Consider the following 72,089-nt stretch of genomic DNA (forward strand, 5'->3'; position numbering starts at 1 on the left):
CATGCACTCGACACGCACCGAACAAAGCTCCTTGGTTAAAGTCGATTGACCCAACCTTCTTCACAAAAGAAACAGCATGCAGACGCTGTTTCGTCAGTTCTGAGTAGTGGGGCCCACTCTTCACTCCATTGCGTGATCCAGTCCGTCCATTCACTTCAACGGGTGGGTATTACCCTTGCCTAGGTGTCCTTTTTCCACCATGCAAGCTGTTGCAAAATCCCAGCAGTTAAATATAAGATGGACGGCGGAGTAGACAAACTCGTGGGTCACACTGATTCCACTCAAAAAACAGTCCTTCCTAGATGGTTTTTTGCCCTGAATCCGATGTACGGAGTTGATTTTCCACTTAGCTTCCACAAACGACTCATCACACTTCACAGAGTCGATATATGTCGACTCTGTTTCCCAACAGAGGTTGCGTTCATTCATTGTGGACCACCATCATGAAGCGAAAGATTGATCTGAATTGTCCATCAGTTAGTGGGAGAAAAACCAATCGAAGTCATGTTGATCTTTGGCGGCCATGTACATTCACATGATCGTTACAACGATCGCAGAGAGACCATCTTGTTGTCATTGCAGCCTGATTATCTCAGTGGGCCACATCAACGGATGACCAAAACTAGCCATTCACGGCCGAAATTCGAAGAGGAATCCGACGGACGGTGTGGATCTGTCAAGTGACAGCTATAATGGGCCTCACCAGCAGCACAGTGGAAGAAAAATGGCTTTCTTCCTCTATTTATGCACGACTGAAGATCCAACCTTTCGTTAGAGGGTTGCGCAGAACCTCTCTTTGGAGAGTGCTGTGCGGATGAACTTCTTAGAAGAGTGGTGTTGTGTAGAACCTCTTCGAAGGATGGCGTTGTGTGGGACTCCTTTGAAGGATGGCATTGTGCGGAACTCCTTTGAACGATGGCGTTGTGTGGAAACTTCATTGTGCACCGCACACTCCCTCCAGCGCACAAAGTTCTCTCTTTCTCCCTTTCTCTCCCTATGTTTCTCCCTCTCTTGTCTCCCTCTTGTTTCCTGGCCCACCAACTGATTCCCCCTCGAATAAAGCAGAGGTGGGGTATTTATAGAACCTTGCTTTCTTACAAAGTGGTGATCACCACCACTTTTCCCTTCACATATTGCACGTCTTCTTCTCTTAAATAACAGTGTCCACCAAGCTCTCCCTTAAATGGTGGTGTACAACCTCTCTCCATTAAAATGACACCTCTGCACCCTTTATTACCAAAACACCCTATATAATGCCTTTTACTGAAATACCTAAACTCCTATGGACATGGATTTTTACCAAAATACCTAAAATACCCCTGGACATGGATTTTTAACAAAATACCTAAAATACCCATGGACATAGATTTTTACCAAAATACCTAAAATACTCCGGACATAGATTTTTATCAAAATACCTAAAATACCCCCGGCCATAGATTTTTACCAAAATACCCTCGGACAAGGATTTTTACCAAAATAAGGAGTGAATGACCCTGGGAAAGATCTGCACCTAGAATTCTCTGACCAATGTAATGGAATATTTTTTATACCTCAACAGATGCCCCCTTGATCCTTCTTTGATTGATTCCTGAAATTAAATGGAGGATCGATCTTTCTCCGCTTGAAGAATCTTGAATGAACTGTAATTGAAGGATGACTGAATGATCATGCTTGCATGGAAGACTAGATAGTCATACTTGACCAGAAGATCGAATGATCGCGTTCGATCGGAAGACTGGAATGGTCACGTTTAAACAGAAGACTTGAATGATTGTGCTCGAACGAAAAATTTAAACAATCGCGCTTGAATGGAAGACTTGAACGCCCCCTGCTAGAAGTGTCGAGCGGATGCTTTACTAGAGAAGATGAAATTCTCTTTTCATCGAAACTTGCCACTGTAACAGCTGTGACGACTTTGTCTTTGAACAACTTGATCAGAGAACTATCTTTCAACACCGTTGTTGCTGCAACAGTCTCTTTGATCAACTCCAGTGACTTTTTCCTTCAATTCTGTGTCTAGAGAGTTGTTCTTTAATGTTGCTCTTGCCGCAACAACTTTTTCGATTGTTTCCTTTATTCATGATCTTCATAACACAACTTTTCAAATGATGATCTTTCTTGCCAAATTAATCAGAATTAGTATCTCAAGACATTATAATTTTCCAATTTAGCTTCATGAAGCATTGATAATTTTGAAATATATATTTGAAACTTCTCTTCTTTTTAGGCTAATTGTGATACTCGCTCTATCATCGTGCTTCACATTGTATTCTTCGCTCATCATATCGCACTTTGGGAGATTTCATCTTCAGCTCCAAAGGTTCAATCGCTGAGTCTTTTTGCTGAATTGTTTCTAGCTTGTACTCAACATTTCTTCATAGACTTTTCCTTGGATCTTTACTGATTCTGAAAAATACACAAGACTTCTATTCAATTTCCATTTAATAACTTTCCAAAGGACATAGAAGTTACTGATGATGATTCTGTTTGTTCTTTGTCTCCATTAAATTTGGTACTTAGAGTCTTGCGATATTATTATTCATAATACTCAGCATATGAATTCCTTCGCCGCGTATAAGAAATTATCAGAAAGACCAAGGCATAGATTACTTTGAAGGCATAGATCCTGCCCCCTTTCCCAGTTAATGTCGCATAAAGATTCCTTCAGAAGATAATATTTCTGAAGCCTGCTGATACTCTCGAAGGATGGATAATCTTTACTGCTTCTTTTAAAGAATTTTGATCCTTGTTACAAGAATACATATATTGTAATTGAAGGCTAGTAATTGATCTTGAAGACTTGAACTTTTAAGTAGATAATTGCCAATATTTTTGATGGCCTTTGTTGATGCTGTAATTTGAACCTAATTCAAGAGAAACGCATTTTTTGCATGTTGTTTAATCAACATTTAAAATTTTCATCAGGCAATTGTATATTTGAGCATATCTAAATTAAAATATGTATATGCGGCATTTTGAATGCTACACATAGTTTATGCTTTGCATATTTGAGCAGCTCTAAAGTGAAATATGTATCTGCGGCATTTTAAATGCTACACATAGTTTATGCTTTTGAGCAGTGGAACTAGTGTACTTTGAATGACCATACTTTAACTGGATAAGATTGAACTGAACTTGACTTGACTCGACTAGTCTAGATTGAACTAGAATGGACTATACTGGACTGACACCACTGGACTTAACTGGATTGACACTACTAGACTGACACTCCTGGACTGACACTTACATGCACAGTTTAGGCTCTTGAGTAGTGGAGCAACATATAATTTAAGCTCTTGAGTAGTTGGGGCAAGCAGTTTCTTAGACTCATGTAGGAGTCGGGTCTTATGTGATAGTCTCTGTAACTCTTATGAGTTTGCTGGACTTCTCACTGCCTGGTGAGTTCACAAACCTTGATCCATCAAAGGGGCCAGTGAAGCTACCGGGGTCGTGAACTCGGTTGGAATTACGCACAGGGTTGGCCGCAGTAACTCTCTAGAGTTCACGGGGCTTGCAAGGTAACCTTTGGGGTACCAAATCCAGGGCTGTCAGTCCATCAATGAGTAGGTTTAAGCCCTTCCTCATGAGTTAGTACTAAAATCAAACTAAAGATCTGGGGGGTCTTACGCATGGTTGGCCTCTCTATGGACATGGCCAAAGAGCTCATACTGCGGCCCACTTTTTCCTCGCCTGCAAGGTCAAGCCCATTCACGGGAGGGCATTTTCTTCCATTCCCCATGACGCTGCCGGAAGCTATACAGGCGACATAAAGGTTACGCGTGACTAGCTGTTGAGGACTTTTTAGCCTTTTATGCTTTTAGTCGCTGGCTTCATCCGCAGCCCGCATTGGTATGCGTACGATGGCCTTCATGGGCTTTTTAAGGCCACTGGTTTCTCGTCGTTGCCCGAATGGCGATGAAGATAGGACTTATGCGTAGTTGGTCGCATAGGCTTGGCTAGGCTGTGTAACGACCTTGGAATTTTTTGTGCTAATCTTTCCTAGTAGTTGTTTTTGGGGTAATTAGCGCTATACTCAATTACTTGTGAAATTTGCATCAGTCACTTTAAATCGTATCTGCAAGGCTTAAAACTTGTAGATTAGTTAGCGCTATGTTACTCCGAAATCTAGGATCCATCGCTAAATCCAGTTGTTCTGGAGAATTTTTGGAAGATCTGGATTTGACCTGGACCGCGCGTCGAAAGTCCGATAGTGATGATCTTAGGCTATTGCGGTCACCATGTTGGGCTTGACCATCACCTCGAAAATCAAGTCCATCTGATGTTCTGGGTCGATTTGATTGAGTTCGGAGTGAAGAGTGTGAGAACGATTGGAATTTAATAAGTTTTTTATGAAATCTGAGTCGTGTCGCTTGCGCGACGATTTTAAGCATTCTGATCGTTGGATTCTGACCCAATTTCACCCTCTGATCAGGGAAGGTGGCCCAGGCATATCCTTGTGCTTGTGGACCTGATCGAGATTCAGTGACCGTTGAATTGAGTGTGGTCCGCCACGGCTGATCTGAAGAGCCGGTCGGTACGAAAACTCAGCCTGACCTAGATCCATGGTCAATGAGCTTAAGTCCGACCTTTCGTGGTTATAGGCCCACCAGAAGTGCTTCGTTGGATCGCGAGAGTCTGGTTTTGGTTATACCCTAAGTATACCTTGACCCTGGGGTTATTTTCATCAATTTGAGGCCTATTTATAGTCCTTACACCCTAGCCCTCTTTTCCATACGAATTTTCTCTAACCCTAGCTTGGAAAGAGAGTGGAAAAGAGAGAGAAAGTGAGAGAGATAAGTTGGTGAATCATCTTAGATTCTTCCTTGTTCTTCTTTATCCTTGAACCTTCACTTTGAATCGTTATTCTGACAGTTCTGAGTTCATTTTGGGGTAAGTTAACCTAACCCTAATCTGTGTTAGAGCTTAGATTAGTCTTGGTGTTGTTGTATCTCATTTCTATCCTTGTTTTAGGGTATTCTATCGCCGTTGACGAAGACGACTCGTCTAAATCAGTTCGATGTTTCTTTCCTTGCTTAAGGTGCGGACTTTAAGTGTATAGGTTATGGTTTTCAAGGCTTTCAATGCCAGTTAGTGATTTATTCTTGTTATGGATGAGATTTCACATGCCAAATGTTGTGTTTACGTTGCTTTCCTGATATGCATGTGTTATATTGAGATTTGTGTATTCTATGTGTATGTATAAAGTACCGTATATGTATAAAATATGCATTTGTGTTTGCCATGATTATTTGTCATGTAAGTGTGCTAGATGCATGTATGATGACTCCTTGGTAAAAGGAATTGTCCAAATGCTTGTTTTACAACATACGTCATATATGTTGCTCCATGTATGCTAAGTGTTTGTAGAAATGCATGAATGATCTAAAGTGTAACCTATTACACTAGTTGCGGGCGTTGAGAAGTGATTCTCAACACTCCTATTGGTGCGCATGATTTCCTGTATGTAAGTTACATTCCATGTTATTTAAATTCAAGCATTTCATATGCTTACATTTATGTTAAGTTGATATTCTTCAAATGTCTATGTACCATGATTTGAGTTGTTGTTCCTTTACTGTTTTACATTCAATATGAACATCTGTAGTAGTGTAATGTATTTAGGACTATGCATTAGTCCAGGAAATCGGTAATCTGCTTCATGTTCATGGTTGAGATTGCTTTCGCCACGTAAGACGTATTAGACGAACCCGAGCCGTATTAGAGTTGGCGGTAGTGGTTTCGCCACGCGGAGTGTTTGCGCACTCTATGTCGTTCTACTCAACGTGCGCTCGTGCTAGTCGAGTTCGTCAAGTAACCCGATTATCCATTGTATGTTCACCATGTATGGACGCTACTGCTTGAATCTAGGGTACTGATCTTACCAGTGAAATCCTAATAACCATGGTACCTTGATCCGCTAAGACTCATGAGCCGGACATGGTGGTATGGGACACTGTGGTCGAGCTGTCGGCCTACGCTGGGGTGACGAGCCTCCCCATAGTGACCAGTGAGCAACTAAACTCGTGAGCTGATTATGGTGGTATGGGACACTATATTCGTGCTGTCGGCCTACATTGATTGGTGACGAGCGCTTTGTAGTGACCTCGAGCATACCTGGATACCGCAATGAGGTGACGAGCAGAACTGTGGTAGTAAAGGTGTGAAAGGCGTGCATTGATTGGTGATGAGCCCTTTGCTACGACCACAAATATATGATCGTATGAGATGTCTAGGACTGATGACCCTACTATGGATCACTGTTTGGATGGTGATATGAGGAAGGTATCTTAGCTTCCCAAACCCGCTGTGTGAAATGGACTAATAACAACTTGGTAATTATATCCATGCACCGCATTTGCATGTGCTTTGTAGATGTGGCACACTTTGAGGCGATGTCATGCGTAACGTAAGATGAAGACGTTGAGGGTGTACGCGTGAGGGCACGCATCATTTTGCATACATCCCTGCATTAACAAGAGTACTTAGGATTTATTTAATTGTTCTGCTTTATCATTACTGTTTGATTGAACTGATAACATGTTAACCAGTGCCTTATTGTTCCACTGAGTTGATCACTCACTCTCACATTTCTAGGGCGGTGTTAAACACCCACCAGACTCTGTCTTAGGTTCTGATGTTGCAGATGTTGATGCGACTTCTGAGGCAGAGCGGGAGATGGATGATGATGAAGCTGCCTTCTCTTATATGCAGTTTTCAGACAGGTTCTAGCGGGCCTTGGTCTGATGCGGGGGATGCCGGGATCATTTTTGGGAATTTAAATGATGTAACTTGATACTTATAATTTTGTTAAATAACACTTTCATATGACCTGGCTTGTATATGTACTTCAGGGATTTACACTTGTACACATATTTTTCTATAAGTCTTCCGCTTGCTTTATTCACTTATCCCTGAATCATATCTGTGTTTTGGCTTAATCTATTCCATGTTTTATGCACTAATACAGTCAACATACATCCATCATTAAATATGTTGCTTAAGTGATGTTTTGGAACTCGGGAGCTGAGTTATGCTCGACCCCCAAATTTCAGGGCATTGCAAGTTGGTATCAGAGCATGATCTGGATTAAACCAGACCTGGGTTATGGTCACACACCGTACGTTGTCACCACTTTAGTGTATTTGGGTGCGGGTCTATCATAGATTTGGTGTTTGTGCTCCGTAGTTTCTATCAGCGAAAGTTTCTTGAAAACCTTCACCGAGATCGAGTCTGTACTCTTACCTGATCACACACAGCGACCCGAAACCTTTCCTAAACCTTCTATTAATGAGTTTAGATGGTCTATCTTCCCTTTTTAACTGTTAAAACCTTCAAGAAATCTTTCTTTTAATCAGATTTCTGTCAGAATGGGCCAAAAGGCGTCAAATCATGCAAGGGGCCGATCGGGGCATTTCCAGTGGGGCCCAGGGGAGAACCGCATCTTTCTGACCATGGGGGACCAGGAGGACCTCGCTAAAATGGCGAGGCATCGCCGAAATGTCCAGAGACCGGCGATGTCATCACCGGTTCGGAGAAGGATCGCCGGCCAGCGGGCCAGGCCGGGCGGGCCGGTGCGGGCCGACGCATTCTAGGCCTAATGTGGCCCACCCCTCCATGATTTTCACTTTAAACCCTTTTCTTTCACTTACTTCCTTCACAAACACCCCTCCCAAGCTTTCCCTTTTCTTGAAAACCCTCTCCAAATCCTTCCAAATCTCTCCCAAATCTTCTTCTTCTTCCATTTTTTATGCAAACCCATCACCCCATTTCAAAATCCTCCCTCCCATTGCTGATTTCTCTTTCTTTCCTTCTCATTTGAGCTCTTACATCCCCTTTTTGGCTCATAGTTGTGTGAAAGCTTCACCATCTTCCTATTTATCTCTTTCTCTCATTTCTTATGGCCCTCTTTGAGATTGTGACGGCCATCTTTTCCATTTCTTCCCTTCTTTCCTTGATGGGGAAGAAGAGAGCGTCCGTGAATAAAGCCGGGCCGAGCCGCCCAACCCGTGCACGGAGGCCGAGAGGTGCCGCCGCGAGCACGTCTGCCACTCGTGAATTCCAGACGAAGCGGGACCTTGATCCTCGAGCTCCCGTTAGTAGGACCTTATTGGCAGAATTGTCGCATGGAGCCTATGAAGGCCATAGAGTCCTTTTTAAGGCTCATGTTGATCTGCGGCTCTTCAGTGAGTTTATGTTGTTGGACCGCCTAGAAGGGGCTAGTTGGGGTCCCTTGTTCGAAGGTGAGTATCGCGCGAATGCTAGCACTGTTCGAGCCTTTTATGCAAATATTCTTGATCCTTCACTGGAGCCTCTGCAGTTCAAGATTCCTTGTGGTAGCGGTCGTGTGAGTATTGTCGATGTTGCTTTGATATCCCGCCTCCTGAAGGTGCCACTTGGTAAAGTGCATACCAGCGAGAAGAATGTGAACAGTGTGCGCGAGAGGGATTGTCGCACCCGATCCTTGTGTGGTCGTCTGGTTGAATGGCAGCCGAATAGGAGTCTTCTGGCTACCTACATGACGGACGACTTCCGTTTGCTTCACCACATCTTTACGTTCAATGTATATCCAAGGTGGAGCAACTGCAGCGAGTGTACGCGCCTGATGGTGGATTTTCTGTATCAGGTGGGGCAGGAAGCGAAGTTGTGTGTGCCGACGTACGTCCTGCGCCAGATTATTCTCATCGCTCGTTCGAGTAGGAGGACCAAGTCGCTTTCATTTGGTCACCTCATTTGCAAGCTTGCACATGAGTTTGGCTATAGGCTTGGAGCTGAGAAGCCGGTTCCTGTCCATCATATCAATCTGAGGACTCTTAAGTTGATGGAGGTTGGTTCTGGTCGGCATGCCTCAGAGAGTGAGGCTGAGTCTGAGAGCGGTGGTGAAGAGAGTTATGCTGAAGGTGGTGCGGAGATTGAGGAAGAATCAGAGCAAGATGAGGAAGGAGATGAGGCACAGGATTTGAGTGATAGCTCTCCTCTTGTGGTGCCAGAGCAGGGCACAAAGCAGACTGCCAGAGATGCCCGTCTTACACGGCTTGAAGAAGGGCAGGCTGTTTTACGCCAGGATATTGTTGATCTTCGAGGCCTTGTTAAACATAAGTTTAAGAAGGTGACTCGAACTCTGAAGTTTATCCTGTATTGCTTGCAGGATAAGGGTGCTCTGCCTCCATCTCCTGATTCCGACGAGTAGCTGTCGTCGTGGCCGTCTTTTGCTTTGTTTGTTGTTTTCTTTCTGTGTGTAGCCGTTGTTGGCTTGTAGTTGGAGTGTTGTAGTTGTTGTAGTTGTTGGAGTTGTTTGTGGTTGTTTGTAGTTGTTGTGGTTGTTTGAAGTGTTAGATGTTGTTGTTCTCATGCTTTCCTAGTCGTGATTCATGTAATGCTGCACTACTTGTATTGTGACGATTTTAATTAATGGAATGCGTGTTGATTTGTTAGTCGCACCGCTTTATCACTACGATGTTATTATGGGTATGGATTGGCTCATGAGGATGCGAGCTGAGATTGATTGTGAAGCTAGATCAGTGACGATCCATGGACCTGAGGGCGAGACTGTTACTTTCCCAGTTCAGGTCAGTTACCCTCTTCGTATTGATTTTTATTCTTGTCTGTTGGAGAGTTCGGCTGAATCAGCGTTGGTTAGTACGCCGGTAGTTCAGGAGTTTGAAGATGTGTTTGAGTCGATTCCTGGATTACCTCCTCGGCGTGAGATTGATTTTGTTATCGATCTTATGCCTGGTGCGGCGCCCATTTCTTTACCCACCTATCGTATGCCTCCGAGTGAAATGGAGGAGTTGAGGAAGCAAATAGATGGCTTGCTGGACTTGGGTTTTATTCGGTCTAGTGTGTCTCCTTGGGGAGCACCTGTTTTGTTTGTGAAGAAGGATGGTTCCTTGCGATTGTGTATTGATTATCGCAGGTTGAATTTGGTAACTGTGAAGAATAAGTACCCTTTGCCCAGGATTGATGATCTGTTTGATCAATTGAAGGGGGCACGGTACTTTTTGAAGGTTGATCTGCAGTCAGGGTATCATCAGTTGCGCGTCAAGGATGGGGACGTGCAGAAGACCGCTTTCAGGACCAGCTTTGGTCATTATGAGTTCCTTGTGTTGTCGTTCGGTCTGATGAACGCACCGGCCGTGTTCATGGATCTGATGAACAGGGTGTTTCGGCTATTCTTGTTCCGCTTCGTCATTGTCTTTATCGATGACATCTTGATATATTCGGTGAGTCGGGCAGAGCACGAGGAGCACTTAAGAGCGGTTTTGGATACTCTTAGGAAGCATCAGCTTTTCACACAGTTCAAGAAGTGTGATTTCTGGAAAGAGAAAGTCAAGTTCCTAGGACATGTGGTGTCCAAGGAAGGAATAGCCGTCAATCTTGCCAAGGTAGCTGCAGTGCAGGACTGGAAGCAGCCTGGTTCAGTTACTGAGGTAAGGAGTTTTCTGGGTCTGGCAGGCTATTATCGATGCTTTATTCAGGACTTCTCGAAGATTGCCAGACCATTGTCACAGCTGACATGGAAAGATTTGAAGTTTGCTTGGAATGAGTAGGCGGAGTTAGCTTTTCAGGAGCTGAAGGACAAGTTGTCGTCCGCCCCTGTGCTAGTATTGCCAGAGCAAGGGGTTAAGTATCTTATTTATACTGACGCCTCTCACGTTGGCCTGGGTTGTGTCCTTATGCAGAAGGATAGGGTGATTGCTTATGCTTCGCGTCAGTTGAGGAAACACGAAGAGAATTACCCTACGCACGACCTGGAATTGGCAGCTGTCATCTTCGCATTAAAGCTTTGGAGACATTACCTCTATGGTGAGGAGTTCGAGCTCTTTTGCGACCACAAGAGCCTTAAGTATATATTCACGCAGCGTGATTTGAATATGAGGCAGCGCAGATGGATGGAAACATTGAAGGACTTCAAGTTCGATGTTTCTTACCATTCGGGCAAGGCGAACCTTGTGGTAGATGCGTTGAGTCGCAAGAAGGCATTGGAGTTTGCGGTTCCGCTGATGACAGCAGAGTGGGATATGTTGGAGTTCGTGCGCGATTTTGAACAGAAGCTTACAGTGGTTGAGCCGCATGAGGTTATCGCACACATTCGTGTACAACCCCTTATTGACAAGAGGATCGTTGCAGCTCAGGCAGATGATGAGCTTTTGGTGAAGATGAGGCAGCGGGTTGGTACAGATGAGAACTCCGACTGGAGTGTTAGTTTTGATGGGGGCCTACGTTTTCATGGCCGGTTATGTGTTCCTGACATCCCTGACTTGAGACGGGAGGTTCTCGAGTTAGCCCATAGTTCTAAACTTGCGATGCATCCAGGTAGCACGAAGATGTATTAGGATATGAAGAGGTCTTATTGGTGGGACAATATGAAGGTCCAGATTGCTGAATTTGTTTCTCGTTGTCTCACGTGCCAGCAGGTCAAGGCAGAGCATCGCCGACCTCCTGGGTTGTTGCAGCCCATGCCCATAGCTGAATGGAAGTGGGATTTCATCTCTATGGATTTTATTTCTGGGTTGCCGAGGACGAGGAAGGGGTATGATTCTATTTGGGTGATCGTCGATCGATTAACGAAGTCGGCGCATTTCTTAACGATCAGAGTCACTTACTCTGCAGACGAGTTGGCTAGGTTGTATATCAAGGAGATAGTACGTCTGCATGGAGTTCCCCTGGAGATTGTGTCTGATAGAGACATGCGTTTTACATCTATCTTCTGGACTCGTATCCAGGAAGCGATGGGTGTGAAACTGAAGTTCAGCACCGCGTTTCATCCGCAAACAGATGGGTAGATGGAGCGCGTGAATCAAGTCCTGGAAGATATGTTGCGAGCTTGTGTTTTGGATTTCAAAGACAGTTGGGATGATTGTCTTCAGTATGCAGAGTTCGCGTATAATAATAGTTTCCAGGCGAGTATCGGCATGGCTCCCTACAAGGCATTGTATGGTCGCCCGTGCAAAGCACCACATTGCTGGGTAGAAATTGGTGAGCGTAGTTTGCTTGGCCCGGAATTGGTGCAGTGACTTCAGAGAAGGTTGACATCATTCGACGTCGACTTCTGACAGCGCAGAGCAGGTAGAAGAGTTATGCTGATACGAGGCGTCGACCGCTTGAGTTTGAGGTTGGAGACCATATTTTTCTGAAGGTCTCTCCTATGAAGGGAGTTCTGCGGTTCAGTAAGAAGGGGAAGCTGACGCTGAGATTTATTGGTCCATTTCAAGTTCTGGATCGAGTGGGAGCGGTAGCATATCTCCTTACTTTGCCCACACCTCTTGCGGGCGTGCATAACGTATTTCATGTTTCTATGCTGAAGAATATGTTCCTAATCCTTCGCATATTATCAGTTGGGAGCAAGTGTAGTTGAGTGAGGATGCCACTTATGTACTGCGACCGACGCGTATTCTCGACAGGAAGGAGCAGGTATTGCGTAGCAAGGTTATCCCTCTTATGAAGGTGCTATCGACGCATCATGGTGTGGAAGAGGCTACTTGGGAATCTGAAGCTGAGGTTATGAAGACCTACCCTCTGATCCTTGAGGATTATATGAAGGTACAAATTTCGAGGATGAAATTTTCTTTAAGGGGGGTAGATTGTAACGACCTTGGAATTTTTTTGTGCTAATCTTTCCTTAGTAGTTGTTTTTGGGGTAATTAGCGCTATACTCGATTGCTTGTGAAATTCGCATCAGTCACTTTAAATTATATCTGCATGGCTCAAAACTTGTAGATTAGTTAGCGCTATGTTACTCTGAAATCTAGGATCCATCGCTAAATCCAGTTGTTCTGGAGAATTTTTAGAAGATCTGGATCGGACCTGGACCGCGCGTCGAAAGTCCGATGGCGATGATCTTAGGCTGTTGCGGTCACCATGTTAGGCTTCACCATCACCTCGAAAATCAAGTCCATCTGATGTTCTGGGTCGATTTGATTGAGTTCGGAGTGAAGAGTGTGAGAACGGTTGGAATTTAATAAGTTTTTTATGAAATCTGAGTCGTGTCGCTTGCGCGACGATTTTAAGCATTCTGACTGTTGGATTCTGACCCAATTTCACCCTCTGATCAGGGAAGGTGGCTCAGGCATATCCTTATGCTTGTGGACCTGATCGGGATTCAGTGACCGTTAAATTGAGTGTGGTCCGCCACGGCTGATCTGAAGAGCCGGTCGGTACGAAAACTCAGCCTGACCTAGATCCATGGTCAATGAGCTTAAGTCCGACCTTTCGTGGTTATAGGCCCACCAGAAGTGCTTCGTTGAGTCGGGTTTTGTTTATACCCTAAGTATACCTTGACCCTGTGGTTATTTTCATCAATTTGAGGCCTATTTATAGTCCTTACACCCTAACCCTCTTTTCCATACGAATTTTCTCTAACCCTAGCTTGGAAAGAGAGTGGAAAAGAGAGAGAAAGTGAGAGAGATAAGTTGGTGAATCATCTTGGATTCTTCCTTGTTCTTCTTCATCCTTAAACCTTCACTTTGAATCGTTATTCTAACGGTTCTGAGTTCATTTTGGGTTAAGTTAACCTAACCCTAATCTGTGTTAGAGCTTAGATTAGTCTTGGTGTTGTTGTATCTCATTTCTATCCTTGTTTTAGGATATTCTATCGCCGTTGACGAAGACAACTCGTCTAAATCAGTTTGGTGTTTCTTTCCTTGCTTAAGGTGCGGACTTTAAGTGTATAGGTTATGGTTTTCAAGGCTTTCAATGCCAGTTAGTGATTTATTCTTGTTATGGACGAGATTTCACATGCCAAATGTTGTGTTTACATTGCTTTCCTGATATGCATGTGTATATTGAGATTTGTGTATTCTATGTGTATGTATAAAGTACCGTATATGTACAAAATATGCACTTGTGTTTGCCATGATTATTTGTCATGTAAGTGTGCTAGATGCATGTATGACGACTCCTTCGTAAAAGGAATTGTCCAAATGCTTGTTTTGCAACATACGTCATATACGTTGTTCCATGTATGCTAAGTGTTTGTAGAAATGCATGAATGATTTAAAGTGTAACCTATTACACTAGTTGCGGGCGTTGAGAAGTGATTCTCAACACTCCTATTGATGGGCATGATTTCCTTTATGTAAATTACATTCCATGTTATTTAAATTCAAGCATTTCATATGCTTACATTTATGTTAAGTTGATATTCTTCAAATGTCTATGTACCATGATTTGAGTTGTTGTTCCTTTACTGTTTTACATTCAATATGAACAACTGGAGTAGTGTAATGTGTTTGGGACTATGCATTAGTCCAGTAAATCGGTAATCTGCTTCATGTTTGTGGTTGAGATTGCTTTCGCCACGTAGGACGTATTAGACGAACCCGAGCCGTATTAGAGTTGGCGGCAGTGGTTTGGCCACGCGGAGTGTTTGCGCACTCTATGTCGTTCTACTCAACGTGCGCTCATGCTAGTTGAGTTCGTCAAGTGACCCGATTGTCCGTTGTATGTTCACCATGTATGGACGCTACTACTTGAATCTAGGGTACCGATCTTACCAGTGAAATCCTAATAACTATGGTACCTTGATCCGCTAAGATTCATGAGCCGGACATGGTGGTATGGGACACCGTGGTCGAGCTGTCGGCCTACACTGGGGTGACGAGCCTCCCCATAGTGACCAGTGAGCAACTAAACTCGTGAGCTGATTATGATGGTATGGGACACTATATTCGTGCTGTCGGCCTACATTGATTGGTGACGAGCCCTTTGTAGTGACCTCGAGCATACCTGGATACCGCAATGAGGTGACGAGCCGAACTGTGGTAGTAAAGGTGTGAAAGGCGTGCGTTGATTGGTGACGAGCCCTTTGCTACGACCACAAATATATGATCGTATGAGATGTCTAGGACTGACGACCCTAGTATGGATCACTGTTTGGATGGTGATATGAGGAAGGTATCTTAGCTTCCCAAACCTGCTGTGTGAAATGGACTAATAACAACTTGGTAATCATGTCCATGCACCGCATTTGCATGTGCTTTGTAGATGTGGCGCCCTTTGAGGCGATGTCATGCGTAACGTAAGATGAAGACGCTGAGGGTGTACGCGTGAGGGCACGCATCATTTTGCATACATCCCTGCATTAATAAGAGTACTTAGGATTTATTTAATTGTTCTGCTTTATCATTTGCTGTTTGATTGAACTGATAGCATGTTAACCAGTGCCTTATTGTTCCACTGAGTTGATCACTCACTCCCACGTTTCTAGGGTGGTGTTAAACACCCGCCAGACTCTGTCTTAGGTTCTGATGTTGCAGATGTTGCAGATGTTGATGCGACTTCTGAGGCAGAGTGGGAGATGGATGATGATGAGGCTGCCTTCTCTTATATGCAGTTTTCAGACGGGTTTTAGCTGGCCTTGGTCTGATGTGCGGGATGCCGGGATCATTTTTGGGAATTTAAATGATGTAACTTGATACTTATAATTTTGTTAAATAACACTTTCATTCGACCTGACATGTATATGTACTTCAGGGATTTACACTTGTGCACATATTTTTCTGTAAGTCTTCCGCTTGCTTTATTCTCTTATCCCTGAATCATATCTGTGTTTTGGCTTAATCTATTCCATGTTTTATGCACTAATACAGTCAACATACATCCATCATTAAATATGTTGCATAAGTGATGTTTTGGAAATCGGGAGCTGAGTTATGCTCGACCCCCAAATTTCAGGGCGTTACAGGCTGCCTTAAATGATGAGCAACCATCGCTATCATCAACTTTATATGTGGTTGGCTATATAGTTTATTCCACTGCCAAAAGATGGTGATCAATAATTGATATTTCGCTGCTGCTGATAATGCTTTGAGAATATTCATATCATATTTAAAATAGTGTATTAGCTTGGCGATGATAACAATTTTGATAAGCGATTGATGATAACAACGATGGTTGCTAATTTTAGCGATAAGCATCGGTACTTACCGATGGAAATCTTTGGCATCGGCGATAGTCGTCAATGCTTGACAGCAATCATCAATGCTTGGTAGCAATCATCAATGCTTAACAACGATCATCAACGCTTAGCAGCGATCATCAATGCTTGATAGCAATCATCAATGCTTAGCATCGATCATCAACGGTTGGCAGCAATCGTCAATGCTTGACAACAATCATCAATGATTGATAGCAATCGTCAGCACTTTACTTTACATTTGGCGATGACTTGATATACTTGAAAGCCTGCATTTTATTCATATACACAAAAGAAATACATTCTATGGTGAGAAATATGTTTCACAGTTTTTACCCACTTGTCTTGCCCTCTTTTGATCAAGAAGCATTGCTCTGGGAATCTTCATAATCAAAATCACGATGTTGCGACCTTTAACAAATATACTGACGCCACATCATCTCATACTTTTTTGCTCAAGATTAGCTTTGCCCCCAATCTTGAACTGATCAGGCCTGTGTACTCTTATTTCTTCTTTTATGTCGTACACCTTAACAATTTCGCTTTCATCAACTGTCTTCTGTAACTTGTTCTTCAAGCCATTCACTTTTCTTTCTTCTTCAATTGTATCTCCTGAATTTCTCCTAAAATTTGAAGTCAATTGAAAATTTACGCTTTTATTCATTCGCATAAGGGAGAGTACATGACTTTGTCTTTCACAATCCTTTTACTCCTCGAATTGTTGTTGACAATTGCCAGTGCTTGATAGTAATCATCAATGCTTGCTTTTGCCCCAACTTTAACCTGCAAAAATTGTTATAGACAATTATCATAAGAAATTATCATCTCAGGGAATCAACAATTACCTCATTTGGGATTCTGAGATTTTGACATTCTGAAGCTTTGCTTATCCTGCCTCTTTTTGATTTGAAAGCATCAAAATTGTAGTTTATTTTCAAAGATAACATATTTTGTATGCCCTTGTCTGCCCCCTGAATAATTGTGCAGTGAATCTTTTGAGTCAACATGTTGTCTTGCTTTCTTCTTGCCTGTTCTTCTTTTCTTCTTTGTTTTATTTCCATTAATACGTGAACCATGGTAATTCAATTTTCTCTGCAACTAGCAATCATAAGGAATATATTGTTTTCTTCAAATGTACATTTCATGTAGTTTGTGAATTGTCCGAACCCTTTCTTTACTTTCTTATTTGTAAAATCGTCGATGTTCTCTTTAGCGAAATTTCAACTATTTACCTTTGACAATCCTTTTTTTTTCTTTCTTTCTTCGGCAATATCTACTGCTACTCTTTTAAGACTTTCAAGCAGCTATTTCATATGAGAGTTGAGCAGCTTGACTTTGACCCTTCTCAAATTACAAATTGGACTTGTTCTTATACTTTGGTAAGTTGTGATGATGCCCCCAGGGTTCTCTATTAACCAATAAATTTGTTAATTCTCTAATTGACTCATCTACTTGTTGACGAGCAATGCCTGATTCAGTCGAACTAACTTCTCATCTAGAGGCTCACCTTAGGGTTCATTGTTGTTCACGGTAGTCGCTGTTGGAAAAGTAGAGTCTTCAGTAACACGTCCATTTGGTGAAGGTTGATTAACATCTTGTTGACAAATTATCTATTTTATGCATACTTCGAATGTATTGTTATCCGTACTCAACAGGATGATATTCCTTGTGAAAGAAGATTGAACTCTTCATTTTTTTAGATATCACTATGTTTTCTTTTTTCTTTTAACCTCCATATGTACGAACTCTTGATGTGCATGCCACGGGCCCATCTTTCACCAAATCTCAGATGTTGTCATTAGCTTGATCGAATCACTATTGTCCCTGTACTCGTAGTACCCTATACCTTTTGCACGATTCTACATAACCAATCATGGTTTGTGTGAGTTGGTGTAAAGGTCTCAACATACTTGTCAGTCTGATGCTGCGTAGGTGCATGCAACATCGTATACCATTTGCACGGCCCCACATAACCGATTATAGCTTGCGCAAGCCAATGCAAACACATGAATTCTTACCTTTTACTTCATTCTTCTTTACGTATCCGTTCTTTTTAATCTTCTTTCTTCTTGTGTGTTAACACACGTTAATTCTTCCTTATCTTTGATATCTTCTCATCTCTCAAAAGCAATTTATGATGGAAACTTCATATATTTTGTGCGTTAACACACTATCATCCCTTCTTCATTCTTTTGTTGCGTTACCGGTGAAACAGAAACTACTCCAGATGTTACTTGACATTGTCTATCCTTGATCACGACTGATTTGACCTTCTTTGATACTTTCTGGTGGAATTTCATTGGATGTGAAGTAGGCAACTATGTTAATTAGGAGAAAGATTGCTGCAGTATATCTCATTCAGAACAGAGTGTTAGTTAATTTATTAAATAAAATCGTACTTTATTTTCAAAGATGAAGGGGAGGATGTTCCCATTGAGAGTCGCCATTTTGGCATCTATACAGACGCCAAAAAGTAATAAATGTTCTCTAAATATTTTCTAAGTTACCATCGAATAATAGATCCCCAGTGGAGTCGCCATTTTATTTTGACAAGAAAACAAATGCATTTCGATTTGAGGGATTTATTCAATGATATCAAAGAATTTGATGAGAGAACATTGATCACATATATTCTAAGTTCATTTACATCCTCGGATTCCCTTGATCCTGAAAACAAAGTACAATTAATGCAATGTAATAATAAAAGAGAAGATAGCCCGATGGCGATTTCGGTAGCATTTTGACAGTTGCTTCAGTCATCTCTTAGGACTTATGAGGAATGTTGTCATGCCCCAAACTTGGAAACCGGGCTCACAAAATTCTTGATCGCCGAATCTAATGCCGACAGCCTCCGTAGTACCCCATTCTCGGCTCCCAGCACCCATTCACCAGGTTCCGATCCTGGGTGCTACGAGGAGGATTTTCAACATCAGTTTGATTCATAATAAGCATAACCAAAGGCATAACCCACAAACAACAACCAAAAACTCCATCACATTTTTACTATGATCAAAAACTTTACAAGTACAATGAGCATAAAGGGAAATACAATAATAATGGATAAAAAGCTCTAATATGATTTACTAAGCGCTCCTGCCTCAGCGCTGCTACGATCCAACGTCACCTGCATGCAACGGTCATGTATAAGCTTATGGAAAGCATAGAGGGTGGTGTAAGTGTGTGCGTAAGGTAGTAATACAATTATGCAGTATCAGAGTAATATGGAATATGCTGATGAATCCATGAATGCTATTAGTCGTACCAAGGCTATGCGGTGCGAAATGCGACTCAAGCATGCGAATCTTCATCTAAGTCCACATATCAATATAGCTCAACTCTGAAATATCACTGAGGTTTAGTACACTCCAACCAGATTGCCACCCCATCACGCGCAAAAAGGTGAGTGGAAGAGACCTCACTATCCGCCTGCCAATATTAGGCTCGGCTCGTCGAAAGTGGACCCATTCCTTGAGCCGGTCAAACTCAGCCTAGCTTTGCCCCCTCCACTTGGGTGGGTAAGGCTGCACCCCCTTCCAACTAACCACGACACATGGAAAGCGCAACCGTCTAGTAATCGGCACTCAGCGCTCATGCACCCACTCGGTTTAGACGTTGGAGCAACCTCTTGGTACCATAAAGGGTTTAGGAACTTCCACCTAGGGATATCTATAGCACCCCATGTAGAACAAAATTTTTGGTATCCGATCCTACCAACCACGATATCCTGTGGAGCTACGACCCTGATGTCGTTAGGGCGTACAGTAATCATGTCACACAATGCGAAATGCATGAATCACACTATCCAGTCATACAGCAATCCTGCGCGTATCGTGCGCTCAGGTACGACAATTTCGCCTATCAGGGAGCCCATAAACAATCTACCCGAAGGCATGTGCTATGATCATTCACTCATCTCATCACAAGCATGTAGATGATGCATGTGGACATGTATCATGATGCTAAAATCAGAATCGATAAATCATATATGGCGAATGGGGTCCACTTATTTAGGTTAACCCATGAAGAGAATGGGCCTACCAAAGCCTAAGGGAAGGCCGCAATGAGGACATCTAACCATCATTGCCCCTCAATGTGGATGTCTAACCAACATTGCTTCCAAGGAGTGGCCTACATAAGGAATTCATACACAAGGTAACGGCCACTCACATACATTACATTGGCCTCGTTCATGGGCCTTACATACATCGCATCGGGCCGATCAAATGGGCCGATAAATGGGTCAAATCAGTTGGGCTAAATCGGATGGGCCGAATGTATGTCAAATTGAGCCCACCCTTATGTAATTCGAGACCCGACCTATTCATAAGTTAACATAGGGATAGATGAAGTGAAAACATGCATCACTTGAGTGGGTACCACCGTGGCTCCTAAGAAGTTTTAAACGGTGGGTGTCACCGTACCCCATTATTATTGCAATTAGTGGGGTCCACTTAAACTTTGGGTCTCACTTATTCACCTCATGCCATAAAATGATCTCGTAAATGGTTGGATGGTTCGGATACAACTCATGCATAATGGTGGGTCCCATAGATAGACGACATGAATATGGAATAGGTGGGACCCACGGAACTTGCGGCTGTGTGCAGCAACAGGTTCACACGCCATAAGGCAGCTACTGCTGCTGTACATGCAGCCAATGCTGCATAGAGAACCGCAGAGGTGGGTCCCATGTAGGGCCCACTCTAATGAATATATATACAATATATTAATATATGTATTACAAATATACTGCTGTTGTGTAGCTTTTAGTCATTTAAAAGAGCGTAGGGGCGGGTGCCACATAGGGCCCACCCTCATCATATATATAAGATGTTATAATATAATTTAATATAATATGTCATATTATATATATATATAATATAATATAATATAATATAATATATTATATTACACATACATCATGGTAGCCCACACGTGGGGTGGGCCCCACCGTCCAAAGATGGTGGACAGCTGGATGAAATACGCACATTGTGGTGGGGCCCATTGGAATGGATGAACAACGTGGGTGGGTCCCATGGACCCCACCGTCGGTCCACACATGTTGGTACACACTCCGTGTTAGCCACCCCCACAGGGATCGATACCAGACCGCCAGTGTTGAAAAGAGGCATCTTTCACACAGTCTACCACATTTGTTATGGGGGCCCACTGTTGAAACGAGATACCTCCACTCAGTCTGTCAGTGAGCTATGGATTTGGGAGGAGGGCCCCACCTAGCCGTGGCCCCACCGTTAGAGGTGGTGGACGGTTTAGATGAAACACACATCAAGGTGTGGCCCACTAAATGGGTGATGGATGGTGATGGGTCCCATGGACCCACCGTCACTCACATCACTATTAGCCACCCCCTGTCAGTCCGCATTAGGGACATATGGCAAGACCTCAGCGTGAAATGAGGTATCTTTCACTCGGTCTCTTAGTGAGCTATGGATTTGGGTGTGTAAGTAGGCCCCACACGGATATGGTCCACCATCCAGAACGATGGACGGTTTGGATAAAGCAAATATATCATGGTATGGCCCATTTGGAGGGGTGGAGGACGGGGATGGGTCCCATGAAACCCATGCCAGTCACACATCACTGTTAGCCGCCCCCTGCCACCCCACACTTCACCCTTAGCACTCGTCCAGCGTCCCTGGACGCTGGACCGTGTGGGTATAACACAAGTAACATGGTGGGTCCCACAGGGACGTGGCCCACCTGACTTTTGGATCTAGCTGACATTTGTGTTTCTATTGCATCCAGGCCCACCCAATGGTGGTCAGTAAGGTGGGCCCTATGGATGAGACGGCGTGGATCATACATCATAGTGGGGTCCACAATACAAGAGAGAGAGAGAGGGTGATCAGTGAGGATGGAGGGGCCCCGCCACTATGGGCCCCTCTTTGATACAAAGCCTACATCAAGGCGGGTCCCATCATAAGTGGGCCCTTACATCATAAAAATATGAAGAAATGGAGATCCAAGATCACCGACTAGCTTCTTCTTACATCCTAGGCTTGCTTAGCTCCTTAGCTTTGATTCTAATGGAGGAGATGAAGTTTGGATGGTTGAGATGAGAGATGAAAGGGTAGGAAAGGTGGGCCACACTTGTGGCTCTCTTGGAGTGGAAGAGCTTGGAGGTATGGAGGTTTTTGGGTTGCTTGGATTGTGATTTGAAAATGAAGGAGAGAGAGGGTTGTAAAGAGAGGTGATGTGTGATGGAGTGATGGATGGGAGAGAGAGGGATGGGTGTGTAAGGCTTTTTTGACTTTTGTGGTTACTTGGTGTAAGAAAGGCATGGGTGTGTAAGAACTCTTTTTGACTTTGGGATTGCTTGGGGATGGGTGAGAGGTGATTGGTGTACTTGACATGTACTTGACATGATGGGATGGATTGATTGATTGATTGAGGTGACATCTCTTAGAGATTCTCTCAGAATTCGCACGCGTGACATTTCCCTCGCACTGAATGCTAGCCCACATCTCCTGGCCAGAGTATCGGATTGGCGCGCGAGTCGCGACATCGAAACCGCTGCGACGGCACAATCGCTAGGGTACAAGTCTTGGGTTGAGTTAACTCGGGTTGACGACCTATGAATCAGGGTCGTGCGTAAATACCGGTTAAGGGTCGAAGGTTGCCAAAATTCGACTGGAAAGATCGCGGAAACTTACTAATCAGTACGGTATAGGATACGGGTCTTACAACTCTCCCCTCCTAATAAAAATTTCATCCTTGAAATTTACACCATCATCGCAACTAGTCATAACTCATGAGGGAGAAGAAACATAACATCATTATATAAAATCAGAAATAACATACAAAATACAACACATAATCAGTCATCAAAGAGATGGGGATAACACTCTTGAATCTCAGCCTCGCGCTCCCAAGAAGCCTCCTCGACAGAATGGTGATGCCACTAAACCTTCACCAACGGAATGATCTTAGTCTGGAGGACCTGCTCCTTCCGATCAAGGATACGGACTAGCTGCTCAATATAGGAAGCGTCCTCACAAACCTCTAACGGCTGTCAGTCAATAACAGGAACGATGTCTGACCCACACTTCCTCAACATGGAGAGATGGAAAACGTTGTGGACGCCAGACAACTGAGATGGCAAGGCAAGCCAATAGGCTACAGTGCCAACGCGCCCAGTGATCTCAAAAGGTCTTATGAATCTCAGGGCAAGCTTACCCTTCGCTCCAAATCAAACTACACCCTTTATGGGCGAGACCTTGAGATACACATGGTCCCCCACATTAAACTCCAAGGGATGACGCCGACGATCAACAAAATTCTTCTGCCAGCTCTGAGCTGTGCGCATCCTCTGCCTGATGATATTAATAGCCTCTGACGTCTCCTGCACAAGCTCGGGACCTACGAGACAACTCTCTCCAACCTCGGTCCAACAATTCAGTGATCTGCATGGTTTGCCATATAGTGCCTTAAAAGAAGTCATGTCGATGGTCGCCTGATAGCTGTTATTGTATGCGAATTCAGCCAATCGCAGATGCATATCCCAGCTACCCCCGAAATCAATCACGCAGGCCCGAAGCATATCCTCAAGGATCTGGTTGACCCTATCAGTCTGGCCATCGGTTTGCGGATGGTATGCGGTGCTGAGCTGCAAATCAGTCCCCATTGCTCTCTGGAAGCTCCCCCAAAACTGAGACGTGAACCTCGAGTCTCGATCAGAAGAGATCGAGACTAGAACGCCATGCAGTCTCACAATATCCTTGATGAATAATCTCACAAGCCGGTCCAAAGGCCAAGTCGCACGAATCGGAAGAAAATACGCCGACTTCGTCACACGATCCACAACAACTTAGATGGTGTCATGACCGCGCTGAGTCCTCGGCAAGCCCATAATGAAATCTGTCGACACATGCTCCCACTTCCACATCGGGACACTCAACAGCTGTAATAGACCAGGGGGTCTCTGATGATCGGCCTTGACATGCTGGCATGTGTCACACTCAGCCATAAAACTGGCGATCTGGCACTTCATCCCTGCCCAAAAATACTGTCGCCTCATATCATGGTACATCTTCGTCGAGCCAGGATGGATAGAAAACCGCGATCGATGTGCCTCGGTCATAAGATCTCTACGTAACTCGGGAATATCCGGGATACATAATCGACCTCTGAAGCGAAGTCCACCGTCAGAACCAATCTGCCAATCAGCCTGATTCTTAGATGTTGCCTCTGCTCGGTAATCCTGTAATGACTCGTATGCCTGCTGAGCCTCGATCAGCCTTGCGATAAGAGAGAGTTGAATCGACAGGCTCGATAATTGCACAATAGAAGACTGCAAGTCAAACTCAAAGTCGTACTCTTTTATATCCTAGAGCATCCTCCACTCCTGAATCATCATATGCGCCACCAAACCTCGTGACTGACGGCTAAGGGCATCCGCCACCACATTCGCCTTACCCGGGTGGTACTGGAGATCGAAATTATAGTCCTTCAGGAGCTCCATCCAGCGCCTCTGCCTCATGTTTAACTCATACTACGAGAAGAGGTACTTCAAGCTCTTGTGGTCAGAAAACAGCTTGAACCTAATCCCATAGAGATAGTGTCTCCACACCTTCAGTGTGAAGTTAACTGCAGCCAGCTCTAAATCATGTGTGGGGTAGTTCAGCTCATGGACCTTAAGCTGACGAGACGCGAAGGCCACTGGTCTCTCGCACTACATCAGGACAGCACCCAAACTAATATGTGAGGCATCGGTGAATATAATAAATCCATCATTCCCAGAGGGAAGAGTGAGGACAGGAGCGGATGTGAGGCGGTCCTTCAACTCCATAAATGCTCGCTCGCATGCGTCGCTCCAAATAAACTCTGCGCCCTTCCGGGTCAACCTGATCAACGAGGCTGCAATACGAGAGAAGCCCTCAATAAAATGTCGATAGTAGCCTGCTAAACCAAGGAATCTGCAGATCTCGAAAGTGTTCGTGGGCTGGCCCCACTGACGCACTACCTCAACCTTCGAGGGGTCCACTGCGACACCCCCCCTCGTCACCACGTGACCGAGAAACGTCACCTCCTCCTGCCAAAACTCGCACTTCTCCAGCTTCGCATACAGCTGGTGTGCGCAGAGGGTCTGCAACGTAACCTTTAAATGCTGCTCGTGCTCCTCACGGGTCCTCGAATAGATCAGAATGTCGTCGATGAAGACTACAATAAACTGATCGGGATAAAGGCGGAAGACCTCGTTCATCAACTGCATGAACACTATGGGTGCATTGGTCAGTCCGAAGGACATGACCTGAAACTCGAAATGACCATAACGTATCCTGAATGCTTTCTTCGGAATGTCCTCCTCTCGGACCAGAATCTGATGATAACTGGAACGCAAGTCAATCTTCGAAAAGAACTGTACACCCTACAGCTGATCAAACAAATCATCAATCCTCGGGAGTGGGTACTTGTTCTTGATCGTAACCTTGTTGAGCTTGCGGTAATCTATGCAGAGCCTCAACGAGTCATCCTTCTTCTTCACAAAGAGTACCGGCGCTCCCCATGACAAGCTGCTTGAACGGATAAAGCCCAACTCACGCAACTCGTCCAACTACTTCTGCAGTTCTCGCAACTCCAACGGTGCTATACGATACAGGGCCTTTGAAATAGGCACGGTACCGGGCAGGAGATCAATCTGAAACTCGGTGAGTCGGTGAGGCGGTAATCCCGAAATCTCCTGGAACACATTGGGAAAGTCGCAAACCACAGGCAACTGGTCGATGCCTACCGCTATGGGCTCCTCTATGGCACATGACATCAAACAAGACAACGACTCTCCTCTGGGCTTAGTAATGAACTGGAACTGTGGTAAACCGGGTATAAAAAATGTGACTGTCCTCGCAGTGCAATCCAATATGGTGTGGTACTCGGCAAGCCAATTTATGCCCAGGATGACGTCGAACTCGGACATCGGTAATGCAAACAGATAGGCAGGAAAAAAGATATCCCCAACCAGAACGGGGCAAGAAAAGCAAAGTCGGCCCAACACTACAGTCTTTCCCTAGGAAGTCAATACTGACAAGCCCTCACGAGCAGACTCTAATGGCAAACCAATCGATCGACAAAAACTCTCAGTCACAAAAGAATGCGATGCACCAGAATCAAACAACACACGTGCAATGCATGCAGATACTAAAAGTATACCCTCGACGACTCCTCCATATGACTGAGGATCCTACTGGGCCGTGTAGAATCTAGTTTGAACCAGCTGCAGAGATGCCTGTCCCCTCTAAGCGTGTTGCTGCTGCTGCTGTCTATGAGGCGGTCGAAACTGCTGCCTCTGCTGCTGTGGCATCGGAGGCTGGTGCTGATGCTATTGCTGAGGTGGCCTCGGTGGTGGGGGCTGCTATCGCTGCTGATGTAGGGGTCACTGCTGTGGCTATGGTGGAGGTTGCTGTGGACCTCTCTTCTTCTGTTGCTGCTGCTGTGGGCGAGGACACTCCCACATACAGTGCCCCGTCGTACCGCACCTAGAACAAGAGTCGGTGAACTGCCTCGGAGGTGGTGCTGGAGGTGCTGCTGATGCTCGGAAGGCTGTGCGACCTGTGTGCTTCTGCTATGGTCGACCCTGTTGGGAATTACTGGAAGGAGTCTGCCTCTTCCAGTCTCTCCTTTGACCACGATCAGACTAAGAACCGGCCCACTCAGCCTAAAAAATCTGGGCCTTCTGTACCACTCCCTCGAAAGTCAGGAGCTCATGCCTAATGACACGGCCTCGAAAACCATAACGCAAGCCATCCTCAAATCGACGGGCTCTCCGCTCCTCATCATCTACCAAGTACGGTGTAAATCTGGATAGTGCTACAAAATGAGCCGCGTACTGAGCCACTGTCATATCACCCTGCACTAAGGCCTCGAACTCCAACGCCCGCTGTCGTTAGATGTGATCAGGAAAATACTGTCGGTCAAATCGATCTACAAAATCCTCCCAGGTCCATACAAAATCAGTGCCTGTTACTCGAGATACTGACGTCCACCAGTGCTCAGCCTCACCATGGAGGAGAAATACGGCTAATCGGACTCGCTGCTCAGTCATACATCCCATCATATCAAATATCTTCTCTACATCGGCGTGCCATCTCTCAGCTACCATCGGGTCTGGTTCACCTTGGAAACGCTGGGGATCGAGCCATCGAAACTCTCGAAGAAGGGCACTCGCGCGCTCCTACTCGGCCTGGTCTACTGAAACAATGGGGTGCCTGCCCTGCCCCTGAAGTGCAGCTGTTACAGCCTTCAATATCTGCTATAACTAGGAGGCACTCACGGATACGGTCGGATCCTCACCGATCTCTAGTGAAGGAGCTGCATCCATATGCTGGGTAGTAGGAATCTCTGGTGGGGGAGTGGGGATCGTAAGTGGTAGGGCGGGAGCCGCAAGTGGTGGAGCCGGAGTCTCAGGTGGTGGTGCGGGAGTCGATCAGGTCACTCTCCTGCACGGCATGTCCTACAGGAAAGATCGAAGGCGCCTATCACTTTGAAAACTCTCGAAGGCACGCACGTTAAAGGTGTGAAATAAAAGATCGCTAGGCTATCCGAACTTAAGACTTAATCATTCAAAGTAGACAAATAATATTGTTCTTGGTTATTCCCAAGTTATGCTCTGATACCAACTTCTGTCATGCCCAAAACTCGAAAACCGGGCTAACAAAATTCTCGATCGCTGAATCCAGCGCCGACAGCCTCCGTAGTACCCCATTCTCGGCTCCCAGTGCCCATTCGCTAGGTTCCAATCCTGGGATGCTACGAGGAGAATTTTTAACATTAGTTTGATTCGTAATAAGCATAACTAAAGGCATAACCCACAAACAACAACCAAAAACTCCATCACATTTCCACTATGATCAGAAACTTTATAAGTACAATGAACATAAAGGGAAATACAATGATAATGGATAAAAAGCTCTAAGATGATCTGCTATGCACACCTGCCTTAGCGCTGCTGCGGTCCAATGTCACCTGCACGCAACGGTCATGCATAAGCATATGAAAAGCTTAGAGGGTGGTGTAAGTGTGTACGTAAGGTAGTAATACAATTATGTAGTATCAGAGTAATATGGAATATGCGGATGAATCCATGAATGTTATTAGCCGTACCAAGGCCATGCGGTGCAAAATTCAACTCAAGCATGCAAATCTTCATCCAAGTCTACATATCAATATAGCTCAACTCTGAAATATCACTAAGGTCTAGTACACTCCAACCAGATTGCCGCCCCATCGCGCGCAATAAGGTGAGTGGAAGAGACCTCACTATCCGCCTGCCAATATCGGGCGCGGCTCGTCGATAGCGGACCTATTCCTCGAGCCGGTCAAACTCAGCCTAGCTTTGCCCCCTCCACTCGAGCGGGTAAGGCCGCACCCCTTCCAACCGACCACGAACATGGAAAGCACAATTGTCTGGTAATCGGCACTCAGCGCTCATGCACCCACTCGGTCTAAATGTTGGAGCAACCTCTTGGTACCATAAGGGTTTAGGAACTTCCACCCAGGGATATCTATAGCACCCCATGTAGAACAAGATTTTCGTTATTCGATCCTGCCAACCACGATACGCCTGTGGAGGTTACGACCCTGATGTCATTAGGGCGTACAGTAACCATGTCACACAATGCGAAATGCATGAATCACACTATCTAGTCATGCAGTAATCCTGCGCGTATCATGCGCTCAGGTAGGGCAATTCAGTCTATTAGGGAGCCCATAAACAACCTACCTGAAGGCATGTGCTATGATCATTCACTCATCTCATCATAAGCATGTAGATGATGCATGTGGACATATATCATGATGCTAAAATAGGAATCGATAAATCATATATGGCGAATGGGGCCCAATTATTTAGGTTAACCCATGAAGAGAATGGGCCTACCAAGGCCTAAGGGAAGGCCGCAATGAGGACATCTAACCATCATTGCCCCTCAATGTGAATGCCTAACCAACATTACTTCTAAGGAGCGGCCTACATAAGGAATTCATACACAAGGTAACGGCCACTCACATACATTACATTGGCCTCGCTCATGGGCCTTACATACATCGCATCGGGCTGATCAAATGGGCCGATAAATGGGTCAAATCAGTTGGGCTGAATCGAATGGGCCGAATGTATGTCAAATTGAGCCCACCCTTATGTAATTTGAGACCCGACCTATTCATAAGTTAACATAGGGATAGATGAAGTGAAAACATGCATCACTTAAGTGGGAACCACCGTGGCTCCTAAGAAGTTTTAAACAGTGGGTGTCACTGTACCCCATTATTATTGCAATTGGTGGGGTCCACTTAAACTTTGGGTCTCACTTATTCACCTCATGCCATAAAATGATCTCGCAAATGGTTGGATGGTTCGGATACAACTCATGCATAATGGTGGGTCCCATAGATAGACGACATGAATATGGAACAGGTGGGACCCATGGAACTTGCGGCTGTGTGCAGCAACAGGTTCACACGCCATAAGGCAGTTACTGCTGCTGTACATGCATCCAATGCTGCTTAGAGAACCACAGAGGTGGGTCCCACGTAGGGCCCACTCTAATGAATATATATACAATATATTAATATATGTATTACAAATATACTGCTGTTGTGTAGCTTTTAGGCATTTAGAAGAGGGTAGGGGTGGGTGCCACGCAGGGCCCACCCTCATCACACATATAAGATGTTATAATATAATATAATATAATGTAATATAATATAATATAATATGTCATATTATATACATAATATAATATAATATAATATAATATATTACACATACATCATGGTAGCCCACACGTGGGGTGGGCCCCACCATCCAAAGATGGTGGATGGCTAGATGAAATACGCACATTGTGGTGGGGCCCATCGGAATGGATGGATGACGTGGGTGGGTCCCATGGACCCCACCGTCAGTCCACACCCCACGTCAATCCACACATGTCGGTACACACTCCATGTTAGCCACCACCACAGGGATCGATACCAGACCTCTAGTGTTGAAAAGAGGTATCTTTCACACAGTCTACCAAGTTAGCTATGAGGGCCCACCATTGAAACGAGATACCTCCACTCAGTCTACCAGTGAGCTATGGATTTAGGAGGGCCCCACCTGGCCGTAGCCCCACCGTTAGAGGTGGTGGATGGTTTGGATGAAACACACATCAAGGTGTGGCCCACTAAATAGGTGATGGACGGTGATGGGTCCCATGGACCCACCATCACTCACATCACTGTTAGCCACCCTCTGTCAGTCCGCGTTAGGGACAGATGCCAAGACCTCAGTGTGAAATGAGGTATCTTTCACTTGGTCTGCCAGTGAGCTATGGATTTGGGTGTGTAAGTGGGCTCCACACGGATATGGTCCACCATCCAGAACGGTGGACAGTTTGGATAAAGCACATATATCATGATATGGCCCATTTGGAGGGGTGAAGGACGGGGATGGGTCCCATGGACCCCATGCTAGTCACACATCACTGTTAGCCGCCCCCTACCAGCCCACACGTCACCCTTAGCACTCGTCTAGTATCCTTGGATGCTGGACAGTGTGGGTATAACACAAGCAGCATGGTGGGTCCCACAGGGACGTGGCCCACCTGACTTTTGGATCTAGCTGACATTCGTGTTTCTCCTACATCCAGGCCCACCCAATGGTGGTCAGCAAGGTGAGCCCTACGGATGAGATGGCATGGATCATACATCATAGTGGGGTCCACAATACAAGAGAGAGAGAGAGGGAGATCGGTGAGGATGGAGGGGCCCCGCCACTATGGGCCCCTCTTTGATACAAAGCCTACATCAAGGTGGGTCCCATCATAAGTGGGCCCTTACATCACAAAAATATGAAGAAATGGAGATCCAAGATCACCAACCGGCTTCTTCTTGCACCCTAGGCTTCCTTAGCTCCTTAGCTTTGATTCCAACGGAGGAGTTGAAGTTTGGATGGTTGAGATGAGAGATAAAAGGGTAGGAAAGGTGGGCCACACTTGTGGCTCTCTTGGAGTGGAAGAGATTGGAGGTATGGAGGTTTTTGGGTTGCTTGGATTGTGATTTGAAAATGAAGGAGAGAGAGGGTTGTAAAGAGAGGTGATGTGTGATGGAGTGATGGATGGGAGAGAGAGGGATGGGTGTGTAAGGCTTTTTTGACTTTTGTGGTTACTTGGTGTAAGAAAGGCATGGGTGTGTAAGAACTCTTTTTGACTTTGGGATTGCTTGGGGATGGGTGAGAGGTGATTGGTGTACTTAACATGTACTTGACATGATGGGATGGATTGATTAATTGATTGAGGTGACATCTCGTAAAGATTCTCTCAGAATTCGCGCGCATGGCGTTTTCCTCGCACTGAATGTTGGCCCACATCTCTTGGCCAGAGTATCGGATCGGCGCGTAAGTCGCAGCATCGGAACCGGGGCAACGGCGCGGTCACTAGGGTACAAGTCTTAGGTTAAGTCGACTCAGGTTGACGGCCTATGAATCAGGGTCGTGTGTAAATACCGGTTAAGGGTCGAAGGTTGCCGGAATTCGACCTAGAAGATCACGGGAACTTACGGATCGGTACGGTCTAGGGTATGGGTCTTACAAATGTTGAATTAATCAACCAATCTTCAAGGAGATGGGGGTTATGTAGGCTTAAAGCCCTTGTTCTGACCGTTGATATCATTTCTGATCATTCTTCCAGTCATTCTTCCTTGAAATGTGGAGCGGTCCCTTGAAATGTGGCGCAGAGACTAGTAGGGGACCGAGAATGATGAATTTACATGGCCAATATCTGAGAAAATCAGGCCGCTCACGTTAAACGACCCTAAAAATCGCACAAAATACAAGATCACAGGGTTTCCACCATTCGATCGGCTCGAAACTTTATATAGCCTTGGGACCACAAATTAACCGTACACGTCAAATTTTAGCTTTTGATTCCCTATGAAAATGGCTAAACTGACAGATCAGCCCCCTAAAATCTTGATTTGAGGCCCACCTAATATTTGGATATGCTTCAAATTTAGTCCCAACCCTTTAAACACGGTGGCAAAACGGATGGACGGAGTAGATTTCTCACAAACATCACTATAGACATCACATGAACATTGCATGTACATAGGGGCTCATGCACTCGATGTGCACCGAACAAAGTTCTTTACTCAAAGTCAGTTTACCCGACCTTCTTCATAAAAGAAACAACGTGCGGATGCTGTTTTGTTGGTTCTGAGTGGGGGGCCACTCTTCGCTCCATTGCATGATCCGGTCCATCCATTCACTTCAGAGGGTGGGTATTACCCTCGCCTAGGTGTTCTTTTGCCACCGTACAAGCCGTTGCAAAATCCTAGCCATTAAATATAAGATGGACGACAATGTAGACAAACTCGTGGGCCACACCAATTCCACTAAAAAAATAATCCTTCCTGGATGGGTTTTTGCCCTAAATCCAATGTGTGAAGTGGATTTTCCACTCAGCTTCCACAAACGAGTCATCACACTTCACAGAGTTGATGTGCGTCGACTCTGTTTTACAATAGAGGTTGCGTTCATTCATTGTGGGCCACCATCATGAAGTGAAAGATTGATTTGAACCGTCTATTAGGTAGAGGGATCAAAACCAAACAAAGTCATGCTAATCTTTGGCGGCTATGTATGTTCGCATGATCATTACAGCGATCGCAAGGAGACAGTTTAGTTGCCGTAGCAGCCTGATTATCTCAGTGGGCCACATCAACGGATGACCAAAACTAGCCATTCATGGCCGAAATTCCAAGAGGAATCCGGTGGGCGGTGTCGATCTGTCAAGAGATAGCCATAATGGGCCTCATCAGCAACACAGTGGAAGAAAAATGACTTTCTTCCTTTGTTTACGCCTGATTGAAGATCCAGCCTTCCATTAGAGGGTTGCGCGTAACCTCTCTTTAGAGTGTGTTGTGCGAACGAACTTCTTAGAAGAGTGGTGTTGTGCAGAACCTCTTTGAAGGATGGCGTTGTGCGGAACTCCTTTGAAGGATGGCGTTGTGTGGAACTCCTTTGAAAAATCGCATTGTGCGGAAACTTCATTGTGCGCCGCACACTCCCTCCAGCGCACAAAGCTCTCTCTTTCTCCCTTTCTCTCCCTTATGTTTCTCCCCAGCAAAGTCGCCATTTTGTTTCAACAGGAAAAAAATGCATTTCTATTTGAGGGACTTATTCAATGATATCAAAGAATTTGATGACAGAACATTGATCACATTTATTCTGAGTTCATTTACATCCTCGGATTCCGTTGATTCTGAAAATAAAGTACAATTAATGCAATGCAATGAATGAAAGAGAAGACAGTCCAATGGTGATTTCAACAGTTGCTTTAGTCATCTCCTAGGACTTAGGAGGAATGTTGAATTGATCAACCAATCTTTAAGGAGATGGGGGCTGTGTGGGCTTAAAGCCCTTGATCTAACCGTTGAGATCAGTTCTGATCATTCTTCCAGTCATTCTTCCTTAAAATGTGGAGTGGTCCCTTGAAATGTGGTGCAGAGACAACTAGGGGACTGAGATCAAAGAATTTACATGGCCAAGATCTGAGAAAATCAGGCCGCTCACGTTAAACGGGCCTGAAAATTGCCCAGAATATAAGATCACAGGGTTTCCACCATCCGATCAGCTTAAAACTTTATATATAGCCTTGGGACCACAATTAACTGTACACGTCAAATTTCAGCTCCTGAATCCCTATGAAAATGGCTAAACTGACAGATTAGTCCCCTAAAATACTGATTTGGGGCCCGCCTAATATCTAGATATGCTTCAAATTTGGTCCCAACCCTTTAAACACGGTGACAAAACGGATGGATGGAGCAGATTTCTCATGAACATCACTATGGACATCATATGAACATTGCATGTACATAGGTATTCATGCACTCAACAACACTAAATAAAGCTCCCTTGTCAAAGTCGGTTGACCCAACCTTCTTCACAAAAGAAACAGCGTGCAGACGCTGTTTCGTCGGTTCTAAGTAGTGGAGCCCACTCTCCACTCCATTGCGTGATCCGATCCATCCATTCACTCTAGAGGGTGGGTATTACCCTCGTCTAGGTGTTCTTTTGCCACCATGCAAGCTGCTGCGAAATCCCAGCCGTTAAATATAAGATGGATGGCGGAGTAGACAAACTCGTGGGTCACACCGATTCCACTCAAAAAATAGTCCTTCTTAGATGGTTTTTTGCCCTGAATCCAATGTATGGAGTTGATTGTCCACTTAACTTCCACAAACGAGTCATCACACTTCACAGAGTCGACGTGCGTCGACTCTGATTTACAGCATAGGTTGCGTTCATTCATTGTGGACCACCATCATGAAGCGAAAGATTGATCTGAACCGTCCATCAGGTAAAGGGAACAAAACCAATCGAAGTCATGCTGATCTTTGGCAGCCGTGTACGTTCACATGATCGTTACAACGATTATAAGGAGACCGTCTAGTTGTCGTTGCAGCTTGATTATGTCACCGGGCCACATCAACAGATGACCAAAACTAGCCATTCACAGTCGAAATTCCAAGAGGAATCCGGTGGACGGTGTGGATCTCTCAAGAGACAGTTATAATGGGCCTCACCAGCAGCACAGCGAAAGAAAAATGGCTTTCTTCCTCTGTTTATGCACGACTGAAGATCCAGCCTTCCATTAGAGGGTTGCACGGAACCTCTCTTTGGAGAATGTTGTGCAGATGAACTTCTTAGAAGAGTGGTGTTGTGTGGAACCTCTTTGTAGGATGGCGTTGTGCGGAACTCCTTTAAAGGTTGGCATTTTGTGGAACTCCTTTGAAGGATGGCATTGTGTGGAAACTTCATTATGTGCCGCACACTCCCTCAGCCCACAAAGCTCTCTCTTTCTCCTTTTCTCTCCCTTATGTTTCTCCCTCTCTTGTCTCCCTCTTGTTTACTAGCCCACCAACTGATTCCCCTTCAAATGAGACAGAGGAGGGGTATTTATAGACCCTTGCTCTCTTACAAAGTAGTGATTACTACCACTTTTCCCTTCACATAATGTACATCTTCTTCTCTTAAATAACAATGTGTACCAAGCTCTCCTTAAAATGGTGGTGTACAACCTCTCTCCATTAAAATGACACATGTACACCCTTTATTACCAAAACACCATCTTTAATGCCTTTTTCTGAAATACTAAACTACCCCTGGACATGGATTTTTACCAAAATACGTAAAATACCCCCAAACATGGATTTTTACCAAAATACCTAAAATACCCCTAGACATAGATTTTTACCAAAAAACCTAAAATACCCCCGGACATAGATTTTTACCAAAATACCTAAAATACCCCTAGAGATGGATTTTTACCAAAATTAGGAGTGAATGACCCTGGGAAAGATCTGCACCATGGAATTCTCTAACCAATGCAATGGAATATTTTTTATGCCTCAACAGTAAGCCCATGCGACTAGCCCATAGTGTTGTGTAGAAAGCCCATGTGAGCGGCCCATAGAGTTGTGCAATAGGCCCATGTGATGTGGCTCATAGTGATGTGTAGTAGGCCCATGTGAGCGGCCCATAGTGTTATGTAGTAAGCCCATGTGATATGGCCCATAGTGATGTGTAGTAGGATCATATGAGTGGCCCATAGTGTTGTATAGTACGCCCATGTGATGTGGCCCATAGTGATGTGTAGTAGGCCCATATGAGTGGCCCAAAGTATTGTGTAGTAGACCCATGTGATGCTGCCCATAGTGATGTGGAGTAGGCCCATGTGAGCAGTCCATAGTGTTGTGTAGGAGGCCCATGTGAGCGGCCCATAGTGATGTGTAGTAGGCCCATATGATGCGGCTCATAGTGATGTGTAGTAGGCTCATGTGAGCGGCTCATAATGTTGTGTAGTAGGCCCATGTGATGCGGCCCATAGTGATGTTTAATAGGCCCATGTGAGCGGCCCATAGTGTTGTGTATTAGGCCTATATGAGCAGCCCATAGTGTTGTGTATTAGGCTCATGTGAGTGGCCCATAGTGATGTATTTGAGGCCCACGTGATGCGGCCCGATGTGTTGTATATGAAGCCCATATGAGGAGGCTCGATGTGATGTGTAAGGCCAACGCGATGCGGCCTGCTTGATGTATGAGACCCTTGTATAAGGCCCATTGAAATTGTATGTCGCCCATTATGACTATATGTGGCCCATTATGACTATATGTGGCCCATTATGATTGTAGGTGGCCCATTGAGACTTGTATGTGGCCCATTGTGATTGTAGGTGGCCCATTGAGACTTGTATGTGGCCTATTGTGATTGTAGGTGGCCCATTGAGATTGTATGGGGGCCCACCTTGATGTAAATTGTGGCCTTTGATGAGACCCGATGTGATGTATTTATGGCCCAGTGTGATGTATATTGGGCCCTTGTGTGAGGTCATGGGCCCACTTTATGTTTAGATTTATGTGGGCCACACCATGGGAGGAATGTTGGTTAAATGTCCACATTAATGGGAAATGATGGTTAAATGTCCTCATTATGACCTTCCCTTATGCCCTTTGATAGGTCGATTATCGATACCGATTATGAGTATGTGACAACATACCATCATGATACATGCCCATACACATTGTCTGTATGTTTGTTATGAGATATAGTTCGCCATTGCATATGCCATAGGGCACGTTGTGTAAGTGATATAGTTTATAGCCCCTTTTTGTTGTTAAATTTGTGGTGCCAAAGACACTATTATGAAGCTTGCATATGTGAAGAACAAAGCTCTACTCAAGATCAGCTTTGATTGACAAGCACTGTTCACAAGTCAAGACTTGAGAAAGTGAGATTGTTCGACTTAATTCAAGACAAGGATAATGCAAGATCTCAAGAAGCTTTCAAGTTCAACCTCAAGATCTCAAGAAGCTTTCAAGTTTGAGCTACATCAAGACTTCAAGCTTCATTACTTTCAAAGGTCACTCGTCTCTAAGTTTCAATGTCCTTACTTCACTATTGAGGTATGACTAACCTTAGGTTGACCTTTAGAGTAGGCCATTTTGGATACATAATTCATATGTTTTATATAAGTGAGTTTAGTCTATTCTAAGACTAGTCTTGGACTTTGTTCGACTAATCCTAGCACTGCTTCGACCTGTCTAAGAATTTCCTGGATCAGTCGTAAGTTTGTTGTAAAATTTGAAAATTTTCTATTAGGCTTCGACTAGTCTCAGGGACTATTCAACTAGTCGTATGAACAGTGTCGACATTTCTTCGACTAGTCGTAGTCTTACAACTCAAAGTACAATGTGAAAATTTACCTAGCTTCGACTAGTCATGAGCAACCTACGACCAGTCGAAGGAGACCTACGACTAGTCGTAGACCCCTACGACCAGTCGTGAAACCGCCAGATCTTATCGCACCTGAATTTTCAAATATTTGTTAGTTCTACGAGCAGTCATAGAGATCTTTAGACCAGTCAAAGACGTGATTTGCTCACTATAAATAGAGCATGAATCACAGACTAACATATGAAATTCAAGCTAATTTAATTCGGCCTTCTGAGAGATAAGTCTGTGCTCCATTTACGCTAAGTGTGCATGTTTAATATTCTCTTTCTTTAGCTTTTCAAATTGATTTTGTTTCTTGTATTCCAATCTGATCTGAAAAAGAGGAAGTTTCATTTTTCCTTTTTCTGGAATCAAAATCAATTAGAGCTAGCCCCATTTGGCTTAATTTAAAATCTATTAAAACCTATAACCATTATACAGTGAGTATTGGACATTGAACTTTGACATTCAAATCACTACTCTGACTTAGTTCTTCTGGGCTGCTACAACGAAGGAGAAATTCAGGTATTTTACGTTTATATAATTTACTTTCACTTGGTTTTCTTTTGGGATTTGCCAGAAAAATCTCATTGTATTGGCTATCTGAGGAGAGCCCGGAAAACTCAGAAGAGGGGTTTTTTTTAATTGTGTAAGTCCACAGAGAAAGACACAATTGTGAAGGTTTTGGGTGAACCTGAAAAACCTATCGTTGATAGTGAACGCTGATATCCCCTGTGTGAGGATATTAGGAGTGGAGTAGGTGTGTGGGTGTTTATTAATAGTTGGTATACACACAGGCGAACCACTATAATCCCTTGTGTTTTGTGGTTGTGTGGTTTATATTTCATATCTTTAATTATTCATTTGTGGGATGTATATGTGGATGTGAATGTTATAATCATTTTATTTCAAGCTCAGTGGGGAATGTTGTAATAGTTTAGATTTATATTTCTATAATTTATTCTTTGTTATCTCTTTATTAGTTTGAGCTTCAGTTTCTCTATTTGTTCTGGTAAGGTTGCCCTGCCATTTTTATGGTGCATAGTTATCCTTAGAATAATCAATATTTTGAGATTGCATTCAGCATTATGTATCGATTTATTTATATGGCTATCTCTTTTTCTTTATTTCCATTGTATTTATTTTAAATTTGGCATATTCCTATTCACCCCCCCCCCCCCCAAGGACATATAGCTTGACCATTTCAAGTGGTATCAAAGCTTAATAGCCCTCTTTCTTATTTGGATTTAATTCCTGAGCTAACGATCTAAGCTTTATATAAGATGTCAAATTTTGATAGCCTTTCAGTCACTAGGCCTCCACCTTTCGATGGCACCAATTATGCTTATTGGAAAGCCAGGATGAGGATCTTCCTCAAATCCATGGATGAAAGTGTGGCTATCCATAGTGAATGAATGGATCCCCCCTACCACTGAAGTAACCGGGATTGATGGTTCAAAATCTATGAAAGTTACAACATATTTCTCTTGGACCACACTTCAAAAAAATGAGAGTCGTGCAAATGCGAAGGCACTAAATGCAATTACTTATGCACTATCATCGGATGAATTCAAAAGAATTATATCCTGTGATTCTGCAAAACAAGCTTGGGATATATTGGAAATGACACACGAGGGTACTTCAATTGTCAAGAAATCTAAGATACAAATCCTCACAACTAAATTTGAGGAAATACGTATGGAAGAAAATGAAATGTTCATGGACTTCTATACCAGATTGAATGACATTGTAAACTCTATGTGGAGTCTAGGTGATAAAATCCCTGAAAGCAAGATTTGTGCTAAAATACTACGCTCACTTCCTGAATGATTCAATTCTAAAGTAACCGCAATCCAGGAACTTCGTGATACGGACAATATGAAGGTTGAGGAATTAGTTGGCTCATTACAGACTTATGAGTTAACCTTTAAAGCTCCAAAAGGAAAATCTATTGCCTTAAAAACTTCTAAAAATGGTTTTCAAGAAAATGATTTAATCTTTAATTTAGAAAACTTTGAAGATAATATGGCTCTTTTGGCAAAAAGGTTTTATAAAATTTTTAAAAGCAAAAAGAAGATTGATCTTCAAAAAGCATTTGATAAAAAGAAACCTAAACCTAAATCAAGAAAATCATTTAAAGACAGTCAATGTTAAAACTGCCATGAGTATGGGCATTTGGCTAACAAATGTCCCATTAAGGGCAAGTCAAAAAACAAAAGTATGATGGCTACTTGGGACGAGTCCTCTGAATCTGAAGCCTCCTTTGAATCAGAAGATTCTGAAATTGAGTCGGGTTGTGATGTTAAGGCCCTTATGACTCTAGCCAAATTCACTTTTTCAGATAATGATGACTCAACTAGTGAAGAAAATCTGAATAGTGAATATGAAAATGAAGATGATCTTCAAGATGCATACAATGCCCTATACAAGGAAAGTTGTAAAATTATTGTAAAATTGAAACTTCAAAAAGAGAAATTTTCTGAACTCAAAGAAATTTATGAATCTCTTGTTTTAGAAACGTCCCACATTTCAGATTATTTTGAAAAGACAAAATGCGATTTAGATTTTAAAACCTCCCAGATTGAAAATCTTAAATCTGAAAACGAACAACTAAAACATGAAGTCTCCTCTCTCTTGAGTTTAAAGGAAACCTGAAAATATGCCCAAGGTGATCTTAAATTAGAAAAACTCTTATCAAGATCGAGAAAATGTGGTGATCGATCTAGTTTAGGTTTTGATAAGAATGTTTCTCCTAAACCAAAGAATACTCCTCCCAAGTTTGTAAAGGGAGAGACCTTAAACTCAAAGGGGAAAGATCAAATGTTTTCTAAAATCTCTAAATCTTTTCAAAAACCTAAAAGTAATTATATCAACTATGAAAAGCAAAATAAAAATCTTTTGGCTGAAAAGATAGTTGATTTACTTAAGGAGCTTCTAAAGTCTAACTCAATAGGTTATACTTATAATTCTTACAAACGAAAGAAGACCAACTATCTACTTAAATCCAAAATGGTTATGAAATGGGTTCCAAAGGTCACTTGTTTGGTTGCTCACACTGCTTTTAAAGCAACAAGCCATTTTAAGTGGTACCTAGACAGCGGATGCTCAAGGCATATGACTGGTGATAAAGGTTTATTCACTAATTTCAAAGACATGACTGATGGTTCAGTCACATTTGGTGATGGCAACAACTGCAAGATTATGGGCCAAGGCATGGTTCAACTCTAGAACCTTCCTTTGTTTAAAAATGTTTTGTATGTTGAAGGTCTGAAACATAATCTTCTTAGCATATCTCAAATTTGTGATAATAACCATAGTGTATGGTTTTCTAATCAAAGCTGTGAGATTCTAAACAACATGGGTTCAGTAATACTAACTGGATGTAAAACGTTTGAAAACTACTATATTGTTAGCAAATCCAGCTCATTTAATCAATCGTGTTACATGGTCCATACAGACGAGACTGATTTGTGGCACAAACGTCTTGGATATGTACACTACTGAAATCTATATAGATTGAGCAAATGGGAACTTATAAGAGGTCTACCCAAACTACAAAAATTAGATAAAATATGTGGTGAATGCCAGATTGGCAAACAAACGAGGAACTCACACAAAAAGGTGAATTCCAATACCACATCAAGACCACTCAAGCTTCTCCATATGGATTTTGTAGGACCTACCAGGACGGAAAGTCAAGGTGGCAAAAGATATATCTTAGTAATAGTAAATGACTTTACCAGATATACATGGGTTGTCTTCTTAAGGGACAAATCAAAAACCCTAAAAGATGTGAAAAAGGTTCTTAAAAGGATTCAAACTGAAAAAGGTTCTCAAGTCAGTAAGATTCATAGTGAGCATGGATCTGATTTGAGAATAGTGGTTTTGAGAAGTTCTATAGCGACCAGAGAATATTACATGAATTCTCAGTGCCCAAAACTCCACAACAAAATGGTATAGTTGAAAGAAAAAATAGAGTGCTTCAAGAAATGGCTAATGTCATGTTGAATAGTATGAAGTTCTCTAAGAATCTTTAGGCTGAAGCAATCAATACAGCTTGCTATATCATTAACTGGGTTTATACTAGTAAAGGTAATAATAAAACGGCTTACGAAATGTGGTTTGATAAAAAGACTACTATCAAATACTTTCAAGTTTTAGGCAGTAAGTGCTATATTTTATGAGATCGTAAAAATTTGAGAAAGTTTGATACGAAGAGTGATGAAGGGATCTTTTTAGGATACGCTTTAAACAGTCGAGCTTATAGGGTTCTGAACAAAAGAACTGGTGTGATTCAAGAGTCTATCAATATAGTCATTGATGATCACTTAAACACACCAGTCTCAAGTTCAGATAATAATGAAGCTCTAATAATTGATAAATCTGATACTTCATCTAATCAGACTGATTCTGAACTAAGGACTGTTAAAGATCATCCAACCACACAGATTCTTGGAAACCCTCTCACTGGTGTTCGTACCCATAGACAACTTGAGGATATATGTAATCACGTATGTTTTACATCCCAGATAGAACCATCTAACATAAAAGAAGCTCTTGCTGATGAAAAATGGATTGTTGCGATGCAAGAAGAACTTAACCAATTTGTGAGAAATGATGTTTGGTATCTCGTACCTAGACCTAAAGATAAACACATTATTGGAACCAAATGGATTTTCAAAAATAAGTCTGACGAGCTTGGTAATATAATTAGAAACAAGGCTAGGCTAGTGGTACAAGGTTACACTCAAATTGAAGGTATTGATTATGATGAAACCTTCACACCAGTAGCACGTCTTGAATCAATTAGACTCTTTATATCCATTGTGTGTTTTGAAAAGTTTAAGATTTACCAAATAAATGTGAAAAGTGCATTTTTAAATGGTGATCTACATGAGGAAGTGTATGTTGAACAACCAATGGGTTTTGAAGACTCCAAAAATGCTGATCATGTGTATCGCCTTAAAAGGGCACTTTACGGTTTAAAACAAGCTCCTAGGGCATGGTACGAGAGACTAACAAAGTTTTTATTAAGTCATAATTTTCAAATAGGATGTGTTGATAAGAGTCTGTTTGTTAAAAACATAATGATCACATTTTAATAGTACAGATTTATGTTGATGGTATCATTTATGGATCTACCTGTACTGACATGACTATTGAGTTTGCAAATTTGATGAAATCTCAGTTTGAGATGAGCATGGTTGGGGAATTGAATTATTTCCTTGGGTTGCAAGCAAAACAAAAACCTGATGGAATGTTCATTTCTCAATCCAAATATGCTATGAATTTGATTAAGAGAGTTGGATTTGAGAATGGTAAGAATTTTGATACTCCTATGACTACAACTTTGAAACTCTTAAAAGATTCTAGTGGTAAAAATGTGGATCCGAAATTATATCGGAGTATGATTGGTAGTTTACTGTATTTAACTACTAGTAGACCCGATATCGCTCTAAGTGTTGGTATTTGCGCTAGATATCAGTTTGATCCTAGAGAGTCACACTCGATGCTGTCAATCGGATTATGTAATATGTCGCAAGTACTATTAATCTCGGTCTCTGGTATCCACATGAGACTAGTATTCAATTAGCTGGGTACTCGGATGCTGACTGGGCTGGTAATCTTAATGATAGAAAATCAACCAGTGGTGGTTGCTTTTATATTAGAAACTGTTTAGTTTCTTAGTTTAACAAGAAACAAAGTTCTATATCACTTTCAACAGCTAAAGTTGAATATATCACAGCTGGTAATACGTGTACACAGCTTGTTTGGATGAAACACATGCTAAGTGATTATGGAATTAAATAGGATTCTATGTTATTATATTGTGATAATTCTAGTGCCATAAATATTTTGAAAAATCCAATTCAACATTCTCGTACTAAGCACATTGACATTAGATTTCATTATATTCGAGAATTAGTAGAAGAAAAGGTTATATCTATGGAATATATCCCTACCGAGAATTAACGTGCTGACATTTTCACTAAACTGCTCAACAAAAGAAGGGTTAAAAAAATGAAATTTGATCTTAGCATGTGTATTTTAAAATGAGTATTTATACCTATTTGTATCATATTATATATATTTGCTTGATTAGATTTCACTTTTTGTATATAATGCTAGAAATCAAATTTTTGGCCAGTACTCGACCAGCCGTAAGTATACACGACCAGTCATGTTACGATCGGTCGTGTACATCCACGACCAGTCGTGAATCGCATGAATCACTTAAAATTGGGGAAAACGCTTCATCTTATTCATTTCCTTTTCACTCTCCAATGAGCCGAGGCCCGACTAGTCGAACCCTTCCTTTAAAATCTTCAAGGTTAGTGCTCCATTTGTATTTTTCTTGTAGATTTGTGTCTAGATTACTTCTATTTTACTCTTGAAGTTATCTATTTCAAATTTCATTGAGATTTGGAGTATTCTTTTGAAAAATCTGATTTGAGAAAACCCTCTTCTCAATCCTTTGCAACTCTTTATTTTTTTAAAATCCTTATTACAAATGACATTTAAAGGGAGAAAGATAACATCCTGTGGTCCATCTTCATCCTTCAGATCAGCCCCTATCACTAAGCATCATCTTCGGGCTCCCGAGGACGATCCATCTTATGTTCAGGACATCAGATTGCGTAATGTTATTGTTGAACATCCTGTTGATATTAATCATGTTGCTCCTTTTGATATCCTTGCTATGCTCCAAGCTGTAGGTTGGGATAACTTATTGCATTGGGGTGGGCCAGTATACAAGTCCATTGCCCAGTCCATGTTCGCATGCATAAGTGATTTTTCATTAGAAAATTTATCTTTTAAGATAGCCACAAGAGAAGGATCATTTGATGTTGATCTTCATTTGATTTCAGCTCTTATGGAAATTCCTGTGAATGATGAGGGCATTCCTATCCATAACTTATCTGAAAAACCCTCAGTAACTGAAAAACATATGCTCACTATAGATTTATGCAATTTGGATGTTCAATGGACACATAAAGGGAATGCGCTTACCTCAAAGTATCTGTTACCCAAATAGAGAGTTCTTCACAAAATCTTTGTATCTAACTTGTATCCTCGATCGGGTAATAAATCAGAATTTACTTCCTTCATGGTTCGTGCTCTTCATGTTGTTGCTAGCAGTGCTCATGTTTGTCTACCATCGTTGATTTGTCACTCCATTATTCAGTATTGACTCCATCCAGGTCACAATGACATTCGTTTTGGTTATTTGATGACTGTGTTGGCTACGCATATGCTAGTCGATATGCCGGTTAGAGAGGCCCCTATCTATCATCTGATATTTAACAATTCTAACATCAATAAGATGAAACTTGATTTCCTTCCTGGCTAAGGTGCTGGTGTTGGCAATGCTGAAGCTGAACATGAAAAAAAAGCTAGTGATCTTCCTCCTAATGATATCTGTAAGACTCGTATCCTAGCCCATACTATTCCGTAGGCTTCCATAGTCCTCCTAGTAGAATTCCGGTGACCTGCAGCGTGTAGACAGCAGTTGCGCGTGATCTTGAGTCTTGTCCCATATATCAGAGTCAGCTCGACTCGAGACTTGTACCATTGCGACCGCACCGTCGCTCCATCACTCACATCTCTCTTACAACAACCACACCTCTCTCTCTTTCTCTTCACATTTTCCAAGCAACACCAAGAGAGAAAAATGTGGACATCCAAGCTTTTCTAAGGTGAGAAAGTGAGTGTGTGTGGCCCACTTCTCATTCCAAAACCCATCATCCCAGCCATTCAAACCTCATCTTCCACCATCAAAGTGAGACACAAGGAGGTCGGCTTTCCAACGGACTGAGAAGATTAAACGGTGGGTGCTTCTATAGGCTAGATTTTTCATGATTTGATGATGGGCCAAGTGAGGCCTACCGATTGATGGTATGGATCTTGCTTTGGACTCTTGATGTGGTCGATGGACCACCTTGATCCTCATGATTATTCCATGATGGGGCCATTCTCCATGGACCCCATAATGATGTTTATTTTCCCTATATGGATAGGTTCATCTAGACCTTATATTTGGTGGAGAAAGGATCTTCACCATTGATTTTCGGTTTGATGGGCCCACTTGTAATGGGACCCACTTGATGTATGATTGCTTGCAAGGGAGGGCTCATAGTGGTGGAGCCCTCCATCACAAGTGTCTCGTCTCTCTCTCTCTCTCTCTTTCTCTTTCTCTCTCTCTCTTTCTTTTTATGTGATGATATGTCCATGTGGCCCACCCAAATGGACCCCACCATAAAGCATGTATTTGATCCAAGTGATTTGTAGGTGGGGCCCACTTGTAGATATGTTGTTCCATACCACCCAGCTATGTGGTGGCCCACCTAAGCAGGGCCCACCTTAAAAGAATTTGCCTTGCCCAGAATCGTCCAGCATCTGGACGTGAACTGGGAAAACACAAATGTTAGCTTAATTCTTAAGCCCATGGGTGAGCCACTAGTATAGGCCCCACATGAATGTATGGATTCAATCCACGCCGTCCATCTTATTTACCAACTCATTTTAGGCATTAAGCCGAAAAAAATGAAACTGATCCAACTTTCTGGTGGGCCAAACCTTTGAAAACAGTGATTTCACCGTTTAAATTCACCTTAATTCTTCTACACGCCGAAAGATGCCCAATATTGGACTTGATAGATTGGTTATGGAGTATAGAGTCCATTGGGTGGGCTAGATTCAGCTGATGTGGGCCCCACGTATGAAAAACTCCAAAATTTTAGTTTTTTTTTTAAAAATGCAACAGCAACATTGCTGCTGCTGCTGTCAGAGGCGCAGACAGCACTTGCACCAGGCGGGCGGGCAGTCGTTAGGCAGGGACCCACAGCTCCAGTTGTGGGCCCCACCATGATGTATATTTATCATCTAACCCGTTCATATGCTGGGCCACTTCCAGCAGTGGGCCCCCTCCAAAGTTCAGCCACATCCAAGACTCAGGTGGCCCACATCATAGGAAACAGTGGTGAATGTATGTGTCACACCACGAACTCGAAAACCGGGCTCACAAAATTTCCGATCACCGAATCCGGTGCCGACAGCTTCCATAGAACCTCATTCTCGGCTCCCGGCACCCATTTACTAGGTTCTGATCCTGGGATCCTACAAGGAGGATTTCTAATATCAATTTGATTCATAATGAGCATAACCATAACCATAACCCATGAACAATAACCACAAGAACACCATCACAAAATCCACTATGATAAAAAACTTTTGAATACAGTGCGTATGAAAAGAAAATACAATATAATGAAAGTAACGAAACTGCAGAAGCTCGGCTGCACACTCCAACTACGGCGAGACTATGGCTGCGATTGCGTCTTGGCATCACCTGCATACATCGATCGTGCATAAGCTTATAGAAAGCTTAGAGGGTGGTGTAAGTGTGTGCGCAATATAAGCGTGCTCAGAATGCAAGGTCAGAGTAAAGCGAAATCATGGTGATGAGTACATGAATGCAATTAGCCGTACCAAGGCTATGCGGTGCAAGATATGAATGTTATCGGCCATAATATAGCCATGCGATGCGAGATGCAACTCAAGCATGCCAATCCTCATCATGTATCAGTACAGTTCTCATTCTGGATAATCATCAGGGTTTAGTACACTCCAAGTGGCACTGCCGCTCTCCTAGCCGCATAGTCTAAGTGAGCGTAAGAAACCTCACTATCCACCTGGCCAATAGTCTATCAATACCTATCTGGCATGTTGATAGCAGACCCATTCGTGAGCTGGTCAAACTCAGCCTAGTATTGCCCCCTACCCTCGGGCGAGTAAGGCCACACCCCTTTCCAACCGACTACGACATAATGGGAGACGCGGCCTCCTGGTATTCGGCCCTCGTGTGCTCATATATCCACTCGGTCTCGATGTTGGAGTCATCCTCTGGTACCATTGGGTTTAGCAATTTTCACCCAGGGACATCTATGGCGCCCCGATACTTAGTAACAATATTTTCGATATCCAATCTAACTACCCACGATGTGTCTGTGGAGGCTATGGCCCTATTGTCGTTAGAGCATACAATAATCACACAATGCAAGTGTATGAACCATACTTTCAGACATGCAACAATCCTGCGCGTACCAAGCGCTCATGTAGGGTAACTCCGCCTTTCAGGGAGTCTATAAACAATCTACCCGAAGGCATATGCAATGATCAATCAATCCTCACATCAGGCATATATATGATGCGTATGATCATGAATCATGGATCCATACTAAGCATGTTATGTGGTGATGGGCTCTGATCAAAATGAAGATGGGCCTAGACGGCCTACACATTACAGGTATGGGCTTATCAAAGGGCCCTAGGAAGAGTGATATTGCGGACATTTAACCAACATCATCCTTGCAATGTGGACATCAAACCATCATTGCTCCCAAAGCATAGCCCGCTATAAAGGTCGACACATATACCATGGTGGAATCACACTATAATGGGCCTTATGTATGTCCTATTGGGCCTTGACTTATGGGCCTCTATTACATCAAATGGGCCTCATACATGCTCTCATATATATATATATATATATATATATATATCAAGGTGGGCCTCAACGATGGGCCACAATGCATCAAGATGGGCCTAGTCACATGGGCCTTGCATACATCATATTGGGCCTCATAATATGGGACTTATACAAATCAAAGTAGGCCTTGTATGTATCAAGGTGGGCCTCGACGGACGACCCACAAACACACCAAGATGGGCCTTATCACATGGCCTTAAAATATCCTCTAAGATGGTTGGACGGTTAGGATGAAACATATGCATCATGGTAGGTCCCATAGGGATGGAAGGGATAGATAAATCACATACTTCATGGTGGAGGTCCACACTGATGAAAGGTGTGGACACAATTCATACACAAGTGGGTCCCAAGTAGGACCCACCATAATGTTTATTTCCCACCTAACCTGGGGCCCACCGAAATGTTTATTTTCCACCCAAACTAGGGCCCAACATAATGTTTATTTTCCAACCAACCTAGGGCCCAACATAATGTTTATTTTCCAACCAACCTAGGGCCCAACATAATGTTTATTTTCCAACCAACCTAGGGCCAACATAATGTTTATTTTGCAATCCAACTGTTCATAAGGTCACGTGGACCAGGGTAGGCCCCACTGTAATATTTATTTATAAGCCAATCTATTCATAAGATCACATGGACCTAGGGGCCCACTGTGATATTTATCTGCCATCCAACAGTTCATAAGGTCGCATGGACCTGGGTGGGACTGGGGCCCACCGTAATGTTTATTTGCCATACAACCTGTTGATAAGGTCACACAGTCAAGGAGCCCACTATGATATTTTTTTTTCATTTATTATATATATATATATATATTATCACGTGGACAGGGAGTCCACCCAGATGTGGTTCACAAATCCAGCCCACCCATTATGTGTGTCCCACTTGGCTGAGGGTTCAGACCAAGTTTCAGCCGCATCCAAATTTCAGGTAGGCCCCATTAAGTGATTTTACATGTTTTAGGCATGTCTTCACATGATTTTAGATGGTGTGGTCCACCTGAGTTCCGTATACGGTTGATTTTTGGGGTGACCTCCTGGTCCGAGGGAACCCATCAAATGCATGGTGTTGATGTTCGAAACGCATCATAGTGGGGCCACAACTGGGGCCGTGAGGGCCCTGCTAAGCCGTCCACTCGCCTACTGACGGCGTGCTGCTGCCCCTTTTTTTGAAATCATAATTCCTATGGTTTTTAGTAGGTGGGGCCTGCCTCAGACAAATTTAACCCAACCAATGGTCCCTGTGGCTCGATACAAATCTATCAAGACCAATATTGGATGGTTTTTGATATACAGGAACATCAGGGAGGTATTTTAATGGAAAGAGTTCTTTTGTCCATACTATGGCCCATCAGGAAGTCAGATTGACCTTAAATTTTGGCTCAACGCCAAAAATGGCCTAAAGAAAAGGATGGATGGCTTGGATTGATTACATACATCAAGGTGGGGCCTGCATAAGTGGCCCGCCACTTCCTTCTCTCTTTTTTTAGCCGACAGTACACATCCATGTCAGTATACACACTCCACATTAGCCACGCCCGTCCAGCGTCCAGGGACGCTGGACAGCATGGATAAGCACATGCATTGTGGGGGGTCCCACATGGACGTGGCCCACCATCTATATATATATATATATGTGTGTGTGTGTGTGTGTGTATTTATATATTAGCATAATATAAATATAATATATTGTGTATATATATATATATATATATATATATATATATATTTTGCAGGTGGGACTTCCTACCAGATGGTGGATTTTGCCTAAAATGTGGTGGGCCACACCATTGATGAATGGAGTGGATTTAACATGATTTGGTGGGGCCCACTTCATTCTAGGGAAAGGAGAGAGAGAGAGAGAGAGAGAGAGAGAGAGAGAGAGAGAGAGAGAGAGAGAGAAAGAGAGAGAGATACGGTGATAGAGAGGAGGGACCCCACCACTATGGGCCCTCCATTGATACAACACATACATCAAGTGGGTCCCACAATAAGTGGGCCCTTAAGGTTGAAATAAATGATGGATCACCCACCTCTAGGCCTCCTCTTTGTTCCCTTAGCCTTTTATGCTCCTTGCCTTTACTTTTAATGGTGGTTGATGGGATTTTGATGGTGTGGATGAGAGATGAGAGGGTGGGTCACACTTGGCTTTGGGGAGAGTTGGGGAGGCTTGGACGTTTGGGGTTCTTAGTTGCTTGGAAGTGAAGAGATAGAATGAGAGAGGAAAAATAATAAAAGGGATGGGATGATGTAAGGAAGGGGATGGGAGGTATGGGTGAGTTTGATTTTTTTGAAAAAAGGGGATGGGTTTGTTTGAAAATTGTAAAAGAGGGATGGTGAGGTGGAGAGAGAGTGGACTTTTGAAAAAAGTAGGGATGGGTTGTTGTACTTGGGGCAAGGCTTGTACTTGACATTAATTGATAGGACATATCGCAGAGATTCCCTCGATATTCACAATGCGTGGCATTTCTTCAGAATAAACGCAGTCCCACATCTTCTGGCCTAAGTATCGGTTCGGTGTGAGAGTCGTGGCGTTGGAACCGTGGCAACGGTGCGATCGCTAAGATACAAGTTTCGGGTCGAGCCGTCTTTGGTACGTAGGACTCGGCTTAGGATTGTGCACAATCATCAAATACGGTGCGAAGGTCAGAATTTGACCAAAAGGACCGCGGAGGCCAACGGAATGGTACGGACTAGGACATAGGTCTTACAGCTCTCCCCTCCAAATAAAAATTTTATCCTTGAAATTAACACAATCATTGCAAGTAAGCATAGCTCATAAGGATGAGAAAACATAGCATCATCATATAAAATCAGAGACATCATACAAGATATAACATACAATCAATCATCAAAGAGATGGGGATGATGTAAGCAAGGGGATGGGAGGTATGGGTGAGTTTGATTGAGGTATGGGTGAGTTTGATTTTTTTAGAAAAAGAGGATGGTTTTTTTTGAAAATTGTAAAAGAGGGATGGTGAGGTGGAGAGAGAGTGGACTTTTGAAAAAACTAGGGATGGGTTGTTGTACTTGGGGTAAGGCTTGTACTTGACATTGATTGATGGGACATATCATAGAGATTCCCGCAATATTCACAATGAGCAGCGTTTCTTTAGAATGAACGCAGGCCCACATCTCCTGGCCTGGGTATCAGTTCGGTGCGCGAGTCACAGCGTTGGAACCGCAGCGACAGCACGATCGCTAAGATATAACTTTTGGGTCGAGCCATCTTCGGTATCCAGGACTCAGCTTAGGATTGCGCGCAATCATTAAATATGGTGCGAAGGTTGCCAGAATTTGACCAGAAGGACTGCGGAGGCCAATGGAATGATACGGACTAGGACACGGGTCTTACAGTACGTCTGCCCTTGAAACCCTTTTGTGGGCCACAGAAGTTTTGGATCAAGATGAAATTTATTTTTCCTCAGTGTCCAGGTCTGCGTGACCTCATGTATAGATTGGATTGCAGGTAAACATTATGGTGGGCCCACGTGGGACCCACAGTGATGTATGTGTTTCATTCACACCATCCACTGACCGTGGATGGTGGAACTCACCCTGATCTATGCGTTCTATCCACACCGTCCACACGGGATGGTGGGACCCACCCCCACGTGTGGGACAGTGTGTGTGTGTGTAGTGTGTGTGTATATATATATTATATTAGATATAATATTGTATTATATTATATATAATATTATATTTATTATATATAGTATATATAAATTATATATTATATTATATATAATATACATGATGGTGGGCCTTCTTGTGGACCCCCACCATGATGCAAGTGTTGCATCCAATCTGTCCAACCATTTTGAAAGCTTGTCTTAGGGCTTGAGGCCAAAAATAAGACAGATCTATAGTTCAAGTGGTCCCCACCTTGGTATATGTATGGGGCCCATTTTGATTTATTTATGGCCGTCCATTGAGGTCCACCTTCGTATGTGTATGAGCCCATCTTGATTTATTTGTGGCCGTCCATTGGGGCCCATATGATATGCATATGGCCCATGTGATTAGGCCCATTTTGACGTATTCTAAGGCCCATCTTGATGTAGTTATGGCCCATCCATTCGGGCCCACTTTTGATATGTATGAGACCCATCTGTGAGGCCCACCTTTGATATGTTTATGGCCCATCTGTGAGGCCCACCTTTGATATGTTTATGGCCCATTGTTGAGGCCCACTTGATGTATATGAGGCCCATATGATGTGGCCCATTTGATGTATTTGGAGCCCATGGGTTAAGGCCCATTGTGACGTATTAGGGCCCATGGGTTAAGGCCCATTGTGATGTATTAGGACCCGTGGGTTGAGGCCCATTTGATGTATTTGAGGCCCATGGGTTGAGGCCCAATGGGATGTATACCAATTCTATTGCATTGTGTGATTCCACCATGGGTTATGTAATGACATTTATGACGGGCCATGCCTTGAGAACAAAGTTAGTTTGACATCCACATTGTAAGAATAATGTTAGTTAAATGTCTGCATTATAACTCTCCTTAGGGCCCATTGATAGGCCCATACTGGTTACGTGTAGGACGTCTAGGCCCATCTTCAATGTAAGGATAGTTCATTACTTTATAACATGCTTAGTACACCTCCATGATTCATGCCCATACACATCATATGTATGCCTGATATGAGGAATATTTGATCATAGCATATGCCATTGGGCAGACTATTTACGGGACTCCTTATGAGACGGAGTGCCCACATTATTGTGCAGTATGTGCAGGATTGCTGCATGACTGGACTATGTGACTTATGCATCTCGCATACATGTGACTTGATCATTGTACGCCCTAGCGACATCAGGGTCGTGACCTCCACAGGCACATTGTGGATGGCTAGATGGGACACCAAAAATATTTAGTTCTAGCACTGTGGGCACTTAGGATGTCCTTGGGTGAAAATCTCAGAATCCTCCGAGGCCAGGAGATGCTTCAACGTCTAGATAAAGTGGAATATGAGCGTTGGTGCATATACCATGAGGTCATGTCTCCCACTATGTCGTGGTCGGTTGGAAGGGGGTGTGGCCTTATCCACCTGAGTGAGGGGGTTATAAGCTAGGCTGAGTATGATCAGCTCGTAAATGAGTCCGCTATCGATGGGTCGGGCCCGATATTGGCAGGCGGATAGTGAGGTCTCTTTCACTCACTAGGCTGTGCAACTAGGGAGGAGGTAGTCGGAGTGGAGTGTAATAGACCCCGGTGATTTTTTCAAAGAGCAACCATAGTGATATATGAACTTATTGAGCAAGAATTGCATATCCATTCATTCATTCATTCACTATCCACTCGGGCTGGTGGTGTGTAATTATTTTTTACATGTACCATTACATGGCCAGGATTTCAGTTAGACGCGCGACTAACTTGAGATCAGGAGTTTACCACATTGTGTCTGACTATCCAAATTTAGGTATGAGACTAGTTTGGATAGAATTCCCTTGTGATTGACCCCATAGCCTATAATACTTCGTACTATCATCCCGCCTTCACATTCCAGCATGGTCATTTCATTCGTACCGCATATTACTTACATCCATAGTACTTAGCATTTTGGGTTACTATGTTTTTGCATGAGGTTGATGGTGTTCGTGGATCGTCAGGATTTGCATATTGCATTGCATCCCCAATATCTGTTATTGTCTTATTATGTTTTACATTACATAGCCTTGGTACGGCTGATAACACTCATGGACTTACCAGTATATTTTCGCTTACTCTGATATCGTATGATTCATGATCTTGTAGTATTTTTGCTTATTTCGATGATGTATGATTTATGGGCTTTATGGTATACTTGGCACTTATCTTGTGCACACACTTTCACCACCCTCTAAGCTTTTATAAGCTTATACATGATAGATGTGTGCAGGTGGCGTTAGGTTGCAACAACGTTGAGCTTAGAGCCTGCAGCTGTCCTCTAGAGCTTTGATTTTAATATATCTGTGTACTTCCCTTTCAACATTGTACTCAAATGATTATATTAGTAGATATGTGATGATGATGTTGCCTTTATGACTTGGTTATACTTATGGTTATGCTCCATTACAAAAAAAAATCATACTAAAAATCCTCCTTGTAAGATCCCATGATCGAAATCGGGCATGTGAGTGCTGGGATCCGAGAATGGGGCACTATGGAGGCTGTCGGTGCCAGATTCGGTGATCGGGAATGTTGTGAGCCCATTTTCCGAGTTTGGAGCGTGACAATATTAACTTGGATGATATTTTTGATGAACTTGAATCTGATTCTGCAAATGATCCAGATTATGAGCCTTCTGAGTTTGATGCACGTCTGCGTGCATTGGAAGATAAGGTTGAGAATATGAATGTTAAGATGGAAAACATGTCTGTTGCCCATGATTTACAATTCAAGTATATGCGCAAATATCTTAGGCACTTAAACAAGGGCATGCATCAACTTGATCATTTCATCCCTGCTGCTTCATCTGGTTCAGATTAGTTCTTTTTAATTTACTAGTTTGTTATAACTTTATTACTCTTGCACTAGCTTAACTGGTTTTGAGATTGTAGCTATCTTTGACTTAACTCAGTTTATGAATTATGTGGGTTGTTTATGTTGGTTACTCATATCTTGTCTTGTTACCTCTCATATATCTTTTTACTTATTTCTCCTCAGCCATCTGTTCTGTGCTTCCTTTGTCCTATTGTAACAAAAAGGGGGAGAATGGATATGGATGTGTCTAATGATTACGTTATGAGGAGGGAGTAGCATTATGAGTAGCATTGCATTTTTATGTATGTTACTTAGGGGGAGTATGTGCAGAAGTGGACTGTATGTTATGTTGAATATTGATTTACAGATTTACAGGATCATGTTAGTATGCCGGTTGATAACAACTGGTGCATGATTCTTTAATCAGATATTCTGCGTTATGTAACATATCTTTGAAGTGTGTTTTGTCACTAATTTGACACAGGGGGAGATTGTAAGTGCTATAGTTTATAGCCCCTTTTGTTGTCAAATTTGTGGTGCCAAAGACACTGTTATGAAGCTTGCATATGTGAAGAACAAAGCTCTGCTCAAGATCAGCTTTGATTGACAAGCACTGTTCATAAGTCAAGATTCGAGAAAGTGAGATTGTTTGACTTAATTCAAGACAAGGATAATGCAAGATCTCAAGAAGCTTTCAAGTTCAACCTCAAGATCTCATGAAGCTTTCAAGCTTGAGCTACATCAAGACTTCAAGCTTCATTACTTTCAAAGGTCACTCGTCTCTAAGTTTCAATGTCCTTACTTCACTATTGAGGTAAGACTGACCTTAGGTTGACCTTTAGAGTAGGCCATTTTGGATACATAATTCATATGTTTTATATAAGTGAGTTTAGTCTGTTCTAAGACTAGTCTTGGACTTTGTTCGACTAGTCCTAGCACTGCTTCGACCTGTCTGAGAATTTCCTGGATCAATCGTAAGTTTGTTGCAAAATTTAAAATTTTTTTGTTAGGCTTCGACTAGTCTTAGGGACTGTTCGACTAGTCGTATGAACAGTGTCAACTATTTCTTCGACCAGTCGTAGTCGTATGACTCAAAGTACAGTGTTGAAATTCAATTAGCTTCGACTAGTCGTGAGCAACCTACGACCAGTCGAAGGAGACCTACGACCAGTCGTAGACTCCTACAACTATTTGTGAAACCGCCAGATCTTATCGCGCCTGAATTTTCAAATATCTGTTGGTTCTACGACCAGTCGTAGAGATCTTTGACCAGTCGAAGATGTGATTTGATCACTATAAATAGAGCACGAATCTTAGAATAACATATGAAATTCAAGCTAATTTAATTCGGCCTTCTGAGAGATAAGTCTGTGCTCTATTTAAGCTAAGTGTGCATGTTTAATATTCTCTTTCTTTAGCTTTTCAATTTGATTTTGTTTCTTGTATTCCAATTTGATCTCAAAAAGAGGAAGTTTCATTTTTCCTTTTTCTAGAATCAAAATCAATTAGAGCTAGCCCCATTTCGTTTAATTTAAAATCTATTAGAAGCTAGAACCATTATAAAGTGAGTATTGGACATTGAACTTTGACATTCAAATCTCTACTCTGACTTGGTTCTTCTGGGCTGCTACAATGAAGGAGAAATTCAGGTATTTTATGTTTATGTAATTTACTTTCATTTGGTTTTCTTTTGGAATTTGCCAGAAAAATCTCATTGTATTGGTTATCTGAGGAGAGCCAGGAAAACTTAGAAGAGGGTTTTTTTTTTTAATTGTGTAAGCTCACAGAGAAAGACATAATTGTGAAGGTTTTCGGTGAACCTAGAAAACCTATCTTTGATAGTGAACGCTGATATCCCCTATGTGAGGATATTAGGAGTGTAGTATCTGTGTGGGTGTTTATTAATAGTTAGTGTATACACAGGCGAACCACTATAATCCCTTGTGTTTTGTGGTTGTATGGTTTATATTTCATATCTTTAATTATTCATTTGTGGGATGTATATGTGGATGTGAATGTTGTAATCATTTTATTTCAAGCTCAGTGGGGAATGTTGTAATAGTTTAGATTTGTATTTCTGCAATTTATTCCTTGCCATCCCTTTATTAGTTTGAGCTTCAGTTTCATTATTTGTTCTAGTAAGGTTGCCCTGCCATTTTTATGGTGCATAGTTGTCCTTAGAACAATCAATATTTTGAGATTGCATTCAGCATTGTGTATTGATTTATTTATTTGGCTATCTCTCTTTCTTTATTTTCACTGTATTTATTTTAAATTTGGCATAGTCCTATTCACCCCCCCCCCCTCTAGGACATATAGCTTGGCCATTTCACATTGTTCATGAGACTCCTTGATAGGTGGAGTTGCCCCACATGAGGGCGCGGTATGCATAGGATTGATGCATGATTGGACTGTGTGCTCATGCATTTTGCATTGTGTGATTATGACCACCGTACATCCTAGCGACATCAGGGTCATAGCCTCCACAGGCATATTGTGGTTGGTAGGATGGGACACCGAAAATTTATTCTACATGGGGTGCTGTAGATATCCTCAAGTGAAAATTTTTAAACCCTCTTGGTTCCAAATGTTGCTCCAATGTATAGACCAAGTGGATGCATGAGTGCATGAGGGCCATATGCCATTAGGCTGCATCTCCCACGGTATCATAGTCGATTAGAAGGGGGTGTGACCTTACCTACTCGAGAGGAGGGGGTAAAGCTAGGCTAAGTTTGACCAGCTCGAGGAATGGGTCCGCTATCGACGAGTCGGGCCCTATATTGGTAGGTGGATAGTGTGGTCTCTTCCACTCATCTTATTGCACGCGATGGGGCGATGATTTGGTTTGGAGTGTAGTAGACCTCGGTGATTTCCAGGAGAGGATCTGTACCGATTTGTGGACTTATTGAGCAGGAGTGCATATGCATTTATTCATTCTTTCACTATCCACTCGAGCTAGTGGTGTGCAACTATTTGTTACGTGTACCTTTAGAATGGCCAGAGTTTCGGTTGGGGTGCGTGACCAACTTGAGATCAGGAGTTTGCCACATTGTTTCTGACTATCCAAATTTAGGTGGGCTGGTTTAGATAGAATTCCCTTATGATAGACCCCATAACTTGTGATACTACTTACTGTTATCCCTACTTCACTCCAACTTAGCAATTTCATTTGCACCACATATTGCATTGCATCTATAGCATTTAGCATTTTGGGTTGCCATGTTTTTGGTTGGCCTAGATACGGCTGACGATATTCATGGACTCATTAGGATTTGCATATTGCATTGCATCATTGGCATCTGATATTTGTTTCTCTATGATTCCACATTTGCATAGCTAACCCACATTACATATTCTGATATTGTACGACTCTTAGACTTACCATTATGTTTCCGTTTACTCTGATATCGTGTGATTCATGATCTTACCAGTATTTCCAATATTGTATGATTTATGGCATTGTATTGAATACTTAACACTTATCTTGCACACACACTGTCACCACCCTCTAAGCTTTCTATAAGTTTATGCACGATAGATGCGTGCAGGTGGCGTTAAGTTACATCAGCGTTGAGCTTGGAGCGTGCAACGAACTTTTGAAGTTTTGATTTTTGATATATGTATTTCCCCTTCAGCATTGTACTCAAATGTTTATATTAGTGGATATTTGATGATGATGTTGCCTTTGTGATTTAGGTAAACTCGTGGTTATGCTTCTTATGAGACAAATGTACAATTGAAAAATCCTCCTTGTAGGATCCTAGGATCGGAATCCGGCGTATGGGTGTTAGGAGCCGAGAATGGGGTACTACGGAGGCTGTCAGCACCGGATTCGACAATCGAAAATTTTGTGAGCCTGATTTTCGGGTTTGGGGCGTGACAGAAGTTGGTATCAGAGCATAACTTGGGAATACCTGAAGATAACATTACATATCTACTGATATCTACCCTGCACTCTATGATTATTGAGAACTTTGAATTGTTAGAAACCTGAGTTCAGATAACTTAGAGATTTTCTAATATAGCTCCTTACCATTGCGATTGTGAAGCTGCATAGTATTCCAGTTTCGATCGTTTCTGATCAGGGATCCGAGATTCAGTGGGATCATCGTAGTGTTAATGAGGCGTCTTGGGAAGAAGGGGCTGAGATTCATGGGAGTTGTCCCCATCTCTTTGATGTTTAATTGTATTTAGTGGTTCTGATTATATCTATAATGATATGGTTACCCTTCCTTTGTGAACTCTGTTTAGTTGTGGAATAGTGTAAATTTCGAGAATGAAATTTTTATTTGGAGAGGAGAGCTGTAAGGCCCATATCTTAGACCGTACTATTTCGTAGGCTTCCGCAGGCCTCCCGATCGAATTTCGGCAACCCGCGACCTGTAATCGAAATTTGCACACAACCCTAAGTCGTATCCCAAATTCCAAAGTCAGCTTAACCCAAGACTTGTACCCTAGTGACCGCACCATCATTACGGTTCTGACGCCGCATATTACGTGCCAAGGCGATGCCCAAGCCAGAAGATGTGGGCCCACATTTAGTTCGAGAAAATACCACGCATTTGCTAAACCAACAGAACATGTCCCATCAAATCAATCAATTACATATCAATCACTTCACATGTCAAGTGCAAGCAACCCAAAGTTAACTCTCTCTCTCTCTCCACCCATACCTAGTCAAGTACACCTATCACTCCCCATCACTCCATCACTCACTCACACCCATCCCTCTCTCTCTCCTTACATCCCATCCTCCCTCTCTCATTTCTCTCAAGTAATCCCTCCATGAAGCAATCGTCCAAGCACCATGAGAGAGCTTTGTGTGGCCCACTTCCTGCCTCCTATCTCCACCATCCAAGCTTCATCTCAACCCTTGAATCATGATCCTTAGGAGCTCTAGGATGTATTGATTAAAGGAGTCTAAGAAGAAGCATAGGTGGTGATTTTTATGTGATTTTTGATGATTAGAGGGCCCACGTATGGTGAGACCCATCTTGATGTATGCATTTTATCATGGAGGAGCTCAAAGTGGCGGAGCTCCTCCCATCATCACCGTTCTATCTCTCTATTGCTCTCTCTCTCTCTCTCCTTTGTTTGATGCCATGTGGCCCACCTTGATGGATGATCCACGCTGTCTATTTTGTGGACCACATCGCTATCAAAGTGGAAACCAACCTACTGGCGTGTCCGATCCAGACCATCCAGATGATGTTGGGCCAACCATGACATGAGTTTTGTATCTATGCCCTCCATCCAAGGGGCCCACGTGATATATGTGTTTTATCCCTGCCATCCAAGGGCCCCACAACATGTATCTGTTTTACCCCTGACTGTCCAAGATAGTGGGCCTGCTGTGATGCAGGTGTGATATCCACTGTCCATCCAGCCCTGGGGAGAATGAGGCATATTCAAATCTTAGGTGGAGTATACCATCCACCGTCCAGACAAGCTGCACGTGGATGCTCACCATGATGTAAGTGTTTTTATCCCCACCATCCAGATAGTCTGGATGTGGGACCACCTTGATGTACGTGTTTGATCTAGGCCATACACGTGGTGCGGGGACCCCATTTACACCATTCGTCAGGCAAGTGTCCAGGCCCTGGATGTTAGCAACAAGCATTTGATAGTATATACAGATATATAAATATTATGTAATATAATACATGTATGTGATATATGTATTCATATATATTTACTAGGCCCCATGTGGGACCCACCAACTGATTTTAAGTGGAATGGCTGGCATGGCCGCACACCAGCTATATAGTTGGTATACAAGAAAGTGTTATGTTGATAAACCCTGAGTATTGTCAAATATTGGTGTGCCAAACCAATTTTAAGTTTGTATCTTGACGTGTATTAAGCTTGTGTAACTGTTCACATTGAATCTTCAACGTTCGTTCTGTTCGTGCTGAATTTATCTTGCCGATATCTACGACGAACTTGCCGAGATCTTCAAACTAGAAGAAATTGAAGACTTAGTGTTTAAGAACATTGCGGTTCAAGATCTAGAACCAATAAAGTTCAAGAACTCATGACCTAGTTGAAGACTGTGTTTGGTATGTTGAGTTCAAGCGTAAAATTTAAAGCTGCTGAAGTGATTGATAGTTTGATGGTTCATATGTTATATCTCATAAGTAAGGTATGATTGACCTAGATTGACCTTAGATCATGATTAGATCATTTCATATTTTCGATTGGTCATTTTATAAGTGTAAAATTCTGTTATTTTGACTAGTCCTAGCACTGGCTCAACCAGTCCTAGAATTTCCTCGACCAGTCTAGGATTTGTTATGAATTTTTAAAAATTTTTTGTTGGTCTTCGAATAGTCCTGAAAACTGCTCAACCAGTCGTGTGAATAGTGCTCGACTAGTCGGGCAGTGCTCGACTTGTTTACCAGCGAGTGATCTGAACTCACACGACCAGTTATGTGGTGTTTACGACTAGTCGAGCAGGCCACTCGACCAATCGTGGGACTTACAAGGCTAGTCGTGAGACTGAAAAATCTTATCGCGCCTGAATTTTTGAAAATCTGTTTGGACAAGGCCAGTCATAGCTAACCAAAGGCCAGTCGTGCGAACTGATTTTTCACCTATAAATAGTGCTCAAATTTCAGAGTTTTTCATTCAATTCTTATCATTTTTAAGCAATCACTCTGAGTTAATTTTGAGTACATTCTAGGCTATTTTGTCCATATTTAAGATTCTTTAAAGTTACTCTTGTATTTTGATTTCGATTCTTTATTCCATTCTTATATTGAAAAGGGATATTCGATTTACCCTTTTATGAGATCAAAATCAAAGCAAAGCCCTTGCGGATTTAATTAAAAATCATCTAGATTTAGAACCATATATAATTGTAAGAGTGAACGTTGAACATCTACGTTGACATCAAGTTGGTTCTACCATGCTACTTCAGAATCGTCATATAGATAAGTATTTTTCTTTTTCTGTAATTCAATTCTATTTGTTTGGTTGGTGAAATTGTTCCAGAAAATCTCCATTTGTGGTTTGTCTGAGGTGATCCAGAAAACTCAGTGTGTGGGGTTTTTGAATTCTGTAAGCCCACTTGAAACACACAATTGTGAAGGTTTTAGGTGAACCTTAAAAAACCTATTTTGATTAGTGAACGCTAATATCCCGAGGGAGTGGATATTGGGAGTGGAGTAGTTGTGTCGCTGTTATTTAACACTTGGTGCACACACAAGTGAACCATTATAATTCTTTATGTTTGGTAGATTTGTGATTTATTTCTTTATCTTTTATGATTCAAGATTATGGGATGTATTTGTGGATGTGAATGTTGTAATCTTTACATTACAGCATTGTGTGGTGAATGTTGTAATAGATTAGTTTCCATTTTTTTCATATCCTCTTCAGTTTGAGTTTTTGATACTTACCCGTGTTCTAGTAAGGTTGTCCTACCATAAACCAGTGGTTTTTGGTGTCAGGTTGTCCTTAAAACTAAGATAGTATTAACCTCTTAATACTTGACTATTGAGGTTGTTATTTGTTATGGTTAATTGCGTTTATTTGGTTATCTTATTATTTATATTTCACTTATTAATTTTTATTTGGTATAGTCCTATTCACCCCCCTTTTAGGACACATTGCTCTGCCTTTACAAGTAGTATCAGAGCCTAATATCTTGTTTATTTGGATTTAATTCCTAAGCTAACCGATCTGAGCATGTAAGATGTCAAATTTTGATGGCCTTTCTATCACTAGGCCTCCACCTTTTGATGGCTCTAATTATGCTTATTGGAAAGCCAAAATGAGAATATTCTTGAGATCTATTAAGAGAATGTGTGGCAAGCCACAGTAACTAAATGGACTCTACCTACTATTAAAGTTCTAGGCCTTGATGGAAATAAAACTCTAAAAGTTACTTCTTATAGTACTTGGACCACACTTCAGAAAACTGAGAGTAGTGTCAATGCTAAGGCTTTAAATGCAATCACTTGTGCACTATCGCCAGATGAATTCAAATGAATTATATCCTATGATACTACAAAACGAACCTGAGATATTTTAGAAATGACACATGAGGGTACGACTACTGTCAAGAAGTCTAAACTACAAATCCTCACCACTAGATTTGAGGAAATACGTTTGGAAGAAAGTGAATCGTTCATGGACTTCTATACTAAGTTGAATGACATAGTCAACTCTATGTGGGGTCTTAGAGATAGCATCCCAGAAAATAATGTCTGTGTAAAGATATTACGCTCACTACCTGAAAGGTTCAATTCAAAAGTCACGGCCATTCAGGAACTTCATGATACAGACCGTATGCAGGTTGAAGAACTGGTTGGCTCTTTACAAACCTACGAGTTAAACTTTAAAGCTCCGAAAGGCAAATCTATCGCTCTTAAATCTTCTAAAAGTATTTCTCATGAAAATAACAATTCTGATTTAGAAACTTCTGAAGATGATGTGGCCCTTTTAGGTTAAAAAAATTTATAAGATTTTCAAAAGTAAAAAGAGGGTTGATGTTCAAAAACCTGTTGAAAAGAAAAGATCAAGATCTAAAAACTGAAAATCTTTAAAAGATAGTCAATGCTTCAACTGCCATAAATATGGCCATCTAGTAAACAAATGTCCTAAAAAGGACAAACCTAAAAAGAAAGGTATGTTGGCTACATGGGATGAATCTTCCTGTTCTTAAGCCTCTTCTGAGTCAGAAGATTTTGAAACCGTGTCGGGTAATGATGCTACAGCCCTAATGACTCTAGCCAAGTTTACTTTCTCAGATAATGATACAACCAGTGAAGAAAATCTGGGAAGTGATCATGAAAATGAAGAAGATCTTCGGGATGCTTATGATGCCCTATACAGGGAAAGTTGTAAAGTAGCTATTAAATTAAAACTACAGAAAGAAAAGTTTTTTAAATGGAAAAAAAATTGATAATCTGGTTTTGGAAAAATCACACCTTTTAGATTTCTTTGAAAAAACTAAGGGTGACTTAGATTTCAAAACATCCCAAGTTGAAAACTTAAAATTTGAAAATGAAAACCTAAAACTATAAGTCTCTTCACTTTTGAGTTTGAAGGATATTTGTAGGTATGCCCAAGGTGACCCTAAATTAGAAAAACTTCTATCCAGATCTAGAAAATGTGGTGATTGATCTGGATTAGGCTATACTAAAGATACTCCTCCCAAATATAAGAATGCTCCTGCTAAATTTATTAAAGGAGAGTCTTCTAACTCAAAAGGAAAAAATCTGAATTGAAATGTTTCTAAAACGACTAAAACTTTTCAGTCTTTAAATCCTAAAAATAACCATATCAACTATAAAAATTAGAACCATAATCCTTTAGGTAAGAAAATTATAGACTTGCTTAAGAAGCTCTTAAAATCTAACTCAATGGGTAGGACATATAACATTATAAATAAAAAAAGACCAACTATGTTCTTAAACCCAAAACTATAATGAAATGGATCCCTAAGGTTACTTGTTTGGTTGCCCACACCGCATCTAAATCCACAAGACATTCAAAGTGGTACCTGGATAGTGGTTGCTCTAGACATATGATAGGTGATAAAAGTCTCTTCACCAGTCTTAAAGACATGACTACTGGTTCAGTCACATTTGGTGATGGTAGCAACTGTAAAATTGTTGGCCAAGGTACGGCTTAACTTCCTAACCTTCCTCTATTTGAGAATGTTTTATATGTAGAAGGTTTAAAACATAATTTACTAAGTATTTCTCAAATTTGTGATAATAATCATAGTTTAAAATTTTCAAACCAAAAATGTGAAATCTTAAATAAGAATGGTTTTGTAATATTAACTGGTCACAGAACTTCTGAGAATTGTTATATAGTTAGTGACTCAAGCTCATCTAAACTATCGTGTTACATGGTCTATACCAATGAGACCGAACTATAGTATAAGTGCTTAGGACATGTAGACTACCGAAACTTATATATATTGAGTAAAAATGAATTGGTAAGAGGTCTACCCAAAATAAAGAAAGTGGATAAGATATGTGGCTAGTGTCAAATTAGTAAATAAACCAGGAGTGCTCATAAAAAGATAAACTCTAATGCCACATCTAAACCACTCGAACTACTCCACATGGATCTCATTGGACCAACTAGAACAGAGAGTCGAGGTGGTAAAAAATATATTCTGGTCATTATAGATGACTTTACCAGGTATACTTGGGTAGTTTTCTTAAGAGAGAAATCTGCGACTCTCGACGAAGTAAAAAATGATACTTAAACGTACCCAAAATGAAAAAGAGTTACAAGTTACTAAGATCCATAGTGATCATGGTTCTGAGTTTGAAAATAACAATTTTGAGAAATTTTTTAGTGACCAAAGAATATCACATGAATATTCTGCTCCTAAAACACCACAACAAAATGGGATAGTAGAAAGGAAAAATAGGGTGCTTCAAGAAATGGCTAATGTAATATTAAACAGTATGAAGCTTCCAAAAAATCTCTGGGCTGAAGTCGTAAATATTGCTTGTTATATAATTAACCATGTTTACATTAGAAAATCAAATAATAAAACGGCTTATGAGATGTGGTTTAATAAGAAGCCTTCTGTCAAATACTTTTGAGTTTTTGGCAGTAAATGTTATATTTTACGTGACCGAGAACATCTAAGTAAATTTGACACCAAGAGTGATGAAGGGATATTTTTAGGGTATGCTCTGAATAGTCGAGCATATCGGGTACTTAACAAGAGGACCGGTGTAATACAAGAATCTATTAATGTAGCCATTGATGATCATATGATCACACCTGTCTTAAGTTCAGAAGATGATGAAGTTCTTCAAATTGATAAACCAGACTCTTCATCTAATCAAAATAACACTGAACTACAATCAAATAAAGATCATCCTATTGATCAAATCCTTGGAAATCCCCTTACTAGTGTACGCACTCGTAAACAATTAGAAGATATGTGTAATTACGTGTGCTTTACATCTCAGTTAGAACCGACTAACGTGAAAGAACCCCTTACTAATGAAAACTGGATTGTAGCTATGCAAGAAGAGCTCAATCAGTTTGTAAGAAATGATGTTTGGCATTTAGTTCCAAGACCAAATGATAAATATAATATCGAAACAAAATAGATTTTTAAGAATAAGTCTGATGAACTTGGTAAATAATTAGAAACAAGGCTAGGCTGGTTGTACAAGGGTATACTCAAATTGAAGGTATTGATTATGATGAAACCTTTGCCCCAGTAGCTCGTCTTGAATCAATCCAACTGTTTATATCCATTGCGTGCTTTAAAAAATTTAAAATATATCAAATGGATGTTAAGAGTGCATTTTTAAACGATGATTTGCATGAAGTATACGTTGAACAACCAAAGGGTTTTGAAGACCCTAAGCATGCTAATTATGTTTATTGCTTAAAAAAGGCACTCTATGGATTGAAATATACTCTCAGGGCATGGCACGAGAAATTAACTAAATTCTTGTTATGTCATGATTTTATAATGGGAAGTGTAGATAAAACATTATTTGTTAAGAAACATAATGATCATATTTTAATATTGCAAATCTATGTTGATGACATTATCTATGGATCTACCTGTACTAACATGACTATTGAGTTTGCAGATCTTATGAAATCCAAATTCAAAATGAGCATGGTTGGAAAACTAAATTATTTTCTAGGGTTACAAGTCAAACAGCTTCCTGATGGATTCTTCATCTCTCAAACCAAATATGCTCTGAACTTAGTTAAAAGGTTTGGATTTGAGAGTGGAAAGAATTTTGATACTCCAATAAGTACCACTCTGAAACTCTCTAAGGATTCAAAGGTAAGAGTGTGGATCCCAAAATGTATTGCAGTATGATAGGAAGTTTACTTTATTTAACTGCGAGTTGACCGGATATTGCTTTTAGCATTAGTATTCGTGCCAGATATCAATCGGACCCTAAAGAGTCCCACTTGACTGCTGTTAAGCAAATTTTACGGTATGTCACTGGTTCAGCTAATCTTGGTCTCTGGTATCCACATGATACTAGTGTGTAATTAGCTGGTTAGATGGATGCCGATTGGGCATGTAACATTAATGATCGTAAATCAACCAGTGGTGGTTGTTTCTATGTCGCGAATTATTTAGTTTCCAGGCTAAGTAAGAAACAAAGTTCTGTATCGGTCTCTACTGCTGAGGCTAAATATATTGTTGCAGTTAATACATGCACTCGGCTAGTATGGATGAAGAGAATGCTAAGCGATTACGGAATTGTACAAGAATCTATGATGTTATATTGTGAAAACACAAGCGCAATCAATATTTTCAAAACTCCTATTCAACATTCACAAACCTAGCACATTGACATTAGATATCATTATATTCGTGAATCGGTGGAAGAAAAGATAATTTCATTAGAATATATTCGGACCGAGAATCAACTAGTTGATGTATTCACAAAACCCCTCGTCAAAAATTGATTTTCAAAATTGAAATTTGATCTTGGTAAGTGCACTATGAATTAATGATTTATGCTCATATGTATCATAATGTTTGTATATATTATTTTACATTTTTTTAATTTCAATATATGCAAAATTGTACATTTTCTATGTTGCACGACCAGTCGAGTACACACTTGACCAGTCATGGCACGACCAATTGAGTATGTATATGACCAGTCGTGAAACGGGTGAATTGGGTTTTTATTTGGGGAAAAGTGATTTTTCTTCATTTCCTTCTTCCTCTCCATCCAACCCAACCACGACCGGTTGAACCCATCTCCGATTACTCTCTGGTTGGCTCTTCATTTTTTATTTCTTTGTGAATGTAAGTTCTTTGATCAACCATAATCTTGATTTTGCTTCTTGTTTCAATATTTATGGTGGTTTGATAGTGTTTCTTCCTTAAAATCTGATTTGGTTGGAATCCTTTCATTCATTTTTACAAACCTTTGTTTCTTTGCTATTTTGTTGCAATGGAAGGAAGAAATAGGAAGAGAACCACTCGCGGTCCCTCTTCTTCCCATTCTGCACCCACCACCATGCGTCATCTTCGGTCTCCCGAAGAGGATCCCGTGAGTATGCGGGATTTCCTTCTTATAAATGTTATTGTTAAGCATGTTGTCATTGTTAATCATCTTGAGCGCTTCAACATTATCCCTCTCCTTCACTATCTTTGGGGGGTCCTGCATACCGATCCATTGCGTAGGGCATGTACGCTTGTATTATTGAGTTCTCTCAAGATGATTTGATATCTACTATGTCAACTAGAGAAGGTCCAATTAAGGTAGACCATCATTTGATTTCAGCAATCATGAATATACATGTTGTTGATGATGGTATACTCATATCTACTTTATAAGCTAGACCTTCTGAAAATGTTAAATAATTGATTACGAGAGTTCTCTGTAACATAAATGTAGAATGGAGTGGCAGTACTGCGCTCAGTTCCAAATATATGTTTCCCAGATACAGTGTCTTGCATCGTATTTTTATTTCGAATGTCTACCCTCGTTCAAGTAACAAGACTAAGTTAACTTCTTTTATGGCCCGCATTATGCATTTTGTGGTAACTAGCATCCATAACTGGCATCCATATCTGTCTTCCGTCTATTATTTATCATCATATTATTAAGTTTTGTCTTCACCCTGGTCACAGTGATATTCCTTTTGCTTATCTGAAGACCGCCTTAGTTGATCATGCTTTGATAGCTATGCCTGTTGGGGAAGGTTTTATTAATCTCCATCCATTTAACAACTCTAATATCAACAAGATGAATTTGGACTTGGCTACTGGTCAAGTTGATGGGAATGTTGGAGGAGATGAAGAAGCTGAAAATGCTGATGCTTTACCTCTAGAAGACGTTAATATGGACAATTTATTTGATGAACTTGAATAAGATTCTGAGGTTGACCCTAATTATCAGCCTTCAGGTTTCGATGAGAGGTTGCATATTCTTGAGGAACAGGTGGTTCAGATTCGAGTAACCTAAGATTCTCAATTTGCTTATATGCACAAATACATGAGGTGTATTAATAAGGGTTTACATCAAATTGATCCATCTATTCTTGCTCCCTCTTCAGGATCTGATTAGTTATCTTTTGATTTGATGGTTTTTGTAATAACTTTACTCTAACTCTTTTCCGTATGACTGCTTGGATAATGTTGTTTAAACTCTTATATATGGTATTAGTTCAAATACTTTGTTTTCTTCTATTTGGATGAGTAGTTATTAATTTTACTAACTCTCTTATTATCTTCCTTTATCATTATTCGCTTCCTTTGTCATGTTGTGACAAAAATGGGGAGAACATTAACATTGTTGATGTTATGAGGATAATGATATGATGATGATGAATGTGGCTAATATTTTTTTGCAGAGAGTAGTGGATTAAAGGAGAGAGTTGATTATTGTTGATTATATTATTAATTATGGATCATATCATAATATGCTTGTGGAATGTGTTAATTGAATATCTATTTTACATATTGTAATTTTGGTTTTGTCACAAATTTGACAAAGAGGGTGATTGAAGGTGTTATGTTGATAAACCTTGAGTATTGTCAAATTTTAGTGTGCCAAACCAATTCGAGTTTGTATCTTGATGTGTATCAAGCTTGTGTATCTGTTCACATTGAATCTTCGACGTTCGTTCTGTTCGTGCTGAATTTATCTTGCTGATATCTATGACGAACTTGCCGAGATCTTCAAACTGGAAGAAAGTGAAGACTTAGTGTTCAAGAACATTGTGGTTCAAGATCTGGAACTAGAAAAGTTTAAGAACTCAGGACCTAGTTAAAGACTGTGTTCGGTATGTTGAGTTCAAGCGTAAAATTTAATATTGTTAAAGTGATTGATAGTTTGATGGTTCATATGTTCTATCTCATAAGTAAGGTATGATTGACCGAGATTGACCTTAGATCATGATTAGATCATTTCATATTTTCGGTGAGTCATTTTGGTCATTTTATAATTGTAAAATTTTGTTCTTTCGATTAGCCGTAGCACTGGCTCGACCAGTCCTAGAATTTCCTTGACCAGTCCAGGATTTGTTATGAATTTTTAAAATTTTCCATTGGTCTTCGACCAGTCCTGGAAACTGCTCGACCAGTCGTGTGAATAGTGCTCGACCAGTCGTGCAATGCTTGACTCATTTTCCAGCGAGTGATTTGGACTCACACGACCAGTCGTGCGGTGTCCATGATCAGTCGAGCAGGCCGCTCAACCAGTTATGGGACACACAAGGCCAGTCGTGCGACTGAAAATTCTTATCGCGCCAGAGTTTTTAAAAATTTATTTGGATAAGGCTAGTAATAGCTAAGTAAAGGCCAGACGTGCAAACCGATTTTTCACCTATAAATAGTGCTCAAATTTTAGAGTCTTTCATTCAATTCTTATCATTTTTAAGCAATCACTCTAAGTTAATTTTGAGTAAATTATATGTTATTTTGTCCATATTTAAGATTCTTTAAAGTAACTCTTGTATTTTGATTTTGATTCTCTATTTCATTCTTTTATTGAAAAGGGATATTCGATTTACCCTTTTATGAGATCAAAATCAAAGCAAAGCCCTTGCGGATTTAATTAAAAATCATCTAGACTTAGAACCCTATATACTTGTGAGAGTAAACGTTGAACATATACGTCGACATCAAGTTGGTTCTACCAGGCTACTTCAAATTTGTCATATAGATAAGTATTTTACTTTTTCTGTAATTCAATTCTATTTGTTTGGTTAGTGAGATTGTTCCAGGAAATCTCCATTTGTGGTTTGTCTGAGGTGATCCAGAAAACTCACTGTGTGGGGTTTTTGAATTCTGTAAGCCCACTTGAAAGACACAATTGTGAAGGTGTTAGGTGAACCTTGAAAAACCTGTTTTGATTAGTGGACATTAATATCCCGAGGGAGTGGATATTAGGAGTGGAGTAGTTGTGTGGCTGTTGTTTAACAATTGGTGTACACACAAGCGAACCACTATAATTTTTTATGTTTGGTGGATGTGTAGTTTATTTCTTTATCTTTTATGATTCAAGTTTGTGCGATGTATTTGTGAATGTGAATGTTGTAATCTTTACATTTCAGCATAGTGTGGTGAATGTTGTAATAGATTAGTTTCTATTTCTTTTATATCCTCTTCAGTTTGAGCTTTTGATACTCACCCACGTTCTAGTAAGGTTGTCTACCATAAACTAGTGATTTTTGGTGTCAGGTTGTCCTTAGAACTAAGTTGGTATCAACCTCTCAATACTTGACTATTGAGGTTGTTATTTGCTTTGGTTAATTGCGTTTATTTGGTTATCTTATTGTTTACATTCCGCTTATTAATTTTTATTTGGTATAGTCCTATTCACCCACCCCCCACCCCCCCTCTAGGACATATTGCTCGGCCTTTACAAGTGGTATAGTGTCTAATAGCTTGTTTATTTGGATTTAATTCCTAAGCTAACCGATCTGAGTATTTAAGATGTCAAATTTTGATAGCCTTTCTGTCACTAGGCCTCCACCTTTTGATGGCTCTAATTATGCTTATTGGAAAGCCAGAATGAGAATATTCTTGAGATCTATTGATGAGAATGTGTGGCTAGCCACGATAACTAAATGGACTCCACCTACTATTGAAGTTCTAGGCCTTAATGGAAATAAAACTCTAAAAGTTGCTCCTTATAGTACTTGGACCACACTTCAGAATACTGAGAGTAGTGTCAATGCTAAGGCTTTAAATGCAATCACTTGCGCACTATCGCCAGATGAATTCAAACAAATTATATCCTATGATACTACGAAATAAGCCTGAGATACCTTAGAAAGGACACATGAGGGTACGACTACTATTAAGAAGTCTAAACTACAAATGCTCACCACTAGATTTGAGGAAATACGTAAGGAAGAAAGTGAATCATTCATGGACTTCCATAATAAGTTGAATGACATAGTCAACTCTATATGGGGTCTTGGAGATAGCAACCCAGAAAAAAAATTTTGTGTAAAGATACAACACTCATTACCTGAAAGGTTCAATTCAAAAGTCACGGCCATTCAGGAACTTTGTGATATAGACCATATGCAGGTTGGAGAACTGGTTAGTTCTTTACAAACCTAGGAGTTAAACTTTAAAGCTCCAAAAGATAAATCTATCGCTCTTAAATCTTCTAAGAGTATTTCTCATGAAAATAGCAATTCTGATTTAGAAACTTCTGAAGATGATATGACCCTTTTAGCTAAAAAGTTTTATAAGATTTCCAAAAGTAAAAAGAGGGTTGATGTTCAAAAACCTGTAGAAACGAAAAGATCAAGATCTAAAAACTAGAAATCTTTAAAAGACAGCCAATGCTACAACTGCCATGAATATGGGCATCTAGCAAACAAATGTCCTAAAAAGAAAGGCATGTTGGCTACATGGGATGAATCTTCTTGCTCTAAAGCCTCTTCTGAGTCAGAAGATTCTGAAACTGAGTCGAGTAATGATGTTAATACCCTAATGACTCTAGCTAAGTTCACTTTCTCAGATAATGATACAACCAATGAAGAAAATCTGGGAAGTGATCATGAAAATGAAGAAGATCTTCAGGATGCTTATGATGCCCTATACAGGGAAAGTTGTGAAATAGTTGTTAAATTAAAACTCCAGAAAGAAAAGTTTTCAAAATTGAAAGAAAATTTTGATAATCTGGTTTTGGAAAAATTGCACCTTTCAGATTGCTTTGAAAAAACTAAGTGTGGCTTAGATTTCAAAACATCCCAAGTTGAAAACTTAAAATTTGAAAATGAAAACCTAAAACTAGAAGTCTCTTCACTTTTGAGTTTGAAGGATACTTGGAGGTATGCCCAAGGTGACCCTAAATTAGAAAAACTTCTATCCGGATCTAGAAAATGTGGTGATCGATTTAGATTGGGTTATTCTAAAGATACTCCTCCCA

This window comes from Magnolia sinica, chromosome 4, assembly GCF_029962835.1.
Source record: "Magnolia sinica isolate HGM2019 chromosome 4, MsV1, whole genome shotgun sequence".
Classification (NCBI taxonomy): domain Eukaryota; kingdom Viridiplantae; phylum Streptophyta; class Magnoliopsida; order Magnoliales; family Magnoliaceae; genus Magnolia; species Magnolia sinica.